General features: G+C 33.4%; 4 pseudogenes across 2 annotated transcripts; all 4 read left to right on the plus strand.

Annotated features, from left to right (window-relative positions):
* The first annotated feature begins 2,847 nt into the window (after positions 1-2,847).
* LOC137838640 (receptor-like protein EIX1) lies at positions 2,848-13,600 on the plus strand (annotated as a pseudogene).
* Positions 13,601-23,361: 9,761 nt separating this feature from the next.
* LOC137837529 (receptor-like protein EIX2) lies at positions 23,362-26,719 on the plus strand (annotated as a pseudogene). Its single transcript, XR_016520648.1, has 2 exons — positions 23,362-25,937; positions 26,450-26,719. The product of XR_016520648.1 is annotated as a receptor-like protein EIX2 (transcript).
* Positions 26,720-47,063: 20,344 nt separating this feature from the next.
* LOC137833769 (small nucleolar RNA R71) lies at positions 47,064-47,169 on the plus strand (annotated as a pseudogene).
* Positions 47,170-64,695: 17,526 nt separating this feature from the next.
* LOC137837528 (receptor-like protein EIX1) lies at positions 64,696-69,528 on the plus strand (annotated as a pseudogene). The gene is made up of 2 exons (XR_016520647.1): positions 64,696-68,069; positions 69,367-69,528. The product of XR_016520647.1 is annotated as a receptor-like protein EIX1 (transcript).
* The last annotated feature ends 2,561 nt before the right edge of the window (positions 69,529-72,089 follow it).

Raw genomic sequence — 72,089 nt, forward strand, 5'->3', positions numbered from 1 at the left:
TTAAATTAAATTAAAAGATATTAGTGACTAAATCCTGCACCGTAGAAAGAAGAGACCCATCGCTTACCCATTTTGTGTGGTGATAAATTTCTTTCATTGACTTACATTTATCGAAATATATTAGTGTTTTTAAACATCAAAAATATTTTTTTTTATCAATAATAAAATAAATTAAATTAAGTGAGATATTTCAGGTTATCCCAACACCATATAGATACTTCTCCATAGGGACATAGCAACCAGAAAATGGCTTAACCTACATAAAGGCACCCAAAACAAGTAATCAACAACAGCACTTAGTGGGCACCTAAACCCAACAACCCACTCCCTTAAAAAAGACCAAATAGCACACAAAAGGTGCATCGACAATACCACCAAAGAGATGTGGTAGGACCAGAAAAACAGCAACCGTACCCTGAATTCTTTTCTTCATCTTTATAAAGGACAACAAAAAAACCTCCTCCAGCATTCTAACAGCAACCAGCCATCCCCTTACCAGCATCCTCTTGTTCATTCATTTCACGTTAAAAACCATGACAACTTTGTATTTATGCCTCCGAACTTCACTCCTATTCCACTATTGTACAAGACAGCCCTTACCAATGGTTGAGCAGCATAAGGTCAGCAGGACCACTTAGTGGCCTCTACATATGACTCCAGCACCTCCACACCGTCTCCATCCAGCACCTGCACCTATATCTTTTCAGTTTCCAACAGCAACCACACCAAAGCCTTATGTATACGACTGTTCACATCAAAACCAACCTACAACCTTACTATTGCAGCTGCTGCCTCAAGCACATATCATGGCTGAAGCACCACAAGGATACTAAATACTGGATTCAGGAATCACAGCTGCAACCTCCACACTCTTGAATGAATCTGAGAATTGGGCTCTTGGTGCAGCGCCAATTCCAAATCCTTCCTTGATAAGTGCACCTCCCAAGTAGAGTACGCTTGTCAATAATCACTCAACCCAGTACAAACCAGCTTTAGTAAATCTGCAAAAGGACTCCCTGGCAGCACCAAAAATGCACCTAAATTCGAATCCTTGGCACCATTCAGCAGCATCATTGAGGCCTTTAACTTCTGATTGTCCACATTATCTTGAAACTTAGTCTTCATAATCTACTATTTTTATAACCTCTATTTAATACAACTTACAAGCATCAAACCTTTAGTTCTTCCAGCACATCAACACATTATCTTCCTTGGATCACCACGGCTTCCAGCAGAGACACAAACCTCCTACACCATAAAACTAATTGCTAGAATCCTAGAACTTGATATTAACCAACCTGATCAAGGAGCATCACCAAGACAAAAACCAGAATTCAGCTCCCTCTTAAAGATGATGTTTTAAGTCTTGCTCCAGAGCTAGTACTACAACCTACTAACCATTGGTTAAACATCGAAAAATAAAATAAAGTATAATAGATATTATTGTTGTCTTATATTTCTTTTCCAACCCTTTTAATGGATTAGAAAATTATGTTTACAGTGACATCAAATTTTGAATATATGAAACAATTGCATACTTTGAAAAAGTCTTCACAAAATTTATAAAGAGACAAATTAAACTTCGGCTTTTCCATGCTTTTGGTAAAATTCCATGATTTTATATATATATATATATATATATATATAAACTCGGAAATAAAAGTGGAAAAATGAAGAAACACAAAATAATTTAAATTGTATTTCAAAAATATGAAAGAAAAGGAAATTTAAATTGGTAGAAAGAATACCACAACTATATCCTAAAAACACAGAACCTCTTACATGCTATAAAATTAATTTTTTTATTAGAAACATTAAAATTAGTTTCTTCCATCAAATTAAAATTAATTTATTTCATGAAATAATTCATGATTTAATTTTATGGAAGTTTTTTTATATTTTTTTGAACTTTTTATTTTGTATATAAATTAATTTTAACTTATGAAAAAATAAAATTTATTTTTCTTCTTATTTTTTTTCGAAAAAACTTATAAAAATATTGTTCAAATATAGCCTAAACTGTAAGAACTAATAAGAGAAAAAACAAAAGGAGAAAAGGTTGTAACAACGTAATTGCACAAAATTGCAAAACTGATCTTATTCATTTTGATTTACTCAATCATATATATATATATATATATATATATAATAATATTACAATTACTGGAAGCTATAAAATAGGAATACTAGGCCTGTAAATTGACCATTAATGCAATATAACGGTAAAATAATTTAAGGGTAATAAAATCTGAATTAATAATAATAAAATCTGAATTAATAACCAACATCCTCCCTTAATTCTGATTTGGAACAACCTTCCCAATTTGAGTCATGATATTGTTTTTCTCAATCGCCATCAATTCTTCATTCATAGCCTTTTGCCATTTGGGGTGTTGAATGACATCTGCAAGTCTCACAGGTTCTGATTCTGCAAGAAAAGCAAAGTGAACTAGATCTCCATTATCATCAACTTCATCATCAAGATTTACTTCGCAATCTTGAAGGTGTACAGGTTGTCGTTGCTACCTTCTTGGTCGCCCCATCATAGTTGCAATTGGAGCTGCAACTTCAGGTTGAATTACAACTTCAGGTTGAATTACAACTTCAGGTTGAATTACAACTTCAGGTTGAACTACAACTTCAGGTTGAACTGTAGGTGCTTCAAGAGTGACTTCATCTTCCACATCATTGTTCAAAACGTAAATATATCATTTTTTCGAATCCATTTCAATTGTTGCATTCAATTGACATTCTTCATCTTCGGCAAATGTAACATCACGACTAATAATCACCTTCTTTGTCATTGGATTGTACAGTTTGTATCCTCCATGCTTATATCCAATGAAAATGGTCTTCACTGCCTTATCATCGAACTTCGATCTTGCTGCCTTGGGAACGTGAGCGTGATTGACCCAAATACCTTCAAGTGTTGCACATTGGGTTTGAATCCACTCCATGCCTCAATCGGAGTTGTGTTAGGAACACTCCGAGTGGGTGATCTGTTTATCAAATATACCACACATGTAACAGCCTCAGCCCAAAAATAATTTGGCATACCTTTCGCTTTAAGCATGGTCCTCGCCATGTCCATGATTGTTCTATTCTTTCTCTCGGCAGCTCCATTGTGTTGAGGTGTGTAGAGACAAGTTATGTTATGTTGCAACCCAAGTTTTTCACAATGCTTCTTGAACTCATTAGACTTGTACTCACCTCCTCCATCACTACGCACCATCTTCATTTGTCTACCACTCTCTCTTTCAACAAATGCTTTAAATATTTTAAAGCAGTGGAATACCTCATCCTTGCTTTTCAATACATAAATCCAGGTTTTCCTTCAAAAATCATCAATAATAGTTAAAAAATACTTATTACCTCCAACTGATGATATGTTCATCGGGCCACAAACATCTGTACGAACAAGTTCCAAAGGAAATTTTGCACGCCAAGGCACCTTAACAAATGGTATCCTGTGATTCTTTCCAAAAATGAAAGCCTCACACAATTGATCAGGGTGATGAATATGGGGTAAACCATTCACTAAATTTCTTTTGGAAAGATTTTCCAAACTCTGAAAATTTAAGTGCCCAAAGCGTAAATGTCATAACCACGATTCATTATTCACTATTGCATTCAAGCACTTGAAATTACCCATATGAATATCTACTGGAAACATGCGGTTTTTTTGATAAAAAGGTTTTAAGAATCAAATTACCTTTTTTTATCAAAAATTGAGAATTTATTTTCAACTATGTGCATCACGTAACCCTTTTCGGCCAGTTGTCCCACACTCAACAAATTACTTTTCATGTCAGGTACATAGAAAACATCATAGATGTACCTGTGATTACCATTCTTCAATGTAATAAGAATTCACCCTTTTCCAATCACCAGAACGAACCTGCCATCACCGAATTTCACTTTTGTGCGAAATGAGTCATCCAAATCTGCAAACAGCTCCTTCTGACCACACATATTATTCGTGCAACTTGTATCCAAATATCAAGTCTGGTTGTTTGGAGTTTCATTTGATGTGGTTGTCATTAATACTTCATGATCCTCTTCATCTTGTTCGTGATTACTATCTTCTTGAGCACAATTGGAAGCATGATTATCACCTTTTGATCTGCACTCATTCGCATAATGGCCACGCTTATGGCAATTATAACACTCAACATTTGATTTATTATAAATGCCTCCTCGTCCTCCGCGATCACGTTCCCCGCACCAAGCGCCTCCATGATTCTGGCCACCACGACCTTTGCTGAAATAGCTACCATGTTTATGATAGGAGCTACCAATTGAGGCTTGTGCTTCTAAAGCCTGCTCAATTGGTTTTTCAATCTTATTGTCATTCATCCGCTGCTCATGCGCTCGTAGAGAACCAGACAATAACCTTATTGCCATTTTTGAAATGTCATTGGCCTCTTCAATTGCGGCAACAACATGTTCAAATATGGGAGTTAAATATCTCAAAATCTTCTCCACCTTTGCCTGCTCCGAATGTGTTTCACCATTGGTCTTCATCTGATTTGTCAAGGCAAGAACTTTATTTATATAGACATCGATAGTCTCTGTGGTTTCCATCTGTAGCAATTCATATTGGCGTCTTAGGGTTTGAAGACGCATCCTTTTGATCTTATCATCACCTTTATAATTGGTTGACAAAATTGTCCAAGCCTCACTGGCAGTTGATGCTCCTTCTATCTGCTTAAACGTCTCATCATTCATCCCTTGATGGATGAGATACAAAGTCTTATTGTCCTTCTTCTTTTGATCACAATGCGCTACTCGTTGCGCCTCAATTGCATTAGCAACTAATGCAGACACTCCACTCTCAACGACATCCCATAACTCATGTAATCAAACAAAACTCTCATTTGCACACACCACCGATTGTAATTTTTTCCATCAAGGATAGAGACTGATAATTGGGTAGAGTTTATGATAACAGACTAGCTCTGATACCAGTTGTAGGAACTAATTGAAGAAGGAAATAAGAGAAGGCAAAAGGAGAAAAGGTTGTAGCAACTTAATTGCACAAAATTGCAAAATTGATCTTATTCATTTTGATTTACTCAGTCATATATATAATGAAATTACAATTACTGGAAGCGATAAAATAGGAATACTAACAGACCTGGAAATTGATCATTAATGCAATATAACGGTAAAATAATTTAAGGGTAATAAAATCTCAATTAATAATAATAAAATCTGAATTAATAACCAACATAAACAAATATCCAAAAGTGTGATAAAATTTCTCTATTCATTGTTCAGTAACAAAGATAGAGCCAACAACATATTTACGAACAAACCCCTAAGAAGACTTCGTATACGATATTTATATTTATACTTTATAAAAAGCAAAGGGTGTTAGAATATGCCTTACATAACAGGTGTGTCCATTAGCCATAGTATAAGCTATATATATAAATTCTATAAGTTGGGTTTGCCATCAATAATTGAGCAAGTGTTTCATATCATATCAGCCACTTCATAATAATAATAATGCCTTCTTGTTATCTTTGTGCACTTCTCCTGCTTTTCCTTTTCTTCTATTCTTCAGCAATCATTCTCCCATTCAACTAGACTTCACAAATAAAGTGCATTGCCTCATAGATAACTATGGCATGGTGTCTACATGGAGGGATGATGAGAACAGTCGAGATTGTTGCAAATGGAAAGGCATTCAATGCAACCATCAAATAGGTCATATAACCATCCTTAGTCTCCCTGGTCAGTTTCCTTATCAATATTTGAAAGGTGCAATCAATATCACTTCATTGTTTGCCTTGAAAAATATTCAACATTTGGATCTCAGCCACAATTTTTTTTTAGGGAGTCACATCCCACAACTTATTGGCTCACTTACCAACTTAAGATATCTTAGTCTCTCCTATTCTCGTTTTGGTGGGAGCATTCCTATCCAACTTGGAAACCTTACACATTTACTCTATCTGGATCTAAGTCACAATTATAACCATGGAGAAATCCCTTATCAACTTGGACGCCTTACACATTTAAGGTATCTCAATCTCAGTTACAATCATCTCAACGGGGAACTCCCTTATCAACTTGCAAATCTGTCACAGTTGAGGTATCTTGATATTGGAAGAAATTCATTTTCTGGAGCACTCCCTTTCCAGATTGGGAATCTTCCTTTCTTGCACACTCTTAAACTTGCTGGCAATTTTGATGTCAAACCTATGGATGCAAAATGGTTGTCTAATCTATTACCTAACAAATCTTGCCTTGTATTATTTACATAATCTTGATTGGTTGCAAATGATTATTTTTCCAAACTTAAGAGAGTTGAGACTAGTTGATTGTTCTCTTTCAGATATCCATATACAATCCCTGTTTTATTCATATTCCAATTTCTCAACTTCTCTTACCATCCTTGACATTTCTTCTAATATGCTCACATCCTCAACATTTCAATTATTGTCAAACTTTAGCCTTAATCTGCAGGAGCTTTATCTTTCTCACAATAACATTGTTTTGTCATCTCCTTTCCACTCAAATTTTCCTTCTCTTGTGATCCTTGACCTTTCTTATAATAATATGACATCATTGGTTTCAAGGTAGTTTCAACTTCAGTTCAAAACTTCAAAATCTTTATTTGCAAAATTGTAGTATCAGGGACGATAGTTTTCTCATGTCACCTATTTCAATCACAAATTCTTCATCTCCTCTCGTCTCCCTTGATCTTTCCCTCAATATATTGAAATCATCGTCCATATTTTACTGGCTTTTTAACTCCACTACCAATCTTCGTATGCTTGAGCTTTATGGAAACTTGTTAGAAGGTCCCATCCCAGATGGATTTGGGAAAGTAATGAACTCTCTTGAAATTCTTTACCTCTCTAGTAACAATCTCCAACACGAGATTCCATCTTTCTTTGGGAATATGTGCACATTGAAGATGTTAGACCTCTCAGAAAACAAGTTGAGTGGGAAAATTTCTAACTTCTTTCAAAATTCTTCATGGTGCAACAAACACATGTTGCAGGATTTAGAATTATCTGATAACCAGATTATTGGCATGCTACCTGCAAGCATTGGATTGCTATCTGAGTTGGAGAGTTTGTACTTGGATGGAAATTGCTTGGAGGGTGATGTCACCGAATCCCATCTTTCCAATTTTTCCAAATTAAGGTACTTAGTTTTGTCGAAGAACTCTCTCTCTCTAAAAATAGACCCTAACTGGGTTCCTCCTTTTCAAATAATATATTTGGAACTAAGATCTTGCAAGTTGGACCCCACTTTTCCTAGTTGGCTTCAGACTCAACGTTCATTAATTTATCTAGATATTTCTGAAATGGGCTTAATGGTTCAGTACCAAAATGGTTTTGGAACAATTTGCAAAATATGGAAATGTTGAATATGTCTCACAACAATCTCAGTGGTTCAATTCCTAATATATCAGTGAAGCTTCTCAATAGTACGTCTATAATTCTGAATTCAAATCAGTTTGAAGGAAAAATTCCGTCGTTTTTACTACAAGCTTTAGAGCTGAGGCTTTCTAACAACAAATTTTCAGATTTCTTTTCATTCATATGTGACCAAAGAAACACTCCAATTGCCATTTTAGATTTATCAAATAATCAATTGAAGGGACACCTTCCAGACTGTTGGAAATCTGTAGACCGGTTATTGTGTCTTGATTTAAGCAATAATAAATTGTCGGGGAGGATTCCTGTGTCCATGGGTAGTCTTGTTCAATTGGAAGCCTTGGTCTTACGAAACAATAACCTAACGGGTGAATTAGCTTCCACTTTAAAGAATTGCAACAATTTATTTATGTTGGATGTGGGTGAAAATATGTTGTCCGGTCCAATACCATCATGGCTAGGAGAAATCATGCAGCAGTTGATAATCTTGATCATGCGAGAGAATCACTTTTCTGGAAATCTTCCTATTCAACTCTGTTATTTGAAGCATATTCAATTCATGGATCTTTCGAGAAATATGTTATCAAAAGGAATTCCATCATGCTTACAGAATTAGACTGCAATGTCTGAAAAGAGCATCAACACAAGTGACACTCGAAATCGTATATATTGGATGAATAACACTTATTTTGAAAGTTATGGGAGTTTGGATATCGGAAGTTACACCCTTAACATAAGCTTGATGTGGAAAGGTGTGGAACAGGGGTTCGAGAATCCAGAGTTGAAGCTTAAGAGCATTGATCTTTCAAGTAATAAGTTAACGGGTGAAATACCAAAAGACATAGCATATTTGGTTGGGTTAGTTTCCTTGAATTTATCTAGAAATAATCTAAGAGGAAAAATTCCTTCTGAGATTGGGAATTTAAGTTCACTAGAGTCCCTTGACTTATCAAGAAATCATATCAGTAGAGGAATTCCTTTCTCACTTTCTCAAATTGATTTTCTTGGTAAACTAGATTTGTCACACAACTCTCTTTCGAGAAGAATCCCATCAGGAAGACATATTGATACCTTTGATGGCTCTTGTTTTGAAGGAAACAATGATCTTTGTGGAGAGCAAGTGAACAAAAGTTGTCCTGGAGATGGAGATGAAAGAAGAGAAAAGGTTGGAGAAGGTGAAGCAATGAATGGTGATGAAGATAGTGATTGGTATGAGGCATTGTACATGAGCATGGGGATAGGATACTTCACCGGATTTTGGGGCTTATTAGGGCCAATACTACTTTCACGTTCTTCCAGAAATGCTTATCTCAGCTTCCTAAACAGATTTACAGACCGCATATATGAACAATGTGGCAAGTGCTGTTTATTGCATGAAAGAGGTATGTTAGTCAAATATATTAATATTTGGTTCACAAATAATGAAAGTGAAATTTGGGATGTGATGATAAGTCTCAGCTTAATCCTCAACAGGGCATTTCCTACATTCTCTAATTTCTCACTGGCTTTTCAGATGTATCAAATATATTTTCTTTTATTAAATAAAAACAGATTACGAAAAGGTTATTACAGAGTCGAATTTATTTCAGGTTTTGGCCTTACCCCTTAACTCATTTATTTCTGTCTTTTTAATATATATGCATATATAATTTTTCATATTAATTTACATAATTTTATTTGAAAGTTTGATTGTAAAATGAATGTATCTACTTATTATTTTACAATATATAGTGTGAAGATATTAATTTTTTTTAATCTTCTTGTAGATTAATATAATTTATTAATGGTTAATATAATTTATTGAGTTGGTATTCAGAGAAGTTGAGTTTAATTATATTCATTTACAATCTCACATTGAAAATTTTTATTCCCTCTTTATTTATCTTTTAATAAACCACATTAATCTGATTGATCTGGGATGAATGAAAGCATCATTAGTTGCCATAAAAGTGCAAGATATTTATTTAGTATTGTAGTTTGAATGTTTTGTAGTAAGTAATGTATTTCAAACTATGATTTGATGGAGTTGTTTTGCATAATGCATTTATAACGTTGTTTCGTTCTAATTCAAGTGCTTAGAATTGTAACATCCACGTCCGATAATCATTTTATATTTTATTTTCAACAACGTTTTTGCAAGTAGAAAGCCTTTATTATTACTATTTCTAGCAGTTTTATGTAAAGATCAATTTTTTTTTATTAAAAAAAAATGAATAAAATTAAAATGTGACACTTCAGAATATTTAACTAAGATAAATCTTTAAGTACCAGCTAGCACGTTCAGAGTACCCAACACCTACTGATAAAGCATGAACATCCAGCAAATTTCTGGCTGCCTCTCCACTGAATGGAAGGAGAGCGTTTGACCTATGTAAAGACCAATTAACTTTACTTTTCCATGATTTCGCAAAATGACATGATTCTATACTGTTTTTAATAGTTTCCTCCTTTTTCTTTGTAATTGTTCCAGTTATGTCCTTCTTCATTGTTAATGCATCAATTGAAGAGTTCGATTGCAGTTAACAATTGAAAACTATAATATTCTATGTGTAAATATTGGTCATATAGAACAATATCTTTATTTCTGACTAATATAATTTTTTAGGAAAATAGAGAGCAGTAAAGAATAATAAGTGAAAAAATTCTACCTTGTAATTAGTTCATTTTAAATTACTTTTTCAAAAATAACTTATAAGAAAAATTGTCTATAAATGCATGTACTCCAAAAGATGTGGGCAAATTTAACTTCCGTTTCCAGACAGTTATTATTTCCAAAGTGTTCTAACCTTCATCGTCATAATTAGAATTAGAATCAGAATCAGAGGATAGTGGTCCTGCGTCGGCAACAATCAATTCAATAAGATATTTAAAAAAATAATATATAGATAGGACATAATAAATATAATTTTAGATAATAATGGTAGATTGTATCTTCGTCGATAGAGATTAGAACCAATGAGGACAAACTGAGCGGTTTGTTGCCTTATTGTCTTCTCCTCTTGTGTCTTACATTCACCATTTTCTAAAATTCGTTTGATAGGTGTCATCCAGATTTCCTTTTCAGAAATGGTCATGCATTCGTTCGTACTGACGTTGGGATTTTTGAGGATTACATATATAACTGAACGGTGGAGCCCTTTCCTTTTAGTAGTAGCCAACCTTGAAAGCATGTCGACTCTAGCATTATGCTCATATCAAATGTGTTCAATTTTAATTTAGACATCAAATTTCGAATGAGGTGATAGTATTTCTACAACAAAGACTCTTTTACCTCGAATTTCACTTTAATATTTTTTACTACTAGCTGAGAGTCGCTCCTACAAATAAGTTGTTGGGCTTCCATATCATATGCTAAAGTAAGCTCAACTAGGATGACCTCATATTCTGCTTGATTATTTGATGTTTTGAAATCAAACTTCAATGATTGTTCAAGGAGAATGTCGCCCCGAACCTTCAAGAACTACTTCTACACCGCATGACTTATCATTCGATGAACCATCCACATGTAAGGTCCATTGGAGATCCTTGTCCTTGGTCGGCCAATGGTTAAGTTCAACCATGAAATCGGCTAAGGTTTATGAATTTCTTTTAAATTTTCAGGGCTTCTCATTTCAGTGATATCCCTACACTTTTCTGGATTTGCTTCAATACCACGATGGGTGAGCATGAAACTTATAAATTTCCCAAATTCTACCCTGAACGCACATTTATCAAGGTTAAGTCAAATACCATGATCTCTAAGAGCTTTGAAGACTTTTTTGAGAACTTGAATGTGCTATAAACATGAATAAGATTTTACCACTATGTCGCCAACTTAAACTTCGACATTTTGATCGAGCATTCCTTTAAAATTCTGATGCATCATTCTCTAGTAAGTTGCACCAGCATTTTTTAGACCAAACTACATGACTTCATAATAGAAGTTGTCACAATCGGTCATAAAAGTTGTTTTCTCCTTGTCTTTTAGATACATTTGGATTTGATTGTATCTAGAGTATGCATCCAGGGAACTTAAAACATGGTGACGGACCACCCCATCAACTAGTCGGTCGATGCTTGGTAGAGGATAAACATCTTTTGGACAAGCCTTGTTGAGGTCGGTGTAGTCCATGTACATCCTCCATTTACCATTAGGCTTCTTGACCATGACAACAATTGTCAACCATGTGGTGTAGTTTGCTTTTTTAATGAAGTCGGTTTGACGAGCTTGTCAGCTTCCTTGCCCGCTGCATTGTGCTTCTCTTCACCCATTTTTCTCTTCTTCTAGGCGATTAGTTTTGCTTCTTTGTAGACCAAAAGGTGATGTGTGATAACATCTGGACTTACTCCTAGCATATCAAAAACCATCTAGGCAAATAAATCAACATTGTCAGTTAGTGTCTGACTTACTAATTTGTCGTCGGTCGACTTTAATGAAGTCCTTATGTGTGTTGTATGTTCTTCATCAAGTAGGGGTAGCGGACAGAGATCCTCACCCGCCTTAATACGAGTGTTGTTCCTATCGGTTGACTCGATTGCCTTCGTACGTCTACGACGATCACACGCCCAATTATCTCTGCCTTCGTTCGTGCCTTCCTTCGATCAAACAACTGAAAATGCAAAGACAAATGGCGCCCTAGAGGTCGTTTGCACTCTGACGCTCAAGTTAGTATAGGGCTAGGAAACACCAAAACTTAGCTGTAAAAAGCTCTCCGTGTAAACTGTGTGTGTATCAGCGTAAGCCCTACGTAAAACTTGCGTACCTTATTAGGTTTGTTACTGCCCTTATATACTCTAGGGTTTCCGCTGTTTCCATTAACCACAATTAGGGTTACTGAGGGTGTGCCCTAGCGCCGCTATCACCCACTCTTAGGGCAATCTAGCGCGTAAGGTTCCCTTACTAGAGTGCAACCTCTGACGGGATGACCACCTGGGTACCAACTTGTGCACCTAATCTCTGGGGTCATCCGTCCTTGGAGTACCCTAGTTGTTCACGTGCCATGCATGTAGTTTTACCCCTGAAACGTGACCCTTACGGGCCATATCTCTTCCGGTGGCTCTTTACTCGTGTTACACCTGAACGCGTCATCCACACCACACGCATGGACCCCTTGTGATCTACGCTTCTCCTAACTGATAACTGGTGTGTGGTCTGGGATCCACCTCTCTTGGCCCAGCTCCGCTATCTGACTCACCGATGTCCGAGGACACGTCAACACATCTTGATGACCGATGCCTGACCACTCCTCGACCCTCTGGGCGTACTGTTTGTGAGGCACTCTGGGTATACCGCTTGTGGGACCCAACATACGTGACCGACGCCTGACCACTCCTCGACACCCTGGGCGTGTCGTCTGCAAGGCACTGGCCCATGCCGCTCGTCAGACCCAGCTTACGTGGCCCCATCATTACTAGCGGTCAACGACGTCCGAGGACTTGTCGGTACAAGTGTCATTGAGTTAGGGGTCGAGGTCGACCAATGCGACCATATGTTCTCTTCTGGGAGATCTTGTTTCTCGAGACTAATCTCTGATCGGTCTTCTAGACCTTGGATAACGTTCTTTTCTACATTTTCTCAACTGTCCACGCTGTGATTTTTTGTAACATAATCGATTGGTTGATTTGACTTTCAGGCTTGCAACGTAACACTCTCGGGCTACCGTTTGATCAACATGAACGATGACTATGTCACCTGAAATAGATGGAAACTTCATCGCGAGATGCAGAATTGACACTATTGCTCTAAGGCAGTTGATGGATGACCGCCCAAGCAAGATGTTATATGAAGTATTGACATTAACAAGAAGATACCTGATTTTAATGGTCTTCACCGAATGTAGTGTATAAGTCAATATACCCTCGAGTGTCCACTCATTCGCCAGAAAAATCCTACTATCTGGTCATCATACGGTTGGATTTCTCATTATGGAATCCTCATTTTTTTTAAAGTTTTCCAATATAAAATGTCGATCGAGCTGCCTTGATCTACCAAAACCTTAGTGATAGCAATTTTTTCAATTTCCACTATAATGACCATGGGGTCATCCTGAGATGGATTAATAACATTAAAATCATCATCTGTGAAGAGAATTGGAGGGATTCTCGGTTGGTCTTTGATTGTGGTTGAATGGACTGACTGGATAACCATTATAAGTTTCTTGCAAGTTGAACTTGAACATTCTCCGCACGCAAATCCTCCAACGATCATGTTGATTACCTCATGAACACCTTGTCCTGAAAAATAGCCACACTCGGGACTTTCACTCCTTTGTTGTTTTGAAGAACGTTTGTTGTCTCTATAATGACGTGATCATTCCTCCTTTCCACCACGATCACCGAGCACGAATCCCCAGTTATTGTGTTTATGACTTCACGAACGCCTCGTTTGGAGTGATTGTCACGCCTGGGACTTTCGCTCTATCTTGAACGATCACCTCGATTCGGGCTTTCGCTCCTTCTTTGCTATTTTGTAGGACGTCAGTCGTCCTCATGGCATCGTGATCGTTCTTTGTTCATCTCTAAATGGATACCTTTCTCTTTGTGGATATTGCTACGAGCTTTTGTTCGCCGTTTGAACAAATTTTCGCAAGTGGCCAACTTGGACAAGTTCTACAATGTTATCCTTCAATGCTTGACACTCTTTGGTCGTATGGCCAAAATTACGGTGGTATCGACATTATTTAGACATGTTGGCATCTCTTAGACTCTGCAACTTTTTCAATGTCGGGATTAGGTCGGCATGCAATGCTTCATCCATAATTTTTTCCTGATTAGCATTTAATGGGGTATAAGCATGAAGTTGAGGACCTCGGTTATCTCTGAATTTATCAGACTGGCCGAGTATATGTCGCTACCACAGTCTTTCTCCTTTCCTTTGTCTCATCCATTCTCTCCTAGAGCATTCTTGTGATGATCATGTAGTTCCTCAATTTAAATGAATTTAGTTGCTTGATTTCTCAATTCATCTAATTTTTTTGCTGGCTTTTTTATTAGACTACCAATGAACTGTCTGGGTCGGAGAGTTGAGATCAAATTATGCATGGCTATCTCTAGCAATGAGGTTTCTGATGCTCAGAGACAATTTGTTAAATTTTTTCATGAATGCTCGTAAGGGTTCTCCTTTCTCTTGTCTGACATTGAGAAGAGCTAGATATGATATGTGGTGTGATTGGCTAGTTGCAAATCGAGTACTAAATTTGGCTAACAAAGTTTTGAAGTTATCCACTGAATCGAATGGATGTTGAGTAAACCAACTGAGTGCCCTTTCTTTGAAATGGGTAGGAAAAACCTTGCACCATACCGCCTTGTCTGTAGTGTAGAGGTTCATTTGTGTTTTGTAGACATTCATGTGTTCGTCCAGGTTTGTGGAACCATCATAAAGCTTGATGTTGAGACTCTTCCATTTAGAGGAAAGTTGTGTGTCCATAACTTCGTCAGTGAAGGGATGTCCTTTTGGCTCATCGTCATCTTCAATGACATGAGTTCTTTTGGCATGTGGCCTAGATGCCTGCTGAGTCTAAGTCTGAATAATGACTGTCTTTTCTTGGTTCTGGGTATGTTCACTTGAAGGAGATTTTTGTCCACATGGAGACTCATTCTTTTGGTATGTGGCCTAGATGCCTGCTGAGTCTAAGTCTGAATAATGACTGTCTTTTCTTGGTTCTGGGTATGTTCACTTGAAGGAGATTTTTGTCCACATGGAGACTCATTTAATTGTCGTCTCAATGATTCATTTTTCTCTTTAAGAAGGCACACCTCCTTTTCATTCTTATTCTTTTTTACGTATCTCTTCCATTTGTTTTTGTATAGTTTGAAACATAGCCATCTGATCTTCAGAGATTCGTTCGTTGTTTACGATGTGTCTTGTTGAAACCATGATTGCTTCTAATTCTATCTCGGTCCCATGGTTGGTACCAATTGTACTTGTAAAGACAAAGTGGGCCTAGATAGTTCCTGAATCTAGTTGTACAATTGTTGAAGTGTCAGTCATTCAGTAATTCCCTTGCTCTTCAATACTCAAAGACTTCTTCCTTAATTCGCTGGCGCTTGGTTGGAGTTGACCTGAAAAAGGTACTACGATGATCAAGTAAGTATTCAATATTCAAAGTGTATATTAAGACCTGATTAAAAGTGTACCTTATTCATTTGCATATGTTTTATTTATAGTGTTTGGTCATGGGTCCTCTGTTGTGATAGATCAAATCTATTAAATATCAGTGTTAATTGATTACTAAGGAGGTTCCCTGATTACTCAGGACGTTACCCGGTTTTATAGGGATGTGAGATTCTCAAAGAGTCTCAACAACTGTTATTTATTATAATTGCTTTAAATATGTTTTAACCCGGTCGGTCGGTCACCTAGGCTGAGTGACATGACTCGTCCAGTACCGACCGATACAATTTTATATAACTATTGTAAATTTTTAACTTTTATTTTGTATAACAATTAATTTTAACCAAGAAAATCAAATTTAACTTTTCCCCGAAAGAACTTATAAAAATTTCATTCAAATATAACTTAAATAGAGAGTTCATACACACAATGACCTGCAGAGACACAAGATATTGAATGTTTGGACTTACCTTGATCCTAGAGGTGTGGATTAGATGTTAGGGCATACTTAATGAGTCTTCCAGAAGATGATAAATCCATATAATATCATTATGATTGAAATGAAATCAAAAGTATTGAGAATTGAAAAGAAATCAAGGTATTCTGATGCAAATGGATCTATGAGTAGTCAGTATGAATAAAATGAAAATAATTTAATTGAGCAATTGATTCATGTTATAAAATTTTATTTTCACTAGGTTACCATTGTTTTTCTTGTTATGTTGTGAATTGCGATGATTATACTACATACATGAACAAATGTTGATGCAGGGGTGCAGGAATGTCTCGAAGGCCTTAGGATTTTAATTTGAGCTTTGCAATGTAATTATTTGTATTTATATAAATCCTAATAATGTATTAGGAACATTTGAAAGACTCTAAGCTTGTACAAAACCGTGTAGAACCTGTATTGTAAATAGGTATATTTCTAAGGTGTTACACACAACATATTTAAACATTTTAACAATAATATATTAAAATATATTTATTTATTATAAAACTAAAACTATAAATATTATGGTTCAAAACGTATCTATTTACTTGTAATATTATTACAGGTATTTTTTAGGTAATTTTCTAATTTACTAGATCGAGAACTGACTTAATTAAAGAGAATGAAAAGGAAAGTGTTTTTCTTTATAGACTACTAATTCATTACGCATTTTTAAAAATACATTATTTGCATAAGATTTTTAAGGAAAATAAAAAGAGAAAAGGAGAAGCCAATAATAACCAGTGTGTCCGACACAGAAGAGTTAGACAGAAGAAAATGTTTTGTGGCAATTATTCTGTGTTTTATTCTCTCTATTGTTTAGTTTTTGTGTTATTATCCATCCTATCTGAGAAGATAAATTTTTTATTATTGATTCTTAAATGTTAAAAACAAATTTGTAGTGTACTTATTAATTTTTATTACTGGAAGTTTTTTGGGACTAATTGGTTCACATTAAGAGTTTGTTAGTTTTTATTTTCTGTATAGTACATCCCATTAACTTGTCTATTATTATTTTTTATTACTTGATATTTTTCAGTTATTTATATAAAGAAGAATTAATCTGAATTCTTTTTTCCTTTTTTGTCTGTGATTTTCTCAATAGTATTCTGATACAAATGATATCATAATAATAAATTATGATTTGTTATATTTATAATGATACCTGAGTGAATAATGAAATATTTTTTTTAATTTAAATAAGTTAAGTTAGATAAATATTTTGATATTTATACTATTTGTCTCATACATTATAATTTTTTAGAAAATTACATTTATCGAAATATATTAGTGTTTTTAAAAAATTACGAAAAGTATAATAATGTATAATAAATATTATTATTGTCTTATATTTTTTTCTAACCCTTTTCATGGGTTAGAACATTATGTGTACAATGATATCAAATTTAGAATATGAAACAATTTGCATAAACTTTGAAATCACAAGTCTTCACAAAATTTATAAAAGACAAATTAAACTTCTGTCTTTTCGTGCTTTTGGTAAAATGTCATGATTTTATGTATGGCACTTTTTTTATGATTAAAATTTTTTATGTTAGGCATTATTATGCAACTTGACATCTTAGATAAGTTGACACCTCAATTAACAACAATCATTTGTCATCACATGGAAAAAAGTATTATTAAAAAAAAGAAAACAGAAAGAAAATACAAAAATATGGGGGGGACTAGACCAAAAACCCATATGTTAACAAAAATGATACATAGGGAGACTATACCTACTCATAAAGAATTCTAATAATAAACTAGATGGAAGTCTATTATACTAATGAAAAGATTCTCTATGAATAAAACTTAAATTTGCAAACATATCTGCATACGCATTCCTTTCACGAAAAATATGAGTAACCCTAAACCTGATTTTCTCACAGTAAGTAACACTGGTATTCCATCGATTAAGAAGCATTCAATGAACATTTTTCCTAGCAGTAAACGCAGCACATACCAAGGAAGAGTCGCATTCCAGCCAAACACTAGTAAGCCCCATATTTTGAGCTTCCTCCAAAGCATATATAACTCCATAAAACTCAGCAACCAGTGTAGTCTGAACTTCAAGAAAAAACGCAGAGAAAGCTCCAATAAATTCTCCCATACTCCCACAAAAAATACCTCCACAAGTGACAAGACCTAGATATCCCCTAGCAGTCCCATCACTGTTAATTTTAACCCAGTCTGGAGAAGGAAACTCCCATCTAACAGGAAAAGGACAAAAAACTTTACCAATACAAGTATTAATACCAAAAAATTTAATCACGTTGAAATCCATCAAATCATTCTTCATTGAAGCTTTAGACGAATTTCCCACTAGACAAGTTAAATATTTAATAACCAAAACAACCCTAGAAAAACTTCAATTTTATCCTGAAAACGAGCAAAATTCCTTATACGCCATATCATCCAAATAGAAAAAGTTATTACAACAAGGTTAATCAATTTAACCAGAGGACTACCGTCACTCTCAATAAAAGAAAGAAGATCATCCTTATTAGAGAAATGAGAAGTAGGAAAACTCTAAATATACAAAGCATTAAGGCATTCAAAAAATAAATGATGAATAGATTCCACATTTTTTTCACAAAGTGTACACATAGAACAAATATGCAAACCTTTATTTTGAATATGCTGATATGTAGGAAGCCCTCCATGAAAAACTTTCAAAAAGACAAGAGTTTTGGAAGGCGAAATAGATGAAAACCAAATAAATTTACTCCAATTTCAAGAACTCCTGATTTCAAGAAAAAAGTCCTAACCGATATAAAAAGAAATAGAAATAATTTTCTAACCTATCCTTTCGCCATTTCTAGGACTTCTGTTAAAACCGTGCATGTGCACGTTTTTCTAAACAAACATTTGTTAGTGAAATTTAAAAATACTCTAAGGGGAACCTCACATATATAATTTAGTGGAACAATAATATAATATTTTTATGAAAGTTAAAAATGATAACAAAAATACTAGTGACATGGAAAAATATGATATATTTTAAATTATATAAAATAGAAGAATACAAAATAATACATTTTGTTGAAATATAGGCTAATGAAATAGCCAGAAGTGCGATAAGATATGTATATTTGTATAAAAAGAAAAGGGTGTTAGAATATATCTTACATAGTGTGTGGAAGAGTCATCAATACTTAAATAGTTGTTTCATATCATATCAGCCACATAATAATAATAATAATGCCTTCTTATTATCTTTTCCTTTTCTTCCATCTGCATCTTCCATTCACCCATTCAAGAGACACGCACTCCTCCACTTCAAACATGGCCTATGACCTCACAGATGTCCTATCTACATAGAGGGGTGATGAGAACTTGTCCACCACCAAACAGGTCATATAACTATCCTTAGTCTCCTTAACCAGTATCATTTCCCTGTCTCCCTTGCAAAATATTCAACATTTGGATTTCTGCAATAACTATTTTCACCAACTTAAGATATCTCAATCTCTCCTATTCTGCTTTTGGTGGAAGCATTCCTACTCAACTTGGAAACAAAATGTCAAATCAAAAATATTTTCTTTCATTAAATAATAAAACAGATTACCAAAAAGTTTTTTTTTTTATCAGTAATGAATAAATAAAATTAAAGGGGATACTTCAGGGGTATCCCAACCCATATACATTAACCAGAAGTGGACTTCCTAAATTATCCACAAAAGAAACTCTCCTTTATGGTTGGAGCAGCACAACCTTAAAGTGAGAAAACCACACATGGAGCTCGTCGTTTCATCGACCGACGATCACGTTCACCTTTGCATAACTTCGACGACCACCGACTACGCATGCATGGAGATCGTCGTTTCATTGACCGGCGATCATATTGGCTTTGGATAACTTCGGCGACCACCGACTACACACATATGGAGAACGCCGCTTTATCGATTGGCGATCATGTTGACCTATGGAGAACGCCGCTTCATCGACCGGCAATCATGTTGACCTTTGCATACCTTCGACGACCACCGACTACGCACGCATGGAGATCTCCGTTTCATCGACCGGCGATCATGTTGGTCTTGCATAACTTCGGCGACCACCGACTACACACATATGGAGAACACCGCTTCGTCGATCGGCGATCATATTGACATGGAGAACGCCGCTTCATCGACCGGCGATCATGTTGACCTTTGCATACCTTCGACAACCACCGACTACGCACACATGGAGATCTCCGTTTCATCCACCGGCGATCATAAACACCGACTACGCACACATGGACTACTCCTTGATTGAACACCACTTGGTTTCTCTGCTCCCATAAACACCATACTATGGCCGCCCACACACCTTTCCAAACCTCGTTTTGTACCTTGCTGCTCTGCATTAAATGGAAACTCACAAAGTGGGCCATAATGTCATTATGTTGGACAAACACTATTCCACTCCATCTGAAGCATAAAGCCCATACATGTATTGCAGTCTTACATTCCAAGAACAGATGTTGGCATGATTCCTCCTTTGTCTGGCACATCGGACACACTAGTGTGCTTAACACAACTCCTCTCCTGCCTAAAGACACCCTAGTTGGCATTCTGCCCATCAAAACCCTCCATGCTGTGGTTAACACGTTAGGGAACGCCTTAGCCTTCCATAAATACTAAAAGGTTATTACAAAGTCGAGTTCATTTGAGGATTTTGGCGTTACCTCTTAACTTACAATATATATAGTGTCAAGATATTAATTTTTTTAATCTTCTTTGTAGACTAATATAATTTAGTAATGGTTAATATAATTTATTGAATTGGAATTCAAATAAGTTGAGTTTAATTACATTCATTTACAATTTCACATTGAAAAACATGATTCCGTGTTTATTTATCTTGTAATAAATCACATTAATGGTTGTACAAATATTACAGATGTGCTGCGTATTTCTGTTCGATGTGGAATCACCACAAATTAAAATGAAGAAATAACTTCCATAATAAAGCATAGGTCCAGTACTGGACTTAACTAGACTGTACCAAACCCATCCTACGAAGACAGCAAAAAATTAAAAAAAAAAAGAGTCTGCTAAAGGAACGTTATTGTGACACTAAAATAAAATAAAATAAACAAGTTATTAACGTGGGTTTCGGGGACACAAATAATATTTTTGGGAAAAAAAACTTTGAACGGCTAAATTCACATAAAAGAAACTTATTTAAAGTTGGGTTCGATATATTTTTCTTCCTCCTCAATTCTTTAACAAGGATGATTTTTTTTCTTTTATTAAGAGTGATGGTAGTCCTTTAGTTAAATTGCTTAATCTTATTGTGATAACTTTTTCTATTTCGACAATATGACATATGATGAATTATGCTAGATTTCAGGATAAAATTGATATTTTTAGGGCTATTTCGTTAATTAAAGGTTTAACATTCGTTTAAAGTTTCAATGAAAAATAATGTGTTGAATTTCAATGTTATTAAATTTTTTTGTATTAATACTCGTACTGGTAAAGTTCTTCGTCATTTTCCTTAGATGTGAGTTCCCTTCACCAAGATAGGTTAAAATTAACACTGATCATGGAATTGCTCGAGAGTATCTTGGTCTTGCTACTTGTTGAGGTATTTTCTGTTAGAGTATGGGATCATAGTTTATTGGTGGGTTCTCTGCATTTCTTGATATTCAAACTGCTTTGGTTGCTGAGATTTTATTAAAAATAAATAAATCATTATATATCTTTTAACTAAATATACACTAAGGGTTGCTAACAAATCAATAATAAAAACATGATATATTTTATTTCTAAATATATAACATTTATTATTTTATGTCAATAAAAAATTAATAAAAAAGTGATAATATATATTTTATTTTTAAACACGATTTTGAATATGGTTCTAATATCTTTTATTAGGTGAGCTTATGTCTAAATTAACGATGTTAGGATTCCTCGTGTGTCCATATATACTAACATTTATTATGACTTACATTGGTTTATAAAATAATGATACAGATAATTTCAAAATATTTTGATATCCATTTTTTATAGGAGGAGTCAAAGAATCATAATTGAGTTACTTTTACAATATGATAAAAACTAATTTTCATCAAAATAAAAAAATCATAATATATCTTTGCAACTAAATAGATAACAACATTTTTATTAATTTTTAGTACTAACCAATGAAGCATAAAATTACAATATATTTATTTCTATATATGTAATGATATATTTTATTTTCTGCTAAAAAAATCAATAAAAAATTATATTTGTTTCTAAATATATAACATCACTTCTTCTCACTTTTTTTATGATGTATGATAACTTTCTCAACAATTATATTTTTCTTTATATTTGTGATATTTTAAGTGTTATAAAATAATATAATAATATTCCATTTAAAATCAATAATTTATTTAATCATTTTAAATATAACTTAATCTGACTTCACTATGACTCTTAGAATCTGATGATGTCAAAGATGTTTTAAAAGACGTCTATCTTTTATTGATTCTTTTTAGTGCCCATTATGCATATTAATCTATAGCATTGGATATGGATTAAATAAGATAGGTTTCATTTTGGATGAATGGTATTAGAGTACATTATAATAAATATGATTATTGTTTAGTTATGTATTTATTAAAATTTTAATTAGTTCACCTCGGTGTTTTATCGTCAAACCATGTAGTCCTACAAGTAAGAGAGCTATATGAGGCAGTAGCCAAATCTGGAAGTTTAACTATATGTACCGTTTTTGTTGTTTTGAATTATAATATATTTAAAAGTTGGTTTTTGTAATATTTAACTATGAATCTATTCCATGTGTTCCATAAGGACGTTACAAGTCAAGTCAAATTTGGAAAACTAAAACAAGTGTATAGACTTTGATATTCTTAATATTCATACAAATTTTATATAAAAACAAATTAGGCTTCCTTTTCTCATGCTGTAGCAAAATTAAATCATGAAGACTTTTCATAATATGTAGATATTTATATCTGTATAAAAAGCAAAGGGTGTTATATCTCTTACATAATGTATGGGAGAGTCATCAATAGTTGAGCATTTGTTTCATATCAGCCACTTCATAATAATGCCTTCTTATTATCTTTATGCATTTCTCCTACTTTTGCTTTTCTTCCATCTTGCAACATCCATTTTCCCATTCAACAATACCTTACAAATAAAGTGCATTGAGAGGGAGAGAGAGGCACTCCTCGACTTCAAACATGGCCTCATAGAGATTGTTGTAAATGGAAAGGCATTCAATGCGACCATCAAACAGGTCATGTAATCATCCTTCGCCTCCCTGGTCAGTATCCACAATATTTGAGAGGTACAATCAATATCACTTCAATGCTTCCCTTGCAAAATATTCAACATTTGGATCTTAGCTACAATAATTTTCAAGGGAGTCACATCCCACAACTCATGGGCTCACTTACCAACTTAAGATATCTTAATCTCTCCTATTCTGGTTTTGGTGGGAGCATTCCTACCCAACTTGGAAACCTGACACATTTACTGTCTTTGGATCTAAGTCACAATTATCATTTCCATGGAGATATCCCTTATCAACTTGGAAGCCTTACACATTTAAGGTATCTCGATCTCAGTTCCAATTATCTCGACGGAGAACTCCCTTATCAACTTGCAAATCTGTCACAATTGAGGTATCTTGATCTTATAGGAAATTCATTTTTTGGAGCACTTCCTTTCCAGGTTGGGAATTTTCCTTTCTTGCGCACTCTTAGACTTGCCTTCAGTCATTTACATAACCATGATTGGTTGCAAACAATTATTTTTCCAAAGCTAAGAGAGTTGAGGCTAATTGATTGTTTCCTTTCAGATACCGATATTCAATCTCTATTTTATTCATATTCCAATTTCTCAACTTCTCTTACCATCCTTGATCTTTCTTATAATATGCTCACATCCTCAACATTTCAATTATTGTCAAACTTTAGCCTTAATCTTCAACAACTTTATCTTTCTCATAATAACATTCTTTTGTCATCTCCTATTCACTCAAATTTTCCTTCTCTTGTGATCCTTGACCTTTCTTATAATAATATGACATCATCGGTCTTTCCAGGGAGTTTTAATTTTAACTTCAGTTCAAAACTTCAAAATCTTCGTTTGCAAAATTGTAGTCTCAGGGATGATAGTTTTTTTATATCAGCTATTTCAATCACAAATTCTTCATCTTCTCTCGTCTACCTTGACATCTCTTCAAATTTTTTGAAATCATCATCCATATTTTATTGGCTCTTCTATTCCACTACCAATCTTCGTACACTTTACCTTCATGATAACGTGTTAGAAGGTCCCATTCCAGATAGATTTGGGAAAGTAATGAACTCTCTTGAAGTTCTTGACCTCTCTGCTAACAAAATACAAGGCGAGATTCCATCTTTCTTTGGGAACATGTGCACATTGCAGAAGTTAGTCCTCTCAACTAACAAGTTGAGTGGGGAAATTTCTAGCTTCTTTCAAAATTCTTCATGGTGCAACCGACACCTGTTTCAGAGTTTGGATTTATCTGATAACCAGATTACCGGCATACTATCTGCAAGCATTGGATTGTTATCTGAGTTGGAGGAGTTGTATTTGGATGGAAATCATTTGGAGGGAGACGTCACGGAATCCCATCTTTCCAATTTTTCCAAATTAAGGTACTTATATTTGTCAGAGAACTCTTTGTCTATGAAAATAGTCCCTAATTGGGTTCCTCCTTTTCAAATAATAAATTTGAAACTAAGATGTTGCAAGTTGGGTCCCACTTTTCCTAGTTGGCTCCAGACTCAAAGTTCGTTAATTGAACTCGACATTTCAGATAATGGGCTTAATGGTTCAGTACTAAAATGGTTTTGGAACAACTTGCAAAATATCGCAAGGTTGAATATGTCTCAGAATAATCTTATTGGTGCAATTCCTAATATATCATTGAAGCTTCAGAGTAGACCGACTATAATTCTAAACTCAAATCAATTTGAAGGTAAAATTCCATCGTTTTTACTACAAGTTATAGAGTTGAGGCTTTCTAACAACAAATTTTCAAATTTGTTTTCACTCACATGTGACCAAAGCACCTCTCCAATGGCCCTTTTAGATTTATCAAATAATCAATTGAAGGGACATCTTCCAGACTGTTGGAAGTCTGTAGATCTATTAATGTTTCTTGATTTAAGCAACAATAAATTGTCAGGGAAGATTCCTGTGTCCATGGGCAGCCTTGTTGAATTGGAAGTCTTGGTCTTACGAAACAATAACCTAACGGGTGAATTAGCTTCCACTTTAAAGAATTGCAACAATTTAATTATGTTGGATGTGGGTGAAAATGTGTTGTCTGGTCCAATACCACCATGGATCGGAGAAAGTATGCAACAGTTGATAATCCTGATCATGCGAGCGAATCATTTTTCTGGAAATCTTCCTATTCAGTTATGTTATTTGAAGCATATTCAATTCATGGATCTTTCGAGGAATATGTTATCCAAAAGAATTCCTTCATGCTTAAACAATTTGACTGCAATGTCTGAAAGGAGCATCAACAAAAGTGACACTCTACATCGTATATATCCGAAGAATACCATTTATGATTGTAACCTTAACATAAGCTTTACGTGGAAAGGTGTGGAACAGGGGTTCGAGAATCCACAGTTAAAGCTTAAGAGCATTGATCTTGTAATAAGTTAACGGGTGAAATACCAAAAGAAATTGGATATTTGTGTTGAAGATCCCACATCGACTAGAGATTAGAGCCTTTCATTGTATATAAGTGGGTGCAAACCTCAATCCTATGAGCTGGTTTTATGAGATTGAGTTAGGCTTAAAGTCCACGTATCAGAGCTATTTCGAACCTATTTGGGGCTTATTAGGGCTAATACTACTTTCACCTTCTCGGAGAAATGCTTATCTCAGCTTCCTAAACAGATATACAGACCGCATATATGAACAATGTGGCAAGTTTTGTTGATTGCATGAAGGAGGTATGTTAGTCAAATATACCAATATTTGCTTCACAAATAATGAAAGTGAAATTTGGGATGTGATGATAAGCCTGAGCTTAATCAACAGGGCATTTCCTACATTCTCTAATTTTTTACTGTCTTTTCAGATGTATCAAATATTGAAATGGAAACAAAATGGCAAATCAAAAATATTTTCTTTCACTAAATAAAAACAGATTATCAAAAGGTTATTACAGAGTCGAATTTATTTGAGGGTGGCGTTACCCCTTAACTTATTTATTTCTGTCTTTTTAATATATAATTTTTCATATTAATTGACATAATTTTATTTGAAAGTTTGATTGTAAAATGAATGTATCTACTGATTATTTTACAATATATAGTGTGAAGATATTAATTTTTTTTAATCTTCTTGTAGATTAATATAATTTATTAATGGTTAATATAATTTATTGAATTGGTATTCAGATAAGTTGAGCTTAATTCCATTCATTTACGATTTCACATTGATAAGTTGAGCTTAATTGCAGGTTATTGCAGATGTGCTACGCACTTCTGATTGATCTGGGATGGATGAAAGCATCATTAGATGCCATACAAGTGCAAGATATTTATTATTATAGTTTCCAGACTATGATTTGATCGAGTTGTTTTGCATAATGCATTTATAACGTTGTTTTGTTCTAATTCAAGTGCTTAGAATTGTAACATCCAAGTGTGATGATCATTTTATATTTTATTTTCAACAACGTTTTTGCAGTAGAAATCCTTTATTATTACTATTTCTAGAAGTTTTATGTAAAGACCAATTAACTTTACTTTTCCATGATTTCGCAAAATGACATGATTCTATGTAGACTGTTTTTAATTGTGTCCTCCCTTTTCTTTTCTTTGTAATTGTTAAAAATAACTAGAAATACTCCAAAGTAAACCTACGTGTACGACCGTATGTATTCGAGTTTAAAGAATATAATTTAAATTAAGTGAAAAATATTTTTGAAATAATTAGAAAAAAATTATAATGAAATTCTGAATTTTAAAGCAGACTTTAGTAATGATCTTCTTAGCTTTCAAGTTACGCACTTTATATACAACTTATTTCTTTAACTTTTTTAGACGTTTTAGTTTTTTGAAATAACACTCTACTATTTTCAATGGGTTAGAATTTTGATTTGGGTAACTCCCTTCTCATTCTAGAATTGAATTTCTCTCCTTTTCTCTTTGGCACATGTGTGGGAGGTTTTGTACTCCACATGTTTTTCTTTTATAATTGAAGTAAAGAATTAGAAACACTCCTATCGAAACCTATGTAACCTTATTTATTTAAATTTAAAGGATAATTTAAATTAAGTGAATGAAAATAAATATTTTTACAATAACTATAAATAAATTTAAAGTATTTTATTATTCGTTTATTATCAAATATTATCTCTTTAAAATATTAAATAATAAAATGGTGATTTTTATTAGTGAATTACCACAGAAAGTGAGTTCTTTTAAAACATAATTTATTGCTTTAGTGATTTTTTTTCTATGCATAACAATTGCATTCACTTAGATATAAAAATGTAAAATCCTTAAATAGATATATTCATTTATTATTATTTTTAACTAAAAATTAAGAACTAAATAAATAAATATTTACAATTATAAAGATGGTACACATATATAGATAAATATTTGATTTAACAATAAGCATGGTAAAAAGGTTAAATGCATTTACATATTGATATTTAAATAAACTAAAGATCAACACCTTATAAAAGATACTTTACAACAAGAAAGTCATCCTAATATCTTCAATGTCTTTATTCTTCAATAAGGATAGATCCTTAAATAACTAAAAATTCAAAAATTGACTTAATTAATAAAAATAAAAATTCTTAGTTACATAATTAATGTGACTTAATTTTGTATTCTCCCTCGGTGAGTTACTAATCTAGGTGGATATTATTGGGGATGTTATTATATTTCATCACATAATATTTATACTCATTTTCTCGATATGAGACTACAAATTAAATATAAATAATTAACATATATTTTATATTATAATTAAATAATTTATAAATAATTAACATATATTTTATATTATAATTAAATCACTATAAGAAAAAAGGTTTAACGGAGTTTATGTTTACATTACCAAGAGTTAAAACCTCTATTAAATTATTTATTCAGGGTTATAATTTTCTTTGTTACACCATCCTGTGTGTTCTCAGAGTTTTTTTAAACCCCAAGAAAAGTTTTTCAAAACCCCTGCTAAATACCATGAGTTTTAGAACATCCGTAAAATACCACGAGTTTCAAAACCTCCACAAAATATCATGGATTTCAAAACCACCGTAAAATACCATAGGTTTCAGAACCTCCATAAAATATCATTGATTTTTTACGACCTTCAAAAAATATCATGAGTTTCAAAACCTCCCTAAAATACGATAGCTTTTAGAACCTACATAAAATACCATAGGTTTCAGAACCTTCGTAAAATATCATAGGTTTCAAAGCTATGAACATTTGTTTTTCATTTATCATTTAAGCATTTATGTATTTTTTTCAACCACACTTATTTACATATATTGTACTTATTTATTATCTATGTTTGTTAAATTATTTTTTTTGATAAATAAAACAAATTAATAATATAACATTCATCAATTAACATGTTATATATATATATATATAACTAAATTAAAATATGTACAAAAATATATCAAATAGACACATTGAAGTTCAAACTCAAAAACAAAATATGCATTAAAAAATTACGAGAAATCAATAAAAGACGAATATTTCTATGAAGTAATACAAATGAAAACCTAACATTGTTTGCAAAACACAAAATAGGACAAAAGTTATTTTCACTATATTATATTCTTCAACAATCAAATGTGTTCCTCTTCATGTCCGACATACTTCTTTTATGATAAACCTACAATATGTACCATAATAAGAAATGTAAATCTGAAAAATAAATTATTTTTCAATCACTTCTCTGCAACAATAAATTTGGAAAAGTACAACTGAAAATATTATGAACAATAAATCATCAAAAGGCATAAATCTATAATGCTACTTCTTCTGTAACAACGTAAATAAAAAGCATAAGAAAAGAAACAGAGAAAATAAAAGAAAGAAAAAGAACCCCCGTAAAAGAAGCAAAGACCCGACCCCCCACCCCCACCACCTTTCTTTCTTTTATTTTTCTCTCCCCCTCTTCCTTATCTCTTCAATTTCTCTCCCATACCTCATCTATTCCAAAATCTGATCATGCCATATTGTAGATGAGGAGTCAGGCTACATTTTTATCCGATCAGATTTTCAAATAGAGTAAGTTCATTTTTACTCTAAAGTTCCCTTATTCTCTATTTTTTCTCTATGATTTAGTCATCAATCTTAGTAGTACCAGCTGAGAAAAGTGTTTCTCTCAACTTGTTTGAGCTCATACTAAAAATTGGTAATGTTTGAATAACTTGTTTTAAGTCCCTAGATTTTAGGGTGATTTTCCAACTTATTGCTCATATCTTTATTTCTGACTAATATAATTTTTTAGGAAAATAGAGAGCAATAAAGAATAATAAGAGAAAAACTTCTAACTTGTAATTAGTTCATTTTAAAATATTTTTAAAAAAATAACTTATAAGAAAATTTGTCTCTATAAATGCATGTACTCCAAAAGATGTGGGCAAATTTGAACTTCCGTTTCCAGACAGTTATTATTTCCTAAGTGTTCTAACCTTCGTCGTCATAATTAAAATCAGAATCAGAGCCAGAGGATTGTAGTCCTGCGTCGACAACGATCAATTCAATAAGATATTTTAAAAAATACTATATAGATAGGACATAATAAATATAATTTTAGATAATAATGGTAGATTGTATCTTCGTTGATAGAGATCGAAATCAATGAGGACAAATTGAGCGGTCTATTGCCTTATTGTCTTCTCCTCTTGTGCCTTATATTCATCATTTTCTAAAATTCGTTTGATAGGTGTCATCCAGGTTTCCTTTTCAAAAATGGTCATGCACTCGTCCGTGCTGATGTTGGGATTTTTTAGGATTACATATATAACCGAACGACGTAGCCCTTTCCTTTTAGTAGTAGCCAACCTTTAAAGCATGTCAACTCTAGCATTATACTCACATCAAATGTGTTCAATTTGAACATTTTTTTAATTTAGACATCAAATTCCAAATGAGGTGATAGTATTTCTGCAATAAAGACTCTTTTACCTCGAATTTCACTTTAACTTTTTTGATTACTAGATGAGAGTCGCTCCTTAATAAGTTGTTGGGCTTCCATGTCATATGCTAAAGTAAGCTCAACCAGGATGACCTCATATTCTGCTTGATTATTTGACATTTTGAAATCAAACTTCAATGATTGTTCAAGGAGAATGCCGCCCGGACCTTCAAGAACTACTTCTACTCCGCATGACTTATCATTCGATGAACCATCCACATGTAAGGTCCATTGGAGATCCTTGCCCTCGGTCGGCCAAGGGCTAAGTTCAGACATGAAATCGGCTAAGGTTTGAGACTTGATTGCCCCCCTTGGTAGATACTGGATGTGAAATTCAGACAACTCAACTGCCCATCCAATCATTCCTCTGAACAAATCAGGTTTAGCTAGAATCTTCATAATAGGATAGTCGGTTTTCACTATAATACGATGATTCTTTGTGCGGTGACAACGAGTGTTAGATCTACCTTTTCAATCATTTGATAACATGCACTTGCATCGTGTAGGACTCAGCTAATGAAATAGACAAATCGTTCTTCTTTCTCCACTTCTTGTACAAGAACTACATTGACCGCTTCCTCTGATACCGAAGGTATATTATGATTGGTTGTTGAGTGTTCGGTTTTTGTATGACTGGAGGGACCACCAAAAATGCTTTTAAGTGAAAAAAGATTTCTTCACATTCGGGTGTCCAATTAAATTTAGCCATTTTTTGCAAAAGTTGGACGATAGACTTGATTTTTTCTGCTAGCTTCGGCACAAATCTAGATAGGGTCATCATTCAATTGATTAGTTTCTGAATTTCTTTTAAATTTTTGGGGCTTCTCATTTCAGCGACAGCCCTACACTTTTTCTAGATTTGCTTCAATACCACAATGCGTGAGCATGAAACCTAGAAATTTTCCACCTTCTACCCCGAACGCACATTTATCAGGGTTAAGTCACATACCGTGATCTCTGAGAGCTTTGAAGACTTTTTTGAGATCTTGAATATGCTATAAACATGAATAAGATTTGACCACTATGTCGTCAACTTAAATTTCGACATTTTGGTCGAGCATTCCCTTAAAAATCTGATCCATCATTCTCGAGTAAGTTGCACCAATATTTTTTAGACCAAACTGCATGACTTCATAATAGAAGTTGTCGCAATCGGTCATAAAAGTTGTTTTCTCCTTGTCTCTTGGATGCATTTGGATTTGATTGTATCTAGAGTATGCATCCAAGAAACTTAAAATATGGTGACGGACGGCCCCATCAACTAGTCGGTCGATGATTGGTAGAGGATAAACATCTTTTGGACAAGCCTTGTTGAGGTCGGTGTATTCCATGCACATCCTCCATTTACCATTAGGTTTTCCTGACCATGACCACATTTGTCAACCATGTGGTGTAGTTTGCTTTTTTAATGAAGTCGGCTTTGACGAGCTTGTCAACTTCCTTGCCCGCTGCATTGTGCTTCTCTTCACCCATTTTTCTCTTCACTCATTTTTCTCTTCTTCTAGGCGATCAGTCTTGCTTCTTTATAGACCAAAAGGTGATGTGTGATAACATCTGGACTTACTCCTGGCATATCAAAAACCGTCTAGGAAAATAAATCAGCATTGTCAGTTAGTGTCTGACTTACAAATTTGTTGTCGGCTGGCTTTAATGAAGATCCTATGTGTGTTGTATGTTCTTCATCACATAGGGGTAGAGGATGGAGATCCTCACCCGCCTCAATACGAGTGCCATTCAGTTAGGGGTCGAGGTCGACTAATGCGACCATATGTTCTCTTCTGGGAGATCTTGTTTCCCGAGACCGATCTCTGGTCGGTCCTCTAGACCTTGGATAACGTCCTCTTCTACATTCTCTCAACTGTCAATGCAGTGATTCTTTGTAACATAGTTGATTGGTTGATTTGACTTTCAGGCTTGCAACGTAACACTCTCAGGCTACCTTTTCATCAACATGAACGACGACTGTGTCACCTGAAACAGATGGAAACTTCATCGCGAGATGCGAAGTTGGCACTATTGCTCTAAGGCAGTTGATGGAAGACCGCCTGAGCAAGATGTTATATGAATTATTGGCATTAATAAGAAGTTACCTGATTTTAATGGTCTTGCAGAGATATCTGCCTTCGCCTAATGTAATGTATAAGTCAATATACCCTCGAGTGTCCAATCATTCGCCAGAAAATCATACTATGTGGTCATCATACGGTTGGATTTCTCATTCTCGAATCTTCATTTTTTTGAAAGTTTTCTAGTATAAAATGTCGACCGAGCTACCTTGATATACCAAAACCTTGGTGATAGAAATTTTTCAATTTTCCCTGTAATGACCATAGGGTCGTCATGAGCCGGATTAATAACAGTAAAATCATCATCTGTGAAGAGAATTGGAGGGATTCTCAGTTGGTCTTTGATTGTGGTTGAATGGATTGACTTGATAGCCATTATAAGTTTCTTGCAGGTTGAACTTGAACATTCTCCGCATGCCAATCCTCCAGTGATTGTGTTGATTACCTCATGAACACATTGTCCTGAAAAATAGTCACGCTTGGGACTTTCACTCCTTTGTTGTTTTGAAGAACGTTTGTCGTCTCTATAATGACGTAAACGTTCCTCCTTTTGACCATGATCACCGAGCACGAATCCCCAATGATCGTGTTTATGACTTCACGAACGCCTCGTCAGGAGCGATTGTCACGCCTAGGACTTTCACTCCATCTTGAACGATCACCCCGCCTGGGGCTTTCACTCATTCTTTGTTGTTTTGTAGGATGTCATTCGTTCTTATGGCGTCGTGATCGTTCTTCCTTTCGATTATGCCGAGAGTATGGTTCCCTTCGTTCATCTTTAAATGGATACCTTTCTCTTTATGTAGATCAGTACGAGCTTTTGTTCGCCGTTGGAACAAATTTTTGCAAGTGGCGAACTTGGAAAAGTTTTACAATGTTATCCTTCAATGCTTGACACTCTTTGGTCGTATGACCAAAATTATGGTAGACATGTTGGCATCTTTTGGACTCTGCAACTTTTTCAATACCGGGATCAGGTCGACATGCAATGCTTCATCCATAAATTTTCCCTGATTAGCATTTAATGGGGTATAAGCATGAAATTGAGGACCTCAGTTATCTCTGAATTTATCAGACTGACCGAGGATATGTCGCTACCTCAGTCTTTTTCCTTTCCTTTGTCTCATCCATTGTCTCCTTGAGAATTCTTGTAATAATCAAGTAGTTCCTCAATTTAAATGAATTTAGTTGTCTGATTTCTCAATTCATCTAAGTTTTTTGTTGGTTTTTTTATTAGATTACAAGTGAATTGTCCGGGTTGGAGAGTTGAGATCAAATGATGCATGGCTATCTCTAGCATGAGGTTTATGATGCTTAGAGACAATTTGTTAAATTTTTTCATGAATGATCGCAAGTGTTCTTCTTTCTCTTGTCTGACATTGAGAAGAGCTAGAGATGATATGTGGTGCGGTCGGCTAGTTGCAAATCGAGTACTAAATTTGGCTAACAAAGTTTTGAAGTTATCCACTGAATCGAATGGATGTTTAGTAAACCAATTGAGTTCCCTTTCTTTGAGAGGGGTAGCAAAAACCTTGCACCATACCGCCTTGTCTGTAGTGTAGAGGTTCATTTGTGTTTTGTAGACATTCATGTGTTCGTCCATGTCTGTGGAACCATCATAGAGCTTGATGTTGAGACTCTTCCATTTAGGGAAAAGTTGTGTGTCCATAACTTCGTCAATGAAGGGATTGGCTCATCATCATCTTCAATGACATGAGTTCGTTCGGTATGTGCTCTAGATGCCTGCTGAGTCTGAGTCTGAACAATGACTGTCTTTTCTTGGTTCCAGGTATGTTCACTTGAAGGAGATTATTGTCCACGTGGAGACTCATTTAATTTTCGTCTCAATGATTCATTCTTCTGGTTTTTGACGTATCTCTTCCATTTGTTTTTGTAGAGTTTGAAACATAGCCATCTGATCTTCAAAGATTCATTCGTTGTTTGTGGTATGTCTTGTTGAAACCATGATTGCTTCTAATTCTATCTCGATCCCATGATGGGTGCCAATTGTACTTGTATGGAAAAAGTGGGCCTACATAGTACCTGAAAACTGGTTGTACAATTGTTGAAGTGTTAGTCATTCGGCAATTCCCTTGCTCTTCAATACTCTAAGACTTCTTCCTTAATTCGTTGGCGCTCGGTCGGAGTTGACCTGAAAAAGGTACTACGACGATCAAGTAAGTATACAGTATTCGAGGTGTATATTAAGAACTGATTAAAAGTGTACCTTAATCCTTTGCATATGTTTTATTTATAGTGTTTGGTCATGGGCCCTCTGTTGTGATGGATCGAATCTATTAAATATCAGTGTTAATTGTTTACTAGGGAGGTTCCCTGATTACCCGGGACGTTACCCGATTTTAGTGGGATGTGACCTTCATTCTCAAAGAGTCTCAACAACTGCTATTTATTATAATTGCTTTAAATATGTTTAACTCGGCCGGTCGGTCACCCAGACTGAGTGACATGACTTGTCCATTACCGACCGGTACAATTTTATATAAATATTGTAAATTTTTAACTTTTATTTTATATAAAAATTAATTTTAACTTACAAGAAAATCAAAATTATTTTTTCCCTGAAAGAACTTATAAAAATTTCGTTCAAATATAAGAATAGAGAGTTCATACACATAATGACCTGGAGAGACACAAAATATTGGATGTTTGGAATTACCCTGATCTTAGAAGTGTAGATTAGATGTTAATCTCTATTAGGGGCATACTTAATGAGTCTTTCAAAAGATGATATATCCATATAATATCATTATGATTGAAATAAAATCCAAAGTATTGGGAATTGAAAGGAAATCAATGTACTGTGATGCAAATGGATCTGTTAGTATGAATAAAATGAAAATAATTTAATTGAGTAATTGATTCATGTTATAAAATTTTCTTTTCACTAGGTTACCCTTGTTTTTCTTATTATGTTGTGAATTGCGATGATTATACTATGTACACGAACAAATGTTGATGCAGGGGTGCAGGAATGTCTGGAAGGCCTTAGGATTTTAATTTGAGTTTTGCAATGTAATTATTTGTATTTATATAAATCCTAATAATGTATTAGGAACACTCTAAGCTTGTACAAAATCGTGTAGAACCTGTATTGTAAATAGGTATATTTCTAGGGTGTTACACGACATATTTAAACATTTTAACAATAATATATTAAAATATATTTATTTATTATAAAACTAAAACTATAAATATTAAGGTTCAAAACGTATCTATTTACTTGTAATATTATTACAGATATTTTTTAGGTAATTTTCTAATTTACTAGATCGATACTGACTTAATTAAAGAGAAAGAAAAGGAAAGTGTTTTTCTTTATAGACTACTAATTCATTACGCATTTTTAAAAATACATTATTTGCATAAGATTTTTAAGGAAAATAAAAAGAGAAAAGGAGAAGCCAATAATAACCAGTGTGTTCGACACAGAAGAGTTAGGCAGAAGAAAATGTTTTGTGGCAATTATTCTGTGTTTTATTCTCTCTATTGTTAAGTTTTTGTGTTATTATACATCCTATCAGATAAGATAAATTTTTTATTATTGATTCTTAAATGTTAAAAACAAATCTGTAGTGTACTTATTAATTTTTATTACTGGAAGTTTTTTTTTGGACTAATTGGTTCACATTAAGAGTTTGTTAGTTTTTATTTTCTGTATAGTACATCCCATTATCTTGTCTATTATTATTTTTTATTACTTGATATTTTTCAGTTATTTATATAAAGAAGAATTAATCTGAATTCTTTTTTCCTTTTTTGTCTGTGATTTTCTCAATAGTATTGTGATACAAATGATATCATAATAATAAATTATGATTTGTTATATTTATAATGATACCTGAGTTAATAATGAAATATTTTAATTTTAATTTAAATAAGTTAAGTAAATAATTTGATATTTTTATACTATTTGTCTCATACATTATAATTTTTTAGAAAATTACATTTATCGAAATATATTAATGTTTTTAAAACATTACGAAAAGTATAATAATGTATAATAAATATTATTATTGTCTTATATTTTTTTCTAACCCTTTAAATGGGTTAGAAAAATTATGTGTACAAATGAAACAATTTGCATAGACTTTGAAATTACAAGTCTTCACAAAATTTATAAAAGACAAATTAAACTTCTGTCTTTTCGTGCTTTTGGTAAAATGTCATGATTTTATGTAAGACTTTTTTTTTTTATTAAAAGTTTTCATGGTATCATTGCGCATAAAAAGTTTCAATAAATTTTTCCATACTTCCATGGAAAATACTTCCACAAGTGGCAAGACCTAGATATCCCTTAGCAGTCCCATAAGTGTTAATTTTAACCCAGCCTGAAGAAGGAAACTCTCATCTAACAGGAAGAGGACAAAGAACTTTACCAATACGATTATTAATACCAAAAAACTTAATCACGTTGAAATCCATCATATCATTCTTCACAAAGCTTTAGACGACTTTTCCACTAGACAAGTTAAATCTTTAATAAATTAAACAGCCCTAGAAACCTCGATGTTATCCTGAAAACAAACACAATTCCTTATACGCCATATCATCCAAATAAAAAAAGTTATCACAACAAACTTAATCAATTTAACCAGAGGACTACCATCACTCTTAATAAAAACAAGAAGATCATCCTAATTAGAGAAATGAGAAGTAGCAAAAATCTGTCGAACCCAACTCTAAATAAACAAAGTATTAAGGCTTTTAAAAAATAAATGTTGAATATATTTCACATTCTTTTCACAAAGTGTACATATAAAACAAATATGCAAACTTTTATTTTGAATATGTTGATATGTAGGAAACTCTCCATAAAAAACTTTCGAGAGAATAAGAGTTTTAAAAAATGGAATAGATGAAGGTGAAATAAATTTACCCAAATCACAAAAAACTCATCATTTCAAAAAAAAAAAAAAATCCTAGCGGATATAAAAAAAATAGACATAATTCTCTAACCTATCCTTTCGCCATCTCTAGGACTTCTGTTAAAACCGTGTCTGTGCACGTTTTTCTAAACAAACATTTGTTAGTGAAATTTAAAATTACTCTTAAGGTGAACCTCACATGTATAATTTAGTGGAACAATAATATAATATTTTATGAAAGTTAAAAATGATAACAAAAATAATAGTGACATGGAAAAATATATCATATATTTTAAATTATATAAAATAGAAGAATACAAAATGATACATTTCGTTCAAATATAGGCTAATGAAATACCAGAAGTGCGATAAGATATGTATAAATTTGTATAAAAAGAAAAGGGTGTTAGAATATATCTCTTACATAGTGTGTGGAAGAGTCATCAATACTTAAACAGTTGTTTCATATGATATCAGCCACATCATAATAATAATGCCTTCTTATTATCTTTTCCTTTTCTTCCATTCACCCATTCAAGAGACCCGCACTCCTCCACTTCAAACAGGGATGATGAGAATAGTCTCAATCTCTCCTATTCTGTTATTCTGCTTTTGGTGGGAGCATTCCTACACAACTTGGAAACAAAATGCCAAATCAAAAATATTTTCTTTCATTAAATAATAAAACAGATTACCAAAAGGTTATTACAAAGTCGAGTTCATTTGAGGGTTTTGGCATTACCTCTTAACTTACAATATATAGTGTCAAGATATTAATTTTTTTAATCTTCTTGTAGACTAATATAATTTAGTAATGGTTAATATTGTAACACCCCATAATTTACATATAACTATTACAATAAAAGTTATACTCGTTTCTATACAAACTTGGAGTTTTTCAAAACATTTCTAATACATGATTAGGATTTATAGAAATACAAATATTTACATATCCATAGCTCAAAATAAAACTCTAAAACCTCTAAGGCTCTCCTGCACCTGTATGGTCATCTGCTCGTGTACATAGTACAGTCATCGCAGTTCAAACACAACACGAAAAATAAGGGTAAGCTAGTGCAAAGAAAATCCATAACATAATTCATGGAAATATAACCAGTTTAGACTAATAATTTATAAACATTTCTTTAAATGATTTCATGTAAAATTTCAATACCAATTCCATCATTCATATAGACCACACATGGATCTATTTTCAATCATAATCATTGGATTTCATTTCAATCTCACTTCGTCTTCCGGAAGACTCATTAAGTATGCCCCTACCAGAGACTAACTCCTGATCCAAAGATTACCAGCGAATCCAATAGAAAGGGTCAGGGTAAGTTCAAACATCCAATACCGAGTGTCTACACCAGGACCTGGTGTGTATGAACTCCCTCTCAGCTTCTCACCACATAATATCTTAGTCTACATGACTTAGATCATTAGTGAAGCTAGAGGATCTCCGTTAAACATAGGCTTTTCATACTTAACGTACCATCAAACAACAACTCATACATTATCCCAAATGTATGACATCACTTTCATACAATTTACATCATTCGTATATAATACATATCATTCAATTACATAACATTTAAAAATTTATATCATTCCAGAACTTTTCCAACGTCAAACAATATTTAACTCTCAAACTATCAAAATATAATATTTATAAAGTTTAAATAATATATAAACAAACACACAAAATATAAACAAATAACACCCCTGCAAGAGAAATTCAATATTGGGACCACGTGCCTTCCACATCCAGATCTTCCACATCCAGAGCTTCCCTTACCTTAATTGCTAGCTTTCCAAGCAACTTTCTAGAGTTTTATTTTCCACAGTCTGGATAAGCTTCAAGATTTACGGGCCTAATGCAAATTATCCAAACAGAACAAAAATTCAGTATATAATAGAATAAGTTGAGAGGATTAAACTTCTCAACTGACCCCACCAAGATTGATAACTAAATTCTAAGGAAAAACAGAGAACAAAGGATATTTAGAGTAAAAATGAACTTACTCTGTTTGAAAATCTGATCAGGTAGAAATGTTCCTTAACTCGCCAGCTACAACGTGATCCGATCAGATTCTAAAATAGATGAAGATTGGGAGGGGAAAATTAAGAGAGAAGGGAGAGACTTAGAAAGAGAAAAAAAATAAAAGAGGTACTTGTTGGAAAAAACGGGTAATTTTCCCACTAAAACAAAACCCTAACAGAGCTACCCGACAAATAATATTGAATAAATAAAGCGGAATAATAAAAGAGATAAAGAGGATAAAACACACTAGAAAATTGTTAACGGAGTTCGGCCAATTTAGCCTAATCTCCGAGCACCGCTGAAACAACTCCCTTTTATTATTATGGGAGAAGATATTACAAATTGGGATATTTAACAGTGAAGGAGGAGAGTTTAATTTATAACCCTCAAACCTCCTTCCCAAACAATGAACCTACCGATGTGGGACTTGGATTAAGCCAAAATCAACAGTACTGTGGTGCAGGGGGGGTAAGGTTATGTTGTGCGTTTTTTTTAACGCTGTCACATTATCTCAAACTACAAAAATTTTCGTCCTCGAAAATGAACTTACCAAGAAGGAGATTAGGGTGTGATGCTCGTATCTCCTCTTCAATTTCCCACGTGGAATCTACAGAGAAGGGATCCCACAATACTTTCACCATGAGAATACTTCTTCCACGAAGTTGTTTCACTTGTGAATCTAAAATTCTGATTGGCTTCACTTCAAATGACAAATTTTCTTTCACCTGGATGGAATCAGACTCTAGAATGTAGCTAGGATCAGATACGAACTTTCTTAGCTGAGATACATGAAAAATATTGTGAATGTTAGCTAAAGGAGGAGGCAAAACAATTTCATAAGCCACAAGGCCTATTCTCCTGAGAATTTGATAAGGTCATATGAACTTAGGAGTCAATTTCTTGGATTTGAGTGCTCTTCCTCAACCAGTGAACGGTGTAACTCTAAAAAGGACATGCTCACACGCAGAGAATTCTAAAGGTCTTCTTCTTTGATCTGCATAAGATTTTTGCCTGCTGAGAGATGTTTTCAATCTTTCCTGAATCATTTTGACTTTCTCATTGGTTTGTTGTATTAATTCTAGTCCAATTAACACACTCTCACCATCCTGAAACCAACACAGAGGTGTCTTGCACTTTCTTCCGTATAATGCCTAGAAAGGAGCCATTCCTATGCTAGCTTGGTAACTATTATTGTAGGTGAACTCTACCAATGGTAGAATTTCATCCCAACTGCCCAAATGATCTAACACACAAGTCCTAAGCAAATCCTCTAAGGACTGGATAGTTCTCTCTAATTGCCCATCAGTCTGAGGATGGTATGCTGAACTAAGTCTGAGTTTAGTCCCCAATGCTTCTTGAAGTGTTTGCCAGAATCTGGAGGTGAGTCTAGGATCTCTATTAGAAATTATGCTAGAGGGTACACCATGCAATCTGACTATTTCATCTATGTAAATCTTGGCCAACTTCTGCATAGAGATTCTCAAGTCTATAGGTAGGAAGTGTGCCGTCTTTGTCAACCTGTCCACTATGACCCAAACAGAGTCATGCTTCTGCAAAGTACGTGGTAAATGGGTAACAAAATCCATTGAGATACTGTCCCACTTCCACACTGTAATGTCTAACTGAGTTAACATGCCTCCATGTCGTTGATGTTCAATCTTTGATTCCCGACAAGTCAAGCAAGCAGCTACAAACTTGGCTACATCATTCTTCATGCCATGCCACCAATAAGACTTCTTCAGATCTTGATACATCTTGGTCATTTCTGGATTTAAACTGAGTTTACTTTTATGACCTTCAGATAACACTGTTTGCTTTAGTTCATTATCCTCTGGTATGCATATTCTATTTCTGAATCTCAAAATACCATCCACTCCTAAAGAGAAGTCTTTAGCTTTGTCAGTATTTAATAAGCCCATGAAATTCTTCAATTTCGAATCTTCAAACTGCTTCTCTTTCACCTTCTCCAGAAATTCATTAGTTATAACAAGTATATTACAACTAATGCAATTTGAAGACATGGAAACCTCCAAATTCATACTCCTGAAATCTTCAATCATTGCTAGCTCTCTAATCATAAGCAACGACATTTGTATTTTTTTACGACTCAACGCATCTGCAACAACATTTGCCTTCCCAGGATGATATATTAGCTAGAAATCATAGTCTTTTAAAAATTCAATCCATCTCCTCTGCCTCATATTTAGCTCCTTATGATCAAACAAATACTTCAAGCTTTTATGATCACTGAACACATTAAAACTAACTCCGTAAAGAAAATGTCTCCATATTTTTAAAGCAAAGACAACTGCTACCAATTCTAGATCATGAGTTGGAAAATTTCTTTCATGCACCTTTAACTGACGAGAAGCGTAGGCAACAACTTTCTTATTCTGCTTCAGAACACAACCCAAATAGGAAGCATCACAAAAAACTTCGAAAGACTGATTGGTATCAGGGATTGTCAATAAAGGAGCATTAGTCAACCTTCTTTTCAACTCTTCGAAGCTTCTCTCACATCGTTCAGTCCATACAAAAGGATAACCATTTCTAGTCAATTGGGTTAAAGGAGCCACTATTTTAGAAAAACCTTTTATGAATCTCCTGTAATATCCTACTAACCCAACAAAGCTTCTAATTTCTGTAACTGTTTTAGGACGTTCCCACTGAAGTACAACCTCAACTTTAGAAGGATCTACTGCTATTCCTTGTGCAGAGATAACATGTCCTAAAAATTGTATTTCTGACATCCATAACTCACATTTTGAAAGTTTAGCATATAACTTTTTTTCTCTCAAAAAGTTCAGGGCAGTTCTAAGATGTTCTGCATGTTCTTTTCTTGTACGAGAATAGATCAAGATATCATCTATGAACACTACCACAAACTTATCGAGGAAAGGTCTGAAGATTCAATTCATATAATCCATGAAGATAGTTGGAGCATTGGTTACACCAAATGGCATAACCAGAAATTCATAGTGACCATACCTTGATCTAAAAGCAGTCTTCTGAACATCCTCCGCTTTCACTAAAATTTTGTGATAACCCGAGCGAAAATCTATCTTAGAAAAGACAACTACCCCATGCCATTGATCCTTCAGATCATCAATTCTAGGAAGAGGATATTTATTCTTGATTGTTAACTTGTTTAATTGTCTATAATCTATGCATAGTCGTGATGAACCATCCTTCTTCTTCACTAATAGCACTGAGCTCCCTATGGAGAAACACTAGGTCGAATGAATTGTTTCTCTAATAAGTCTTCGAATTGTTTCTTCAATTCCGCTAACTCCGCTGGTGCCATTCAGTGTGGAGAAATTGACATAGGGCCTGCTCTGGGAATCAAATCTAATGCAAACTCTATCTCTCTTTTAGGTGGAAGTCCAAGAATCTCATCAGGAAATACATCCATAACTCCTGAACTACAAACATCTCTTTTTGTACTTTATCTGTAACTATAGAATAAGCCAAGAGCAGAAAACATTCTGCACCTTCTTGTATCTCTCTCTCAAACTGATGAGTTGAGAGAACCTGCATTCCTTCTAATTCAGGGAAAATTAACTTCTTCCGACCATTTTCTATAAGGATATGATTAGCAGACAACCAATCCATTCTTAATATAACCTCCAAATATTTTAGAGGCATACAATTCATGTTGATTTTGTATCTCTGCCCATCTATAATTACTGGACACTCAGCACACATGGAAGAAGTTACTATAATACCTTCTGTTGGTGTAGATACCACCAACTCAATTTCTAACTCTCGGACTAGAAACTTAAGACCTCTAACAAGGCTATCGGACTGCGAAGCTTTAGCTCCACTAATGGCAAAAACTCTACCAGTAGCTTTGGGTTTGTGATTATTATTCTGCTACACTCCAATAATATTTGGGACTGGAAGTCTGGCACGACAGTCCTTCGTAGCATGACCATATCAATGGCATCTAACACATGTAACGTTTGGCACAAGATGAGGACAAAATTTAACTATGTGTTCCTGATGACTTTTTACGGCAAGTGCACCGCGTTTGTCAAAAGTAATAATTGTCCCTAAGGACGGATATCGATCCCACAAAGAACAGTGAATTATCGAGTACAATAATCGCTAAATATAAAAACAGAACAATTAAAAGAGTTTTGAATTAATTGTGTTGGCACTGATCAATAAGAAAACAAACAAAGAATTAGTTGTTTCAATTGGAAAAATAAGGATTAGTTTCATCTCTCTCACTCTCAAAATATTAAGTTCTTTGATTGAAATTGATGCCCGTATAAAAATCATTTATATCGATTCCTCGCATATAAAATCCGTAAGAATGTCCCCTAACTATCGATCCCTCGCATAATTATAAGAACAACTTAGAACGAAGCTCAGACGTTTAATAACAATTAACATTTCAAGTCTATTCCTAGCACTCAAATATGTGAAGTATTGTTGTTTAGGTCCGAACCCTAAAAATACCTCCTGGTCAAATTTAAGATTCTCAATTTGTCACGGAAAATTAAAAGTAAAACAACAATACCAATAATCAATCAAGAACTGAATATTAATATATAAAATATCACCTGAATACATAAGAGTTTGAGCAGATTACTCCCAATCCCAAAGGGTAGAATTAGCCACGCATACTTCTATCACCTTCCATTCTCCCAATTGGGTTACAATTCACTCTATGGTGTTTTCCTTTCAATCTGGCACCCTAAGGTTGAGCCTCTAGCCCTCTATTTATCCTAGTTTTCTAGGGTTAGGTTGTTTATTGTGTCGCGCTAATGGGCTAAATGATAAAACATAAAAAAAGGCCCAATCTTTCTTTGCATCTTTTTCCATTCTGGGACCTTCTATCTTTATCTTTTTAGCTCAAATCATTCATCTTTAATCCAAATCTCCAATCTTTCTTAGAAATCTGCAATTAACACCAAAATTGAGAATAAAATACTCTTATTCAAATAAAGATCATAAAAATGTAAAAAGGTATAAATTCATAAATTAGGAATTATTTTATATGTAAATTAGCAATAAATCCTCATAAGTGCCTATATTTTAATATGAAATATTACTGAAATTAGACACTTATCACTCTCCCCAACGTAGAATCTTGCTTGTCCTCAAGCAAAGTAAATGAATATATTTGAATTTAAATATCAAACAGCTTAATTCACTAAACAACAGATCAAATTAGAAACTTATGATGCTTCCAAATTCAAATATAGATAATTATAGACACAATCAATTTCCAGGATCAAATCAAAACAAATAAATGACAATTCATCAAGGAATATCTTCTCATATGCTCATGGGTAAGTGTTTCTCTCTTATTTTTACTGAATCATAACAAATCACAGTTCCTTTTCATTTCATCTTCAAATCACAAATATATTAGAAACATGAATCTTGAGGTCTTTTACAGGGTTGTAATGAGGTTGGGCTTCCAAAAATATTGGTTTTTCTTAGATAACAAAATGCACATCTTAAAGAAGAAGAACATACCTTCAATTCAATTATAGAGAACATATATGTTATCTAATTACCACTTTCTTTCGATGTCACCTTTTTCCTCATTTTCTTTCTTTTCATGATTTTCATGAAATTTTTTTCTATCTTTCTTTTTTTAATTTCTTTTTCTTCTTCTGTTTCTCTTTCTTTTTTGTTTTGTTTTCAATAATAGGAAAAGATTCTTCCTATTTTCAACTTTTTGAACTTTCAAAATCAGAACCAACCATTCCCTTTTCTATATGTATTGCATCTATGTTCTCCTTCCTTAGGCATGCTAAAGGGTAGAAAATTATATCAATAAAGGTTAAGGTGCAATATTAACAAAAAAAATTTTGGCCCAAAGGGAATATAAAAAAAATGGAATTCTAATATAAAGGTTGGCTTTTTAGCCCTGACTCCTAATTAACACAAACAAATGCCCCAATCATCTTCATGCTCTTTTATGATGCAATAAAAATAAAAATTAAGCAACCACAACTGTCAATTCATCAGTAAAACTCTCAAATTTTTAAGGTTCACACACTCACTTGGTTTAAATGGTCTCATTCCTTTTGTCTTGTCATTATCTGTCCTAATCAATCATCCTGTTAAATTTTCATGTATCATAATTTTAACTACATTTGAATAAGGATTCAATCATATTTTCTTTTCTAACCTGTGTCTAATTCATCCCACTACTTAATATTTAAACACAAATTCTTTTTTCCACAATTCAAAATTAATATTCTAGTTCTTTTTAATTTGAAAAAAAAAACTAGAAAACAAACAAATTAAAACTGAAATTTAGTCAAGAAAGATAATTCAAGACTTAAAATTACCAAACTAATAAAACAGGAAATTTATTAAAAAATAAGCAATAAAAACAAACCAAACAAATAAGCAAATAAACAGAAAACAAAATAACCGAAAAATAAAATAAATAAAATAAGAAAAAATCCAAATAACTGAAAAGAAAAGAGAATTGGAGAGATAAAACCATATTTTTGTTCAATCCTCTATTCTTAAGAAGTCATCCAGCATTTTGTTAAAATTTTTATCTACAGTCTTGCTTCATTTGCTGGATCTGCCCCCCTGAATAATAGAACCTGTCCCCAGGTCAAAAATACATAACCTGCAAAATGATTAGGAGGCATATAGGATTTTCTTTTTTATTATTCTTATTTACTTTTATTTTTTATTTTTTAGTTTAAATAAAATCAGCAAAGGTAATAAAACAACATAAAACTAAAATGTGGACTGGGTTGCCTCCCAGTAAGCGCTCGTTTAACGTCATCTAGCTTGACGCCTGTTTATTTCAAGATGGACAACTCTCTTTGTTGCATCATGTTGTATGCATTCTTCCTCGTTACAAGAACATCTTCAACCACACGATAAGGATCTTTGATGGATCCTTTTGCCAACTGCATCTTGGTGGGTTGAACCTCCAAATCGCCTAAATACAGTGCAGCCTTGTCCACAGATAAAACACCTATAGACACGGGAAGATTAAAACCACCTAAGTTCTTAGAATTTTGAAGCAAGTCCCTTTGAGTCATGATACTGCATCTAGCCTCCAACTCTCTATTTCTCTCTTTAATATAGCTCCTATTCTTCAGAAATCTCTCAAATGTTGAATCTTGCTTCAGATTTCCTGCAAAATAATTCCTAGGGAGCAATTTGTCAAAGAATTTTCTGTCCTTCTCTGTTTTTGAAGGAGGATGAGGATATGATAAATCTTTTTCAAGAACACTTCTCTCCTTATTTTTAATTTTTTCTTCCTCACTTCTTTTCATTTCTCTCTCTAACTCCTCAGTCTCATCTTCTTTTTCAGCTATTACCTTATTGCAATGCTCTTTTGGGTTGGTTTGGTTGTCAACTAAAAACTGACCACTTTGTATTTCTTCAAATTTTTTAGCCACTTTTCCCATTTGGATCTCTATATTCCTGATCGTTGTCATGCTATTTTCTTCCATTATCACAAGCTTTGTTAGGGCTTCTTCAACTTTACTCATTCTTTCAAGCATGGATGAATCCTCAACTTCAGATGAATTGTTCAGATAAGAACAGTGACCATTAGGATGATCACCTCCACAAAAATCACACATGATTGATTGACTCTGGCTTTGAGATGAATGCACAACATATAACTGTTGGGGCAATTTAGCCATTTGTGCGGTTAGTTGCCCAATCTGCTGTGTCAGAATTTTATTTTGAGCCAAGAGTGCATTTTCTAACGACCCTTCCTTCTGAGTATTTTGTATATCATGTTGGGCTTGATAATCATTTGACACCAATGCAACAATAATCCTTGTCGCTTGTTCTACATCAAGAGCCATCATTGTGCCGCCAGCTGCAACATCTAGGAGCATCTTTGTGTTAGATCTGAGACCGGTGAAAAATATGCTCAGTTGAGCAATATCTTCAAACCCATGATTTGGGAATTTTCTAAGTAACATTTTAAATCTTTCCCATGTCTCACAGAATGATTCATCTACTCCTTGTCTGAACACAGAAATTTCAGACTTTGCTTTGTTGTAGCGAGAAATTGGAAAAAATCTTTGCAGAAATTTTTCCTCTACCTCCTTCCAACTAGTGAGACTCTGATTTGGAAGTGATCTGAGCCAATCCTTAGCCTTTCCTGCCAATGACAAAGAAAACAAACGCATATAAGCATTTTCAAGATCACTTGATTAAAAGCCCATTGTTCCCACCAATTCATAAAATGTAGACAAATGTGAACATGGATCCTCATGATCCATTGCTTTGAATTGATGAGTAATGATGAGAGTGAGAAAATTAGGATTTATTTTCAAGGCCTTAGCGGTAGCAGGTATTGCGATACTAGAATAATGTCTTGGTCCTTGGTACATGACATAATCTCCAAGTGTCCTCTTAGTAGGTGATGCTTGTTCTTCTGCCATGTTGCTTTCTTCCTAAAATATATTAGTGAAAAAAAAAACAGAGTATTTTTTTCCTTTGAAGAAAAAGTAAAATAAAAACAAAACAAATCTGCAAAATAAAATAAAAATAAAACAAAAACAAAAATAAAACACTAAAATGACGTTAAGAGAAAAATAACAAAAATATTAAAAAAATACAGATAAAACCAAAACTAAAAACAGAATAAAAGAAAACACTTAAAAACAAGAAATAACGTACATAAAAATAAAAAATAAATACAAGAAATAAAATAAATAAATAAAATAAAATAAAGCTAAACAAGAATAAAACTGAAAAGTATAATTGTAAACAACTAACAAAATTTCTAACTAACTTACGTAAAAATAATTAATTAAAACAAATAAATAAAAACTACGTAAACCTAAATAAAACTACCTACAAATAAACTACGTAAACTAAATCTGTAAACTAAATCTATAAGAAAAAAAAACGAAATAAAATTTAAGAAAACAAAACAAAATTAAAATCAAAATAAAATAAAATAAAAATAAAAACAAACTAACATAAATAACGTAAAGAAAAAAAAAATAAAAACAATTTTTTTTAAAACAGAAAATCTGTAAATTAAAATAAAATAAAATCTACAATGAAATAAAATAAACAAAATCAAAACAAATCAAAACAATTAAAATATTCACAATATTTAGGAAATTATACTCAACAAATCAAACCTGTTTCCCGACAACGGCGCAAAAAAACTTGATGACTTTTTACGGCAAGTGCACCGCGTTTGTCAAAAGTAATAATTGTCCCTAAGGACGGATATCAATCCCACAAGGAACAGTGAATTATCGAGTACAATAATCGCTAAATATAAAAACAGAACAATTAAAAGAGTTTTGAATTAATTGTGTTGGCACTGATCAATAAGAAAACAAACAAAGAATTAGTTGTTTCAATTGGAAAAATAAGGATTAGTTTCATCTCTCTCACTCTCAAGTATTTTGATTAGCATGTCAATATTAAGTTCTTTGATTGAAATTGATGCCCGTATAAAAATCATTTATATCGATTCCTCGCATATAAAATCCTTAAGAATGTCCCCTAACTATCGATCCCTCGCATAATTATAAGAACAACTTAGAACGAAGCTCAGACGTTTAATAGCATTTAACATTTCAAGTCTATTCTTAGCACTCAAATATGTTAAGTATTGTTGTTTAGGTCCGAACCCTAAAAATACCTCCCGGTCAGATTTAAGATTCTCAATTTGTCACTGAAAATTAAAAGTAAAACAACAATACCAATAATCAATCAAGAATTGAATATTAATATATAAAATATCACCTCAATACATAAGAGTTTGAGCAGATTACTCGCAATCCCAAATGGTAGAATTAGCCACGCATACTTCTATCACCTTCCATTCTCTCAATTGGGTTACAATTCACTCTATGGTGTTTTCCTCTCAATCTGGCACCCTAAGGTTGAGCCTCTAGCCCTCTATTTATCCTAGTTTTCTAGGGTTAGGTTGTTTATTGTGTCGCGCTAATGGGCTAAATGATAAAACATTAAAAAAGGCCCAATCTTTCTTTGCATCTTTTTCCATTCTGGGACCTTCTATCTTTATCTTTTTAGCTCAAATCATTCATCTTTAATCCAAATCTCCAATCTTCCTTAGAAATCTGCAATTAACACCAAATTTGAGAATAAAATACTCTTATTCAAATAAAGATCATAAAAAATGTAAAAAGGTATAAAATCATAAATTATGAATTATTTTATATGTAAATTAGCAATAAATCCTCATAAGTGCCTATATTTTAATATGAAATATTACTGAAATTAGACACTTATCAGTTCCCCACCACATCTAAAACATTTGACATTTGGTAGCAACTGAGAAGTAGGCCCTCCACTCCTGAAAGATTGAGGTCTGGAATAAGGCTTCTTTTTATCTTCATATTTGGGTGTGCTTCTAGAAGGTCCTCCCACTTGAGGCTTAGAAAGTCTGTTACTACTTTTCAAACTATCTACTATTTTTGCTTTCTCCACTAGAGCAGGGAAATCTCTAATAGACATAGGAATCACCACTTCTTTAAGCTCTTGCTTCAACCCAAACTCAAATTTTCTACATCTCCAAGCCTCAGTCATGGTCTGGGTGTAGAATCTAGCTAGGTGTTTGAACCTAGTAGCATATTCAGTGACTGAAAGATTTCCTTGTTCCAACTGCATGAATTCAATTTCTTTTGCATATCTGACACTATCAGGAAAATACTCCTCTAGGAATCTTACTTTGAAGTTCTCCCAAGTGGCATCTTCTCCTCTGTCTTCCATCGTTTGTTTCATGCCTATCCACCAGAATTCAGCTTCTTCATTTAGTACATAAATGGCATAGGATAACTTTCTCTCTTCAGGGCATTGAGTAGCTTCAAAGATTCTTTCTATGTCTCTCACCCACTGGTCTGCTTCATCTGGATTTACCTTCCCATTAAACTTGGGGGATTGTGTCTCAGAAAATCCTCCAAACTAAAGGTATGGGGTTGTTGATGAAGTTGAGACGCTTCAACTACTAATCTAGTTGTTTCTAATTGATGAAGGGCGGCCTAATGTTGTTGTGCCATAGTAGCACTCTATTGTTGCAAGGTTGTTGCCATCATCTCCATTGCCCGAGCTAAGTTGGGCATATCTACTGGTGGAGGAGGAGTATGTGGTCTACGTGCCATCTACTAAGCACATAAAGAATTGGGTTAAAAATTACTAAATATTTCCAACTACATCTTTGAGACAAATTAACTTAAAAGTAATAATCACACAAAATAGATACAAAACCAGTCAAGACTTATCTCTAAAATGTACTCTAGCTACTTAGAATTAAGATAGAAAATAATCTTGACTTAGTCATGAGTGTGCACCCTCTCCACTCTATCAAGATTCTTTTCATTCTTAATACTTTCATCTTTATTCATAACAATTAATTTGACTCGAACATAAACAAGATTTCAAGAAAAACAACTTTGTCAAACATCTTATTAGAAACTTTTAACTAAGTCTTGAGGCTAGACTTAAACAAAAATCTACACGCAGGAGAAACAGAATAAACCCACTCTCAGGTTATCCTAAGGATGAACTGCTCTGATACCATTAAATGTAACACCCCATACTTTACATATAACTATTACAATAAAAGTTATACCCGTTTCTATACAAACTTGGAGTTTTTCAAAACATTCCTAATACATGATTAAGATTTATAAAAATACAAATATTTACATATCCATTGCTCAAAATAAAACTCTGAAACCTCTAAGGCTCTCCTGCACCTATATGGTCATCTACTCGTGTACATAGTACAGCCATCGCAGTTCAAACACAACACAAAAAGCAAGGGTAAACTAGTGCAAAGAAAATCCATAACATAATTCATGGAAATATAACCAATTTAGACTAATAATTTATAAACATTTCTTTAAATGATTTCATGTAAAATTTCAATACCAATTTCATCATTCATATAGACCACACATGGACCTATTTTCAATCATAATCATTGGATTTCATTTCAATCCCACTTCCTCTTCCGGAAGCCTCATTAAGTATGCCCCTACCAGAGACTAACATCTGATCCAAAGATTACCAGCGAATCCAATAGAAAGGGTTAGGGTAAGTTCAAACATCCAATATCGAGTGTCTACAGTGGGACCCGGTGTGTATGAACTCCCTCTCAGCTTCTCACCACCTAATATCTTAGTCTACATGACTTAGATCATTAGTGAAGCTAGAGGATCTCCGTTAAACATAGACTTTTCATACTTAACGTACCATCAAACAACAACTCATATATTATCCCAAATGTATGACATCACTTTCATACAATTTACATCATTCGTATATAATACATATCATTCAATTACATAACATTTAAAAATTTATATCATTCCAGAACTTTTCCAACGTCAAACAATATTTAACTCTCAAACTATCAAAATATAATATTTATAAAGTTTAAATAATATATAAACACACAAAATATAAACAAATAACACCCCTGCAAGAGAAATTCAATATTGGGACCACGTGCCTTCCAAATCCAGATCTTCTAGCCTAGGGTACTATTAAAAATGAAATTTAGCTTCCCTTACCTTAATTGATTGCTTTCCAAGCAACTTTCTAGAGTTTTATTTCCCATAGTCTGGATAAGCTTCAAAATTTACGGGCCTAATGAAAATTATGCAAACAAAACAAAAATTCAGTATATAATAGAATAAGTCAAGAGTATTAAACTTCTCAACTAACCCCTCCAAGATTGATGACTAAATCCTAAGGAAAAACAGAGAACAAAGGATATTTAGAGTAAAAATGAACTTACTCTGTTTGAAAATCTGATTGGGTAGAAATGTTCCTTAACTCGCCAGCTACAACGTGATCCGATCAGATTCTAAAATAGATGAAGATTGGGAGGGGAAAATTAATAGAGAAGGGAGAGATTTATTAAGAGAAAGGGAAAGAAATAAAAGAGGTACTGTGGTGTAGGGGGGTAAGGTTTTGTTGTGCGTTTTTTTTAACGCTGTCACAAATATAATTTATTGAATTGGAATTCAAATAAGTTGAGTTTAATTACATTCATTTACAATTTCACATTGAAAAATATGATTATGTGCTATGTATTTCTGATCTGGAATCACTAAAAAAAAATACAGGCAGTAGTGGACTTAACTAGAATGTACCAAACTCACCCTACAAGACAGTAAAAAAATAAAAAAATGAGTTGGCTAAATGAACGTTCTTGTGACACTAAAATAAAATAAAAGTTATTAACGTGTGTTTCGGGGACACAAATAATAATTTTGGAAATAAAAAAAAAAACAAACTTTGAGGGGCTAAATTCACATAAAAGAAACGGATTTAGAGTTGGGTTCGACAGATTTTTCTTACTCCTCAATTCTCTAATAAGGTTGATCTTTTTTTTATTAAGTGTGATGGTAGTCATTTGATTAAATTGCTTAAGCTTGTTGTGATAAAATTTTCTATTTGGATGATATGGCATATAAGGAATTATGCTAGATTTTAGGATAAAATTGATTTTTCTAGGACTATTTCGGTAATTAAAGATTTAACTTGTCTTGTGGGAAATTCATTTAAAGTTTCAATGAAGAGTGATATGTTGGATTTCAATGTTATTGAGCTTTTTGGTATTAATACTCGTACGGGTAAAGTTTTTCGTCCTCTTCGTGTTAGATTGGAGTTCCCTGCACGAGGTTGGGTTAAAATTAACATTGATGGGGCTGCTCGAGGGTATCCTGGTCTTGCTACTTGTGGAGGTATTTTCCGTTGTAGTATGAGGGAGTTTATTGGTGGGTTCTCTGCATTTCTTGACATTCAGAAGACTTTGGTTGCTAAGTTTTATGGAGTTATAAATGCTATGGAGAAAGCACAAAGGATGAGGCTTACTACTGTATAGCTTGAACATGATTCTGCCTTGATTTGTGTTGCATTTACTGCTAGGACTAATGTACCGTGAATGTTTCGTAATCGATGAAATACTTGTCTTAATTAATTACTGTGGCAAAATCAGGTTTATGTTTACTCATATTTTTCGTGAAGGGAATGTGTGTGCTGATAAGTTGGCTAATTTAGGATTTATTCATAGAGAATCATTTCATTGGTATAATAGGTTTTCTTCTAGTGTGTTTTTAGAATTCTTTATGAATAGGTATAAACTACCTATGTACCGTTTTTGTTAACACATGGATTTTGGTCTAGTCTCCCTATATTTTTTTATTTTTTTTTGTATTTTTTTCTTTTATTTTTAATAATACTTTTTTCTTGTGATGGAAAATGATTGTTGTTACTTAAGGTGTCAGCATAGTTGAGATGTCAAGTTTCATAGTGATGTCGAACATGAAAGCTTTATAAAAAGATCACCTAAAAGAAATTTAATTTTATAATATGATAGACTGACGTAACTGACGTGGTAGCGTGTCTTTGGCCTACGCTAAAAATGTAAATGACTGATAACAAAGAAAGGAATTTGTACCGGTCGGTACTGAATGAACCAGTCTCGTCTTGGTGACCGACCGCCCGAGCCAAAGGACACCTTAAGAAAATAATAAATAACAGTAACGACAGTTATAATAGCACTTAATGAGTCACATTCATATATTTCGGGAAATATCTCTGACAAATCAGTTAAATACTGATTAACTGAAAGATGTTACAAATATTCTCCAGATATTTCAACATAATTATATATGAATATACCTTCGTATTAATTAGGGATCACAATGCATATCAGTCAATAACTGATATCCGACCCATCATGGCAATGACCCATAACTAGCACTATAAATAAAACCCTCTGCGGTGGTGTAAAGTACGCTTTAATTAGCTTTACAATATACACTCTTTACATAGAGTACTTACTTGAGCATCAGAGTCTCTTATTCAGGTCACCTCGACTGGGCATCAACCATCGACCTAGCACCAACACTTGGAGGAAGAGATCTGAGGAAGGAGCAAGAGGACTACTGACACGTCAGCAATTGTACGTCCAGTCTCAGGTACTATCTAGGCCCCTCCTTTTCCATACATAATTGAGTCACGATACATTTTCATTAGTTTCTTTTTCCCTTCTCAGTTTAGCTTTTTCATTACTTTTCTTAGTTTCCTACCGCTGCCTTACCTTCGTAGTCACGTAGAAGCTAAATATTTTTTTATACCTATTTTTTATATGGTTGAGTATCATACTGATAAATTCTAGCTGCAATGTAGTTTTAAATCGGGTTCCGATTGAAATCCCCATTCTTACTGTGGAGGATTAAAAGTGATGGTGACGAGGCAGAGAAGAAGATCCCTTTACCAACTGTCATAGAGATAAGGTGAGTTGTTGGATGTATTATAGACTTTTATAGGGTTGTCTATAACTAACAAAGATTTTTTAATTTTGAGATTGGTGGTTGATGATTCACTAGAGTTCTTGATTTCGTGGTTAGAAGAGAGTAGAAGTTGAGGAAGGAGCTCACCATAGGCGCCTGCAATGCTTGCGAGAAGTAGGCTCCGATGAGGTGCCAAATGGTGACGATAATTTGGCGATCTCCGGGAGCAGGTCGTTGGCGAAGTCGAGTTTATCCATGGTGGTGCATTGCAGAAGGAGGCCTAGGAGTTTGAGTCCACTGGACTCGTCAATGTGTGGTAGGGGATCGAAGGCATGCTCTTCCTCGGTGGTTGTATCGACGAAGACGTTGGTCTGCTTGAAAGAAGGTTGATTGGCGGGGGAGTCAGTTGTGTCAACGACACACTTAGTTTTCGCGTCGTTAGGGTTGGAAGTGCAAGGGATTGCGAGACCAAGCTTTGAAGCATGATCAATGGAGAGCGAGAGAGAATCGAATGCTTAAGAGGAATCTTTTGGGGGGAAAGTTACAAAACTGAGAGTGAAAGATAAGAAAATTATAATTTCAGTTGTGACTAAAGTGCAAGGAAGGTTGCACTATTTGGTTGTTATATGATGTGAGTTGATTTTAGATTGTTCCATTTTAGAGGTGACACTTTACTTATAATTGAGATTTTAGAAATTATATGGTGAGAACCCTAAGAAAATTCCCATTGGACACGAACTTAACCAAGTGGTTAAGTAAGTATGAAGGTTCACTTCAGAAGGGTAAAGAGAAAAAACAGTTATATGGTGATGATGATGTTCATTGCGGAAAGTATAAGCATGAAATGAAATAAGTAATGAAAAGGATGATCGAATAGAAACAAGACATAAACAAGAATGTAATAAGGAAAGTAAAAGGCGAAATGGAAAGGAATGGAAAAAGACGAGATGGAGGAAGCTTATGGTGATGGATCAAAGGATGAAACACGCCACTAGGAGTATGGAATTCTCCAAGATAAGTGTAGAGGGCTGCCACTTGAGAGCTTTCAACTCACTCAAGATAAGTCCTAATGCTAAGAGGACACAAGCCTCACAAACACCTCACACAAAATGTGCATAGTAACTTTACTTTTCAAACCCAACATGAAAGTACATGGAGTATGGCATCCTATTTATAGGAATGAGTGCCTTGGAAGACAAGAAGGGAAATGAGCATAAAAGGAATAGAGAAGGGGCGGCCTAGGGGTTTGACCTAGGTCAATGTCACCCTTTAGCTTGGCTTCTAGAAGGTAGGGCTACATTACCCTAAAGGGCCTAGGCACAAGCTAAAATGATAATTATACGCCCTCCCTATTAAGCTAAATGGACCCTACTCTACTTAAATTAAAAATAAGGAAACTAGTTGGTGCTCAGATCCCATGGCTTGGGCTCTACTCCTTGTGATCCTTTGAGGAATCATGAGTTCTGAAACACCGGCTAGTGGTGGGTCCTGACCTAGCCTTGAATCCTAGGTCATGCTCCTAGTCATTCTTCTGGAAGGTTGGGCTTGGTTAGTGGGCGCACAAATTTGGTCGTTATACAATTTACTTTGTTCTGTATCATTCCATTTTTATTAGTGGATAAGAAGAGAAATATACTAATGATTCATTTTCATCTTTTTACTTGTATAAATGATAAATGTCACATTTGAATAATATTTTATATTAAAATATAGGCATTTATCGATTTTAATTGATAAAATAGTTATAATATAACCTCTAATTTATGAATTTAAACTTTTTTTGACATATTTTATGATTATAATATGAATAAGAACAATTTATTCCCAAATTTGTGTTAATTTCAGGATTTTAGGAAAAAAATGGAGATCAAAGGGTGAAAAGAGAATATATCAGATTAAAAGGAAAAGTTGGAAAGCTCCAAATACTCACTCAAACTCGCCTAAGCTAGAAGCTCCCAGAGGATCTCACCCAAGCACACTCAATCAGTCCCAGGCGAGATCACTCCAGAGACATTGGACCAGTTTTCATCCACTCGTCCAGGCGAGCCCAATCATGCCAGACGAGAAGTCACTTAGCCCAAACCCAACTAGGTTAAATATGAGGCATGAGGCACAACCCTAAACATCATTTGGGAGAATAAGAGGTGTTAGAAAACCATAGAGGAGGCAGTTGTTATGGAGAAACATCTTAGATCTTCTTTTCTTGCTTTACATGCTAGTAATGACCAACATTAGTGGCTAATTCTACCTTTTAGGATTTGAGAGTAATCTATTCAAACTCTTACAGTGTGTTTGGTTCTGGGGGTGGCACTGTAGTTGCAGACGGATTAGCGGGTGCCACCCCCGTTTGCTTCTGTGTGAGGAAGAGGGTGAGGGTGAGAGTGAATGGAAACATGGGGGGATTGGGGTTACTCTCAAAATTGAAGAGAAAGGAGAGTGGCTAGAGAGGAAAGCCACGTAGGATGTAATGAAATACCATCTTGCGCTTACTTTTTTTCACGTTACACAATTGCATACACTGCCGTTACACAACTTTGCAACAACAATAGAGATCCTCGAATAGTAATGCTCGATCACTTGCCGTGAAGATTTCTTCACTGTCTTCGTCCTCACGCGCCCCTTGCTTCTTCTTCTTCCTCCGTGGCTTCTCTTCTCTCTGTCTCTTCTCTCGCATTACTCCTTCAAATTTAGGTTTTCATATTAACTTAGGCTTCTTCTTCTTTTCACTACGGGCTTCAACTTTTCAAAAAAAAATTAAATTACTTTGTTTCTTTCTGTACCCCTTTATATTCTTATACCACCCTTATAATTTAAAAATAAATAGGTTTTATATTATATATTTTGACAACTACTTAATATTCATGTTATGTTTTAAATATCCATTTACTTTTTAAAATATATTGATTTTGTTAATAATAATAATAAAAATCATTATTAATAATAATTTTGTATATATATATATAACATAATTTAAGAATCATAAATAATATTAAAATTATCTAAATAAATTAACTTAAGTAACAAAATTAATTAAAATTAATAAAATAGAAAATAATAAAATTATACTTACATTCAAAATTATATTTAACTATTTCTTTGAAATTTACATTCTTTTTCGTTTATTTATAAATGAAATTTAATTATTTTAATTAAATAAAATATGCACAAAATTATTAATTATTTATTCTTTTCTTATATAGGTAAATTTGTAATCTTACAATTTACACTATTCAAAATAATTTAAAATACTCTTACAACCATCACATCACTCACGTATTTCAATAAATTTTCCTCACACATCCACTCTAACATACCCCAATCCAAACAACCTCAACTTTCTTCCCACTTTCTTCTCAAATCTTCACACTTTCACTCCCCCACATCCTTTAATCCAAACAAAGCATTATGTATTAAGGTGATATTTATATATAATATTTTGTTCTTCATTGATGATTGATATTGTCATTTTATTTGCAATGCTTGTTTTCCATGATTAAGATCCTTAGATTTGAGTGAAAAGTATCTCTAACCCAAATGATAATGCCTATGCTAGGAATATATTTAAAATGTTAATTGGTATCATTATCTATTCGTAATGCTACAGAGTTTTTATAAATATGCAAGGTCGATATTTAGGAGACTCTCTTAATAATTTTATATGCGATAAATCAATATAAATGAATTTTATATAGGCATCAATATCAATCAAAGAACAAAATATTACTACTCTTTTCAAAATACTAAAGAGTAAGAAGGATGAACCCCAATCCCAATTTTCTCAATTGAACTAACAAACTCTTTAACTTGTTTTCTTTACAATTCTTGCAATCATCACAAACTCTGTCCTTAAGGACAAATTATTACTTTTGACGCGATACACTTGCTGTAAAATAATCATTAAGAAACATATACATGCAATCGTGCTACAACATCTGACACGCCACCATCTACTCGAGTTAGCCACATTTGCTCATTTTGGAAAACAAATTACTGTGATGGGTGGTGAAGATGAAAAAGATTATAATCTATCTGATGTTCATGTCCTAGATACTGGTAATTGTTGTATCCTTTTATATAAGCATTACACTTTTGGTGCACTTATTGAATATTTGTGCAAGAAAGGAGATATTTATTGGAGTGAAATCATCATCAGTGAAAGTTATCAAGGGTATCCACGGTCGTCTTTGAGTATATGTGGAATGAACTGATTGGATGGCCCTGAGGTGTTTCTTTCTGGCCGAATTAGAGCATCTGCCTCTTGCGAAACCTCCAGTTTATGTAATTGACTTCTCGTCTAGGATTGTCGAGCGACATCGGGTCGTCAATAGTGTTGATAACTTCTTAAACCCTACGCTTGTCCTGATTGCTCCTCTCAGGGCTTTCATTTCGTGGTTGAGTCCTCCTTACTAGGCTTTCATTTCGTCTCTTCCTCGTCGGACGCAGGTTGTCATCACGACAACGTGAATCTCCTCATCCCGACCGATCGTAGTGTTCTTTCTGTCCTCTAGAGGGATATCAACCCCTTTGTGGTGATCGATATGTATTAGTGTTGGTCTTAAAGAATTTGTGAAAAATTCCAGCTTGAATAAGTTTTTCTATTTTATCTTTCAATGTTTGACAACCTTCGGTGTATGGCCATAGTTGCAATGATATTGGCAATGTTTAGATGTATCGACATTTCGTGAAGTCTGTGATTGCTTTAAGGTCGAGATCAATTCGGCTTGTAATGCTTCATCCAAAACTCTTCCTCGTGGGACTGTTAGAGGTATGTAACTATGGAACCGGGGTCCTGGATTCTCTCTAAAACGGTTAGTGTGACCTACTGCGGGACGATTACCTTTGTCTTTGTCTTTGTCTTTTCCTTTTTAATAACCTTCCACTTGATGACTCCTTTAATAGTCGATGTGTTCTTCCATCTGCATGAATTTAGTTGCTCGATTCTTCAAGTCGTTCATATTTTTAGCTGGCTTTTGATTAGGCTTTCGGTGAATTGTCCCGGCCAGATGATCGAAACTAGATGATGCATTGCTATCTCTGGCATTAAGTTTTTGATGCCCATGCATACTTTGCTAAATCTATCCATGAATGCTCGCAAGGATTCTCCTTTTTCTTACTTCACCTTCAGGAGTCACATGGATGAGGTATGATGTGGTTGGCTAGTTGTGTATTGCATGATAAACTTTGAAGTCAGAATCTTAAAGTTTCTAACGGAGTTAGGGGGAAGCTCGATGAACCAACCGAGCGGTCTGATGTGAGTTGATTTTAGGATTGCACATTTTAATTGGTTGCTCTTGTTTATGATGGTTGATTTTTTAGCAATGCAATGTGAGAACCCAAAGAAGATCCCCACTAGACACGAACTTAACCAAGTGGTTAAGTAAGTGTGAAGATTCACTTCTAGAGAGCAAAAGGAAAAACAAAATTGTATGGTGATTAAGATGAAAGGGCGGAAATTAAAGAACCATGGAAGTAAAGGATGAATAAAGATGACCACAAGGAAAAAACATAAACAAGAACAAAAATAAGTAACATAAATGGCGCAAGGAAGGATGGAAAAAGATGAGATGAATGATGCTTATGGAGAATGGAGAGGATGAACACGTCAATTGGAGAGCTGGAAACTCCAAGATAAGTGAAGGAAGATCCGCCACTTGAAATGCTCACGCACTCAAGATAAGGCCCAAAATCATTTAGGAGACAAAACTCACTAATCACTGAAGTAGAGTTTCTTTGCTATATTCAAATCTAGGTCAAAATACATGAGGCAAGACACCCTATTTATAGGAACGGGTGCCTTGGTGGGCAAGATGGGTGAAGGGTAGAATTGACAAGGGAGAGGGGCGGCCTAGGGTTGTTGACCTTGGTCAAAATCGCTCCTTAGACACATCTTCTAGAAAGTATGTTAAAAACCCTAATTCTAGGTGTCTTGTCTTGAAAAAATGGGCTCGACATAAGCCCATTTCGCTATGCAGACTCCCTTTTATGCTATGTGAACCTACTCTAGCCTATTTTTCTATTTGGACCCTCAAAGTGAGTCCAATTTATTTACAAACATGTTTTTGTCTTTTAAGAATACCAGAAGAAAGAACATTTGATGTTCTGGTCTATGTTCTTCTTCTGTTGAGGTCCTCCAGATATTTGATGGGGCCTTATCTTGATTGTTGAGATGACTGATCACAATGTGAATTGTCTCTTAAGTCCTTGGTCATCTTTTCGGCTACTTGGATTGTATCATGGTCCATCCTAAAGGGAAGTAGGGAAGACCTTCCACCATACTGCCTTGTTGGGAGTGAAGAAAGTCATTTGTGTCTTGAAGACGTTCAGATGCTCGTTCAGACCGGTGGAACCATCATAGAGTTTGATGGTTAATCCTTTCCACTTGGGAGGGAGCGGGGTGTCAATTATCTCATCTGTGAATGGGTGTCCTCTCGGTTCCTCCTTGTCATTTAGGGGAGAGGTATTTCTGGAACTTTGGTGAGTTTGATGAGTTTGATGCATTGACGGGTTTGTGGTGGTGCCTAAGATTGCTCTTCGCGTTCGCGCTCCTCAAGACGTTGTTGCAAGTTCTTATTTTTCTCCTTCAAAAGGAACATCTCCTCTATGTCGGCGTCGTTCTTCTTCATTTTGTAACTGATTCGCGATTCCTTTCTTCCATAATTCCTCCATTTGTGCTTGGAGGGCCTAAATCATAACTATTTGCTCCTTTGCCATGCGGTCATTGTTAGCGTTATTCCTTGTTGAAACCATTGTTGTCGCTTCTGTCTCGGCCCCAATTGTACTTGTATGGACTGAGGGGCCTAGATTGTACCTGTTGTTGGACGTATAATTGTTGATGTGTCGGTAGTCTCCCTGCTCCTTCAAGTCTCCTTCTTTCGATGCTGGTGCTCGGTCGGTCGGGGAGTTACCTACAAAAGGCACTATAACGCTCAAGTAAGTAATTGCTCTAAAGTGTATTATGATGAATGGGAAAAATGTACCTTACTCCTCTCTCAAGAGCTCTATTTATAGTATTGGTTTATGGGCTTTGACCCTTAAGGGTTGAACATCGGTTGTTAACTGACATGCATAACGGTTCCTTAATATCAAGGAAGTGTATCTTTCGGTTTCATCAGTTTTATCTGTTATGTTGAAAATATTTTTCAGATATTTCGTAATGTATATTGACTCATTCAACGCTATTTGTAACTGTTGTTACTTATTGTATCCACTATGTATGTTTATATATTATTTGACTTGGACGGTCAGTTACCAAAGCCGAGACTGACTCGTTCGGTACCGACCCGTACAGTCTTTTTTTTTTTTTCACAACAATATTGTCATACAAATGATATAATAATTATTGATTAAATTATGATTTTTGTTATATTTAATTTGATTACGTCACTGAATAATGAAATATTTTTATTTTAAATTATATAGGATAAGTTAGACATTTGATATTTCTTGTTTTTATATTTTTTGTCTCATACTTTATATAAGTTTTTTTAGAAAATTACATTTGTCGAAATATATTAGTGTTTTTAATAGATATTGTTGTCTTATATTTCTTTTGTAACCCCTTAAATGGGATAGAAAATTATGTGTACAACAACATCAAATTTAGAATATGAAACAATTGCATAGACTTTGAAATTACAAGTCTTCACAAAATTTATATGAAGACAAATTAAACATATGTCTTTCCATGTTTTTGGTAAAATGCCAATATTTTATGTAGGAATTTCTCAATATAGTTTTGTCTTTTGTCTTTTTGTCATGCAACTGTTAGAAAGAGCTAAAAATACTCTTAGGTACAACTAATATAACTTAAAAGGAGTTAAGAAGAGCAAAAGGTTTAATGTTTGAATTTTTTTTAAAATGTAAACAATTTAGTGGGACATTATTATAGGATTTTTTATGAAAGTTAGAAATGATGACAATAATAATAATGATAGAAAAATAATCTATCATATTAAAGTATATAAAATAAAAAGAATAAAAGATTTGCTGGTTAAAAAAAAGAATAAAAGATAATACATATTATACACATTGTTTTTGAAAGAGAAAAAATTCTTTCTTACTGTGAGGGCACCCAGTATTGTTATCAACTCTTTTACGGAACAAGGATAATGAGAGTTTCTTAGAATATTTTTGCACCATTTTCTATGACGGGAATTGGAATGATGATAAATGTGTATTCCATATGCAACTCTTAATTCACTTTTATAATTTTTTAAGAAAATAACTTTCATAAAAAATAAATAAATCACAATATATCTTTTAACTAAATAAATAATAAAATAGTAACGGTTGCTAACAAACCAATAATAAAAACATGATATATTTAAAACATTTATTATTTTATATTAATAGAAAATTAATAACAAAATTATAATACATATTTTGTTTTAAACATGAGCTCGGATATAGCTTTGATATGATCTAATAATCAGTTTATATCTAAGTTAATGTAAAAATTTCATACTAAGACTAATATTTATTATTAGTTATTAGTACTAACATTTATTATTATAAAGAGTGATAATTGAGTTACGTTGTGTGAATTGTTCTTGTGTGAGGACTGAGATAATGATAACATCTGAACAATTGATTTTTTTCCTCTTTGATAGTTCTCTTCTTCATTTCATTTATCGTTCAGGCTTTAACTTTTGATCGGAGTGTACTTTCTAAAAATTTTCTAACACAAGTAAGTAATTGATATTTGGATGTAACAAATGTTGTAATAATGATATAACTTTATCTTAATTATTACGTCTATTTATAGTATCAGACGGATAAATTAAAGCATGTGTCATTATTAACATTTGTATTACCTAATTTTCTGTACATTTTAACCATTACTAATCTGTGTTTTAGCTAACATATATTACCTTGTGTCGTTTTAATCGGTATCGATTACTGATACGTTTGGGAACCATTCCGTCTTTGACTGTACATAATTATTTTTATGAAAGTTAGAAATGATAATAAACATAATAGTGACGTAGAACAAAAAATCTATCATATATTTAAATTGTATAAAATACATATTATACAGGTTGATTAATTAGTATTTAAAACAAAAAAAAAATTTAATACTGAGTCCACACAATATTTGTTATTAAATCTTTAATGAAACAACATAATGACAGTTTCGTAGAATATTTTTGGACCATTTTCTATGAGAGGGATTGGAGATGATGACAAATGTGTATTCAATATGCAACTCTTAAGTCACTTTTATAATGTTTTTAAGAAACTATTTTTATAAAAAATAAATAAATCACAATATATCTTTTTAACTAAATATATAGTAAGGGTTGCTAACAAATCAATTACAAAAACGTTAAATATTTTATTTCTAAATATATTACATTTATTCTTTTATGTTAATAACAAATTAATAAAAAAGTTATAATATATAGTTTATTTTTAAATTAATGATGTAAAGATTCCTCGTGTGTCCATACTAATACTAAAATTTATTATTACTTACATTAGTGTCCAAAGATTTCTGAAAGATTTTAAAATATTTTGATATCCATTTTTTTATAGGATAATTGAGTTACTTTTACAATATGATAAAAACTAACTTTCATCAAAATAAAAAAATCATAATATATCTTTGCGACTAAATATATAACAACATTTTTGTTAATTTTTAACACTAACCAATCAAGCAGAAAATTACAATATATTTTATTTCTAGATACGTCTTAATCTGAATTACCTATAACTCTTAGAATTTGATGATGTCAAAGCTGTTTTAAAAGACGTCTTTTTAGCTCCATTATACATTAAATAAGAGGTTTCAATTTAGAGGAATGATTCTTTTTTTAAAAATAATAATAGAAGTAGATACCTAAACCTTTGTATAGATATAAACATTTTTCAAATCTGTACGAACCTCTACCTTAAGCAAGTCTACTATGATTATTGTTTAGTTATGTATTTATTAAAATTTTAATTAGTTCACCTATGTGTTTTACCGTGAAAGCATGTAGTCCCACAAGTAAGTAATCCTGAAAGTTGGTTTTTGTAATATGTATAAAATGAATCTATTCCATGCGATCTATAAGGTTGTTAAAAGTCACATCAAATTTGGAAAACTAAAATAATTGCACAGACTTTGATGCTGTTAGTATTCATACAAATTTTATATAAAAACAAATTAAGCTTCCGTTTCTCATGCTTTAGCAAAATTAAAGCATGTAGACTTTTCGCAATATGTAGATATTTATATTTGTATAAGAGGCATAGGGTGTTAGAATATATCTCTTACATATACTTGAACAGTTGTTTCATATCATATCAGCCACTACATAATAATGTCTTCTTATTATCTTTATGCACTTCTTCTTCTGCTTTTGCTTTTCTTCCATGCTTCACCATCCGTTCTCCCATTTCACAATACTTCAAATTTGAAGTGCAATCAGAGGGAGAGGCAGGAACTCCTCAACTTCAAACATGGCCTCATAGATAACTATGACATGCTGTCTACATGGAGGAATGATGAGAACAATCAAGATTGTTGCAAATGGAAAGGTATTCAATGCAATCATCAAACACGTCATGTAACCATCCTTAGTCTTCCTGGTCAGTATCCTGATCAATATTTGAAAGGTGAAATCAATATCACTTTATTGTTTGCCTTGCAAAATATTCAACATTTGGATCTCAGCCACAACTTTTTTTTAGGGAGTCACATCCCTCAAGAGATGGGCTCACTTACCAACTTAAGATATCTCAGTCTCTCCTATTCTTTTTTTGGTGGGGGCATTCCTACCCAACTTGGAAACCTTACACATTTACTCTCTCTGGATCTAAGTTACAATTATCTTTTCCATGGAGAAATCCCTTATCAATTTGGACGCCTTACAAATTTAAGGTATCTCAATCTCAGTTACAATTATCTAAACGGGGAACTCCCTTATCAACTTGCAAATTTGTCACAGTTGAGGTATCTTGATCTTGGAAGCAATTCATTTTCTGGAGCACTTCCTTTCCAGATTGGGAATCTTCCTTTCTTGCACACTCTTAGACTTGCTGGCAATTTTGATGTCAAACCTACGGATGCAGAATGGTTGTCTAAGCTCTATTACCTAACAAATCTTGCCTTGTATTATTTACATAATCTTGATTGGTTGCAAATGATTATTTTTCCAAACTTAAGAGAGTTCAGGCTAGTTGATTGTTCTCTTTCAGATATCCATATACAATCCCTGTTTTATTCATATTCCAATTTCTCAACTTCTCTTACCATCCTTGATCTTTCTTCTAATATGCTCACATCCTCAACATTTCAATTATTGTCAAACATTAGCCTTAATCTTCAGGAGCTTTATCTTTCTGATAATAACATTGTTTTGTCATCTCCTTTCCACTCAAATTTTCCTTCTCTAGTGATCCTTGACCTTTCTTATAATAATATGACATCATTGGTCTTTCAAACTGGTTTCAACTTCAGTTCAAAACTTCAAAATCTTCATTTGGAAAATTGTAATATCAGGGATGATAGTTTTCTGATGTCACCTATTTCAATCACAAATTCTTCATCTTCTCTCGCCTTCCTTGATCTTTCCTTCAATATGTTGAAATCATCATCCATATTTCATTGGCTCATCAACTCCACTACTAATCTTCGTATGCTTTACATTTATGGTAACTTGTTAGAAGGTCCCATTCCAGATGGATTTGGGAAAGTAATGAACTCTCTTGAAATTCTTTCCCTCTCTGGTAACAAACTCCAAGGCGAGATTCCATCATTCTTTGGAAACATGTGCACATTGCAGATTTTAGACCTCTCAGAAAACAAGTTGAGTGGAAAAATTTCTAACTTCTTTCAAAATTCTTCATGGTGCAATAAACACAGGTTGGAGGGTTTGTCTTTATCTGATAACCAGATTACCGGCAGGCTACCTGCAAGCATTGGATTGCTATCTGAGTTGGAGGTTTTATCCTTGGATGGAAATCGCTTGGAGGGTGACATCACCGAATCCCATCTTTCCAATTTTTCCAAATTATACATGTTAAGCTTATCAGATAACTCATTTTCTCTAAAATTTGGACCTACTTGGGTTCCTCCTTTCCAACTATTAATTTTGGAACTAAGATCTTGTAATCTGGGCTCGACTTTTCCAAGTTGGCTTCAAACTCAAAGTTCCATAATTCTTCTAGATATTTCTAAGAGCAGGCTTAATGATTCCGTACCATACTGGTTTTGGAACAACTTGCAAAATATGGGAAAGTTAAATATGTCTTACAATAATCTCATTGGTGCAATTCCCAATATATCATTGAAGCTTCTTCACTAACCGTTTATATTTCTGCACTCAAATCAATTTGAAGGAAAAATTCCACCATTTTTACTACAAGCTTCGAAGCTCAAGCTCTCCAAAAACAAATTTTCAGATTTGTTTTCATTCTTATGTGATTGGAGCACAACTGCAAATTTGGCCTCTTTAGATTTATCAAACAATGAGATAAAGGGGAAACTCCCAAACTGTTGGAAATACGTTGATCGGTTACTGTTTCTTGATTTAAGCAACAATAAATTGGTAGGAAAGATTCCTGCGTCCATGGGCAGCCTTGTTAACTTGGAAGCCTTGGTCTTACGAAACAATAACCTAATGGGTGAATTAGCTTCCACTCTGAAGAATTGCAGCAATTTGATTACATTGGATGTGAGTGAAAATATATTGTCTGGTCCAATACCATCATGGATCGGAGAAAGTATGCAGCAATTGATAATCTAGAACATGCGAGGGAATTACTTCTATGGACATCTTCCAGTTAATCTCTGTTATTTGAAGCATATTCAATCGTTGGATCTTTCTAGGAATTACTTATCCAGAGGTATTCCAACGTGCTTAAAGAATTTGACTGCAATGTCTGAAAAGATCATCAATAGAAGTAAAACTCTAAATCAGATATATTGGTCTGGCAATCTTACTTACTATGAACCTTACCGTTCTTTTACGTCCAATTCTGATAATTATACACTTAATATAACATGGATGTGGAAAGGTGTGGAACAGTGGTTTTCTGATCCAGAGTTACGGCTCAAGAGCATTGATCTTTCAAGTAATAGTTTAACAGGTGAAATACCGAAAGAGATTGGATATTTGGTTGGGCTAAATTCCTTGAATTTATCCAGAAATAATCTGAGAGGAGAAATTCCTTCTGGGATTGGGAATTTAAGTTCACTAGAGTCCCTTGACTTATCAAGAAATCATATAAGTGGAGGAATTCCTTCTTCTCTTTCTCAAATTGACGGTCTAGGCAAACTAGACTTGTCATACAACTCTCTTTCTGGAAGAATCCCATCAGGAAGACATTTTGAAACCTTTGATGGCTCTAGTTTTAAAGGAAACAATGATCTTTGTGGAGAGCAAGTGATTAGAAGTTGTCCTGGAGATGGAGATGGAGATGGAGATGAAAGAAGAGAAAAGGTTGGAGAAGGTGAAGATATGAATGGTGATGAAGAGAGTGATTGGTACGAGGCATTGTACATAAGCATGGGGATAGGATACTTCACTGGATTTTGGGGCTTATTAGGGCCAATACTACTTTCACGTTCTTTCAGAAATGCTTATCTCAACTTCCTAAACAGATTCATAGACTGTATGTATGAACAATGTGCCAGGTGCCAGGTGTTGTTGACTGCAAGAAAAAGGTATGTTAATCAAATATATCAATATTTCCTTCACAAATGAAGTGGAATACATACTTTAAACAGAAAGCTGCAATTAAATGTAATCCAATTGTTAGGAGTAGTATTGAATTTTGTTCATCCTCGCTAAACATATGCAGTAATTATCCCTTACTATAACGCTTATTGCTTCAACTGGAGTGTAACTTAGAGGGAAAAAAAAGAAAAAAATATAGCTTATATGATTGAAGTGTGTTTAATTTTATAATCTAAAGGTCAAATAATTATTTGCATCAAATTATGTAACTTATTTTATCAGGTGATATTTTTTTTTTTACGTTAACAGAAGAATGATGAATTTTTCATAATTAAGATTTTAAATTTGATTAAATTTTATTTGGTTAGTAAAAAATATTATTAAAAATTTAATTTATTATCATATTAAATGATTTAGTAAAAATAATATATTTTTTTAGAAAAATATTTTATTTTTATTTGAAAAAAAAACTCATATTTTCATGAGAATGTTTGTAAAATGAATATCATCCATCTATTGACAGTTTTTTTGATAAAACATTTATTCTTATTTTACAATATGTAGTGTGAAGATATTAAGATTTTTTTAATCTTCTTTTATATATATAAAGTCATTTAATATTAGTTTTTTGGTATTAAGATCTCATATATATATATATATTAGAAACATATTAGAGATTGATAATTTAATTTTGAGATTTATATTTCTTTATATAAGTGTTCTCTCTTTCTCTTTCTCTCTCTATTTATATATATTTGTTTCTTCACTTTCAGTATTTTTCTTTTTGCATTTACGTGTTGCTCACTTAGTACTGATAAAAAAAATGTTTCGCTCAGTACAAACATAATATGCGTAGACATTGGGAAAAGATAATAAATATGTGATGGTTGCGATATGACATATTTCTCTTATTTTTTTAATAATTAAATCGTATTTTTTATAGTTTGACTATTATTATTATAAAATATAACTTAATAAGGAAGATCATAAGAAATTGGTGATTTTAATTCTTAACTTAACGAGCAAGTTACGTGGTTGAAACTTCTTGTCATTTAAAAACTAGTGATATTAATGGGAATATAGATATGATTTATCTTACATGAATTTTACCCTCAAAGGTAATGCTTAGTATAATTTATTGAAACAGTTGCAGTTTAATTATGTGTGGAATTCGGAGAAGGGGAGTTTAATTACATTCATTTTTACAATTTCACCTAGAAAAATATAATTCCGTCTTTATTTATCTTGTAATAAACCACATTAATGGTTGTACAAAAATTGCAGGTTATTTGTGCTACGCACTTCTGATTGATCTGGGATGAATGAAGGCATCATTGGTTGCCATAGGAGTGAAGGATAGTTATTTAGTATTTTGTAGTAAATAATGTCTTTCAAAATCTTATTTCCAGATTATGATTTGATTCAGTTATTTTGCATAATACATTTTGTAACGTTGTTTCGTTCTGATTCAATACCTTAGAATTGTAAGATCCTAATGTGATCAGTTTATATTTTATTTTCAACCACACTTTTGCTAGTTTTCATATTATGATTGAAGATACCCACTTGTTTCTAGTTAATGGCCTTATCTGTATGTTTTGCCATTTTTAAAAATATATTTCTGCATTTAAATGGGAGAGAAATGCAATCACATCCAATTTGGAAAGTTAAACAATTGAAGAAGCCTTTATGATTGTTAGTATTTGTAGCAGTTTTATTTCAAGGCAAATTAAGTTTACTTTTTCATGATTTGACAAATTATGTAGACTGTTTTTAATATTGTGTCCTCCTTTTGCTTTGTAATTGTTAAAAGTAATTATAAGTACTCCTTTGTAAACCTAGGTAAGACCATATTTATTTGAGTTTAAGAATTTAAATTGAGCGTAAAATGAAAATGTGTTTGTGAAAAAAAAAATATAGATTAAAATTTAAAATATTTCATTATTCGTTTATTATAAAATAGTATCGTTTATGGAAAATCAAATCATCTAGCATCCTCTTTTTCTCTTGGTTCACGTGTGTGAGAGTTTTCTACTCCTAACGTTTGATCACTTGATGAATAGATAGTATCCTCTTTTTGTTTAGTAATTGTGAGAAAGAATTAGAAATACTCCAATGTAAAAACTATGTAAGACCTTGTTCATTTCAGTTCAAAGAATAGGATTTAAATTAAGGGAAAAATTAAAATATATTTTGAAAAAAATTATAAAAAAATTTAAAGTATTCCATTATTTATTTATTATAAAATATTATATCTCTAAAATATTAAATCATGAAAGTGGTGATTTACTGTTACACATGATGATTATTGATATAACTACACGTTAATTATGTCAATAATCTCATAAAAAATAAGATCTTTTAAAATAAAGTGGTTTCTTGATGCATAACTATAACACACACTTACATATAAAAAAAGTACATATAAAAAAGGGACAATAATTAGATATACATGTTCATTTATAATTAAACGCATTATTTAATATTATAAAATTGTTCTTATTTTTAAGCAAAAGTTAATAATTAAATAAAAAATATCTACAATATAAATATATTAAATATGCCTATATTGATAAATATTTTGATGTAATAATAAGGTTAAATGTAACATTTAAAGTTCTACATCTTATAAAAAATAAAAATAAAGTCTACAGCATCTTAATATCTTCATTATTCGACGAGATGAGTTATTTAATAATTAAAATTTTAAAATTTGACTTGATCAATAAAAATTAAAATTTCATAATAAAAATTAAAATTTCACAATTAGGGTGTTTTGAGTTAATTTTATATAATCTCTATCAATACATTCATAGATATATTATGTACATTGTTTCATCACATAATATTATTTCATTATTGATGTGTACTTAAGTACAAGGAGACATACAGTGATACTAGGCCCACATCTTCAAGATCCATAAGAAAAACATCAAAGTCCACAGAAGCATTAACGGTCATATCTAAGGGAAAATCTTATGGTTATATCTTTCTGATATTAGAGGAAACAATTGTTTTATAGGGATTGACTTACAATAATTTTTAGGGTCTTTATAAGACATTTCTATGTAATAGAAAAGACAAAGTTAATTTTCATTTTCTAGACTATTCCTTCCTTTGCATATTTTTATACCTTTAACCCTTCATCCCCTAAAGCGCCGTAACAACTTAGTGCTTTCATTGACCTACCTCCATGCTTCCCAAACCATCCAAAGATCTTAAAGAAACACTCCAAACCATCATACACAAATTAGCTAATTTGCAAACGCAATTCCATACCACCCAAGAACACCATGACAGTCGCTACCTGGCTCTATAATAAACCATGGAAACCCGTCAAATGGCATTAGAATCTAAAGAAGACACCCTAACCAATACCCTCACTAACCTCTTCACTATCCTATCCGCCTAACACCACTCCACTCCACCTATTACAGATCCCACTTCTCATCACATCGACCATTTCTCCACAGATACTACAACCTCTCTTCCATCGCCTTTATCAAACACTTCTAAAGCTAATGTTACTACCACCACTACCACCATCGTTCCTCCCCCATCACTCCTTCCCCTATACGTCCCCCAAAAATTAAACTTTTTCTTTTTTTATGGTATAAACCCATTAGATTGGATATTTCAGGCATATCAATTTTTCCAGTTTTATACCATTCCATGGGATTCCTATTAAAACATGGTTGCTTTCTATATGTGATGCCCTTGGTTGGTTCAAATGGATGTATCAAAATCACCAACTCATTGACTGGTTTCTTTTAGAGAGCCTTGGAGTTGCGTTTTGTCCTCTTAACATAGGCCAACCACTAGACTGAGTTATTTAAACTCTGACAAAATGACAATGTAGTTGAATATCAAAAGGTATTTGAAAAACTTTGCAATCGGGTTTTGGGCCTTACGCTTGAAATGATTCTAAATTGTTTCATCTTCGACCTCATACAGAGGGAAATGGTTGTTCTCCAACCCAACTCTATCACACAGGCCATGTGTCTGAC

This window comes from Phaseolus vulgaris, chromosome 4 (genome assembly GCF_051622355.1).
Source record: "Phaseolus vulgaris cultivar YP4 chromosome 4, ASM5162235v1, whole genome shotgun sequence".
Lineage (NCBI taxonomy): Eukaryota > Viridiplantae > Streptophyta > Magnoliopsida > Fabales > Fabaceae > Phaseolus > Phaseolus vulgaris.